This window comes from Apium graveolens, chromosome 4 (genome assembly GCF_009905375.1).
Source record: "Apium graveolens cultivar Ventura chromosome 4, ASM990537v1, whole genome shotgun sequence".
In the NCBI taxonomy this organism is placed as follows: domain Eukaryota; kingdom Viridiplantae; phylum Streptophyta; class Magnoliopsida; order Apiales; family Apiaceae; genus Apium; species Apium graveolens.
The window spans coordinates 141,515,679-141,587,767 of record NC_133650.1 but is presented as its reverse complement, the minus strand read 5'-3'; the positions used below and the strand labels follow the sequence as shown (position 1 = coordinate 141,587,767).

Genomic DNA, 72,089 nt, shown 5'->3' with positions numbered 1-72,089 from the left:
TAAATCTATACTTTAACTAACTTAGACTCTAACGCTTGTTTTGCGCTCACTGATTTGGTTAAGTCACTCGGGTACCCTCGGCTCCACCATTTTTAGTAATTTAACCTTTACGAGTTTTAAAGCGATTCCTTCGCGAATGTCTTACCAACTGCCTAACACACTCACCATAAATGTTTCATACATTAATTAACCCTTTTTGGTCTTTAACCTATGTTTCAAAGTAAGGCGAGGGGAAAAGTTTCGTTCGCGAAACGCCGTTACTTGAAACGGTCGTTTCTCCTAAACCGTGTATCGGAATCGAACGAACTACATATCAAAACGAAGCTCGTAACATGAGCTATCTAAACATGGCAGTGGTCATAATCTAGCAGGGGGTTCTCGGGTCCTAATGCTATGCACAAAAACAGTCCAAAGAAAATCGGACGTTACGACGGCTATGTTTACGCGATTTCCAATATTTTAAACCATTCAAATCCATTCCAAACCAACCTCAAATCCAACCTCAAATCCATCATACAACAAACATCCATCCTTATCACATCACAACAATCCCAACCAATTCAATTTAATCATCCATACTTATGCCTAAACTTAACTTAAATCATACTTAAGTTCTTTTAAATCAAAACCACAACATTTACCATTCCATTTCACTACCATTCCAAATCCCAAACTCTAAATCACAACAACAAGCTACAATATCATCCTACTAATCAAAATCATCTTATAATATATAGGAACCTAGGGTTTGGAGATGGTATACCTTCCTTGAAGCTTTTTAACACAACACAAGAGCTTTGAATGCCTAAAGAACCTTGATCCTTGCTTGTATAACCTTAATCTTTCATAAAAATTCAAGAACACTAAAGTTATTTCTTGAAGGTTACTATTCACCATCTTCTTCCTTGATTTATTGGAAGAGATTGTGAAGGAATTAGGAGCTTAAACTTATAGCATATCCATATCTATGTACAAGGAAGCTTAGATAATTACCTTGTGATTTAACAATGCTTGGAACTTGATTTTTGATTTTTCTTCCTTTGAAAAAGATGAAAAGCCGAGAGCTTCAAGAACAAAGCCTTGGTTGCTTTTGATTTTTGATGAAAATGATTTTTGCTTGGCTTGGTTGCTTGGTTTTTGTGCTTGCTTTAGTCAATTACCTTCTTGCCCTTGAATTTGTGTGGTTCTCATTCAACCACACCTCCTTCCTTCCCATGTCATGCTTATATCATCCTCATGATGTCATCCTCCCTTCCTTGTCCTCTTTCTATTGGTTGGATGACATCATTCCCACTAATCCCTTTGATTAACTTCCTAATCGCTTGCCTAATGACCGCTGATCTGTTATACGGTTCGCTTAACTTTCGTTCTCGTTTATCGTTTGAAGGATCATACCCGGGATCTTATTACTTAGGTTCCCTTAACCTTTCTCAATACATTATATTCCTTTTTATGATCCTCTATTATAATCCTTTAATTTAAATCCTTTTTATCCTGTTACCTTATACTCAATTCTCTCCGTATCTTGTGGATTTCCGGGAAAAACCAAAGTGTTCGGAATTGGATTCTGACGATCTTTACATACACTTATATACCACATAGAGTACTAATAATATCCCATAAGATCAATAACAGAACCCCTACATAGCGTGGCATGAACAGTTTTCTCATTCAGCAAAAACACTATTCATAAGGGTTTCAAAAATTTCCAAAAATTGGGGTTATTACAGCTGGCTACGTTGGTTCGAAGCGATACATTCAACAAAATTTTCAAGATGCGTTGGCCGTATGCCGTTACATCGGACATCCTGACATATTTCTGACTATGACCTGTAATTCTCTTTGGGATGAAATTCAGAAGATGATGGAGTATGTGCCTGGTTGCATTGCTCCAAACTGTCCTGACATCATATCAAGGGTGTTTAGGCTAAAACTTGATCAGTTAATGGTTGATATTAAGGACAAAAAACACTTTGGTGTTTGTATTGGAGGTAAGATTGTTTACCAGGACTTTCTTAGTTTAATTTCTAATTAGATTTTTGTTTGAATATTTCCAATATAATCTAAATTTTCCCGTTTTACAGTTATGTATGTCGTCGAGTTTCGGAAAAGAGGCCTTCCACATGTACATATGTTAATATGGCTTGATGCTGATTCAAAAAAAAACCTCAAACAAAATGTGGATAATTTTGTATTCGCAGAAATCCCAGATCCTATATTTGATCCGGTTGGTTATGCAGCCGTGAATGAATTTATGATCCACGGTCCATGTGGTTTGCAAAATGTAAAGTCTCCATGCATGAAAGATTTACGTTGGATACGTCATTTTCCGAAAAAGTAAGATATAGGCATACCCTTTTTTGTGTCATTTTGGAATCTAGTAAGTTACCCTAATACCTAAACTTTGTAATAATTGAATGGTTTCAGGTACTGTGCTCGAACTACTTTTGATGACAGTGGCTTCCCGATGTATATACGACGCAGGACAAATATTACTGTTAAAATAAGGAAGGCTGAGCTGGACAACCAGTGGGTAGTACCATACAACTGGGATCTTTTAGTCAAGTATCAATGCCATATGAATGTGGAAATATGTTATCATGCACGCAGTCTTAAGTATTTATTTAAATAATGTTTGAAAGGCCATGATCGTGCTACGGTTCATGTCCAGAGAAAGAGAAAAAGGCAAGCGAATGACACTGATGAGGGGGGAATAGATGAGATAAATGCATATTTTGATGGGAGATATTTATGCGGTGCTGAATCAGCCTATAGGATTTTTGGCTTCCCTATCCATCGTAGAAGTATATCTGTTGAGATACTTCAATTTCACTTACCAGGTGACAAAAATTGCACCTTCCGTGCTAATGAAGTGCTAGGGAAAGTTGCTTCTAGGGAGAAGAACAAGTTCAGTAAACTGGAATCCTTTTTTATTTAAACTATGTTGATGTTAATGCACGGAAGTACACTTATGAAGAAATCCCATAGTTTTATGTGTGGAATGATGGTGAGAGGAAATGGACCATGAGGAAGCGTGGGTTTCAAATAGGTAGATTATGTTATGTGCATCACAGTATGGGTGAGCCTTGGTTTCTTCATTTATTGCTTACGAAGGTACGTGGTGCCACCTCCTTTGAGTCTTTACGTACCGTTAATGGAGTATGTTACAGTACATTTCATGATGCCTGTAAAGAGTATGGTTTACTTGATGATGATAAAGAATGGCATGAAGTGTTGACTCAAGCTTCTGCAGGTGGATTACCTCCCCAGGTTCGACAACTTTTTGTCCATATTATTGTCAATTGTAAAGTCACTGATTTGAAGACTTTATGGAGTACACATTGGAAGAGCATGGTTGATGACATTTTACTCAGACGACGTCAAAGTTGTCCAAATACCTTATTCACTCTTAATGACATGCAATTGCAGTTCTATGCTTTAGGAGGTATGACACCTTTTTACATTACAGTGTAGGACAAATTTTAAAATTTTTGTGGGCTGGAAATGCAGTCCATTAATTGTTCGTCATTTTTTCTATAATTGGGTGAATGTTGTTAAATAGTTTTAGATATTAAATATTACAGAAATAGATGAGTTGCTCCGGTTAGTTGGTAAATCCTTGAAGAAATTTGATCAGTTGCCTCAACCTCGTCGCAGCTATTTGAACAATGGAACTAACAATTTGATAATTGAAGAGACAAGCTATGATACCAGGAAGATGGAGTATGAAACTGCCAAGCTACTACAGGACTGTACAGAGGAGCAAAGGAAAATATATGATGCAGTAATACAATCTATTGACACTAACGTTGGAGGGATTTTCTTCGTTTATGGTAGTGGGGGTTGTGGAAAGACATTCTTATGGAGAACTCTTATATGTAAGTTACGTTCACAAGGTAAAATTGTGCTTCCAGTTGCTTCTTCAAGGATTGTTGCCACATTAATGCCCAGTGGTCGGACTGCGCACTCCAGATTTAAAATTCCAATAGTTCTTGATGAATGTTCAACATGTAATATTGCCCATGATTCAGATGTTGCGCAACTCATAAAGCAGACACAACTAATAATATGGGACGAGGTGCCTATACAGCACATGTACGCATTTGAATGCCTAGACCGATCGTTGAAGGATATTATGAAAGCTGTTGATCCAGAATGTTATGCCATGCCGTTTTGCGGTATTACCGTAGTTCTTGGTGGTGATTTTCGTCAAATCCTCCCAGTAATTACGTATGGAGATCGTGCTGATATTGTAGCAGCCTGTATCACTAGGTCACGGCTGTGGTCCATTTTCCAAGTATTCTTGATGACAGAAAACATGCGCTTGAAACAAGCTGAGAGTGATAGTGAAAGTGAAGAGCTTAAAAAGTTTGCAAAATGGGTACTTGACATTGGTAATGGCCAGGTCAGTCCACCTCGAGTCTGCAATTTCCCAGTCACTGAAAATCAAATTTTGATTCCGTCTCAGTTCTGTGACGTAGAAACTGAAAACACAGTTGATAACATGATTCGTAGCACATTACTAATTTTTCTCACAAAGGGCACAGTACACAGTACTTGAGCGAGAGAGCTATTTTGACCCCTACCAACCAGATTGTGGGCCACCTCAATTCGCTTATTGTAGACAAGCTCCCTGGAGAATCTGTGTCCTATTTTAGTGTTGATGCTGCAGAGGAATTTGGTGGGACATATGAGGATCTGAATGAAGCCTTCCCAATAGAGTATTTGAACTCCTTAAATGTAGCTGGGATGCCACCTCATGATCTAAAACTGAAGGTTGGGGCTGTTGTTATGCTAATGCGTAATTTGAACCAAACCCTAAGTTTGTGTAATGGTACAAGGATGATTGTGACCAAATGCCTGAGATTCTGTGTGGAGTGTGAAGTAATCTGTGGTACGTTTGTTGGTTTGAAGCATTTCATTCTACGTATAGAGCTTTCTCCCTCAGATACAAAGATGCCATTCAAATTGGTACTGAAACAAATGTCTTTACAGATTTGCTATGCCATGACAATCAACAAATCTCAAGGTCAATCCCTGAAGACAGTTGGGCTATACTTACCTAAGTCAGTGTTCAGTCATGGACAGTACTATGTTGCTATTAGTCGAGTAACCTCACCCACTGGCCTCACTATATTTGTTGATGATGATTCTGGTGCAGCTACAAATATCACCCAGAACGTTGTATACAAAGAAGTTTTTTACGGCCTTCCAGAAGCTTAGTTTGTTTGAATTTATAAATGTGTAGGAATACATTATTATTATTAAGTAATTATGTAAATATGATTATGGGAAAATGTTTTACCGTGTTAAATACTTTGCTCTTAACCATTATATATTGTAAATTATGTTACAGATTGGTAGTAGTTTATTCTTCTACAAATGTATTCTGAATTGTTTCATCTTACATGTAACATAATAAAGAAGAATTACGCCTATGACCGTAGAAATAGGTGAAGAAAGGGGGTATAATTAAAATGTGAATAGTTGATCAAACGTAACAAACTTCAAAAGTACAAATAAGTACCAAATTAAAGTACAAATAACCTTCATGCGAGATTGGAAGTGCAATTAAGTAAGGATTACAACTCTGAATGTGTAGTTATTTTGGTACATAAATCGTAGTCTGTTGCCTGCAACAAAGTTATTGTCGTAGGTGAAATCGTTCCAGCACAATCCAAATCGGCATGTTTTCCTCTTTCGCTGAACAGCGACATACCAAGTACCATCTCCAAATAGAAGTCTGATGAGAGTAGATTTGGTCCATGGTCGAAATACTTGGAGCATGTGTCTTGGGAAATACTATATGGAAGATTAAAAAAGTTAAGGGGACAAGTACGGATTAAGCATGATCAAATTTTTACAAGGACTGGGTACAGGTAATCTTACCACTCCGTGTCCTCTTTGATCAACATGTGACGACAACAGAGTTACTGTAAAGGAAAGGGTATTTTCTTCTTCACCAAAATATACTTCTGGATTTGCTTGGGTGGCTCCTGAAGCGGAATGAAATTTTACAATTACTTATGTAACTATAACAAGTCATTAACCCATCAATTAAAATGTACCTTCGTCCACATTTGCCTGAGCCGCATCATGTAAAATCCCAGGTATTTGACTTCCTCCCGATGATATCTCATTAACCAATCCTGGAATACAAATAATTAGTTATAATATTGCATACATCCCAAAGATCACCCGCACAAAATATACACATACGTATGAAAATATAACAGGTCATTAAGGCATCAATTCAAAGGTACCTTCCTCGACATTTGCCTCAGCCGTATCATGCAAAATCACAGGTAATTGACTTCCTCCTGATGAAATGTGATTAACCAATCCTGGAATAAAAATAATTACTAATAATTATGCATACAGGCCAACAAACATCCTACCTAAATGGATAGAGTACTGTTGTACCTGTTGTTTGGCCTGGCGATCTCTCCAAATGAGCATCTGTTATAAAGCAAAAAAAATTGGTTATTCTGTATGGTTCTTTGGTAATATACTACATACTGAAATGAAAAGTACCTGAAGAATCTGAATCTGACGTAGACATATCAGTAACCTCAAAACACAGTCTTTTCCCCAGCTCTTTCAAAGACACTTTAGCGGGTGCAGAATGAAGAATATCCATACAATTTGTGCTAAATATTGTTAAGTATAGACTTGATGGACCAACACAATCGAAGAAAATCCAAAAACTCTCCCTCACAGAATAATTATTGAAAACTTCATCCAAATCGAACAAACTTTTATTGTGCTTAGAGAACTTAGCAATGTACTGCCACCCGTCACCAAACGACAACCTAACTTTGTCACCCAGCAGTGAACCATAAGTGTCTATAAACTTTGATGGTAATTCCTATATAGTACAAATATAGATGTGAAGAACATAAATATATTAGCCACTCCCTAAAATTGTTACAACAAATGTAAGTTATCCAATTACGTTATCAGATTCCCGTCATGCAGCATGTCATGACTAACCATTTTGAAACATTTTTTGGCTAAAATTCCACTTCCATGAACTGCCCAGGAAGAATACAACATGGTTAACAATTTTTTCATATACAGTTAAAGTTTTTTGAGGTCTGATAAAGATCTGCAAATATACCTTCAGTTTTTTATTTATTGTCATTATCATTGTCAATGATACTTATATTCAACCTCTGTGAATGCTCTGTACGTGAAAACACACAAACATCCCCTTCTTTCAAGTTCACATATTCACAGAATTTTCTCCACTCTTTGTTAAAGAGCAAATTCCCATTCTCCCATTTCAAGTTTATAATCCAAGTACTTTTGTTCAGGCATAACTGAACCCAGGTCATTTGTTCATGTACATTTAATCGGGCGATTACATCATTAGGCAGCACCTAACCAATATAGAATTAAAATTGAACTTAATAGTAGAAATAGCAAGCGGCACTGACATTCGATTGAGAAAAATGTAACCTGAGTGTAAGAGTTTTGTTGAAGGTGTTCTCCCTCAATGTAAACTCTGTCACTTAGGCGGCTGTCACCTATTGCATTGTAGAAGAACCTTGCTGCCAGTTTCTCAATTTCGGTCGGACTAAAAAAATTTCCGATCACGTCCTGTACCGCACACTTTATGACACTGAATAGGCCTTAGTGGGTAATCAATCTCCACCGTATTACCATCAAATATTTGAACATGAAAACGTCCATGGTCTTTGTAATCAAGAAGGAAGACACTGTATGGTTTGATTGCATAGAAATCCATAATTTTTCCAACATTTCCTATGCATGCATTGGCACTATCCAACGAACATTGCCATGCATCACCATTTCTAACCCGGAGATACACTGTTCCGGTCAATTCATTTCCCACAATTTTTACAAACTCCTCAGGCAAAGCCTGAATCGGGAAAATATAAATAGATTAATTGTACTGACTAAGCAAATTCAAATAGAACTGAAGTACAAGTACAAGCCTTAATATAAGGATTTGTGATCACAAAGCAAGAAACAACATACCAGCTCTCCTTTGTTATATATGCTTCTACAAAAACAGTACATAGCAATTGCATTCCTTTCATTCCGAATAGCACACTCTTCCTGTGTCAGTACATATATGTCTAATAGTTTAATTGATCATATATATTGCACACATGAACAAATAGTGAAGATTGAAGAAAAGAACTTCTTACCTTTAACAATGCGCAATGAGCCGCTCAGAACCTAAGAAACCCATTTCTCAGTTTGTGGAAGTTACTGGACAACCCCTTTCCTCGGCTCTCCCTCTGCCTGTTCAATAACTGCAACTTGCAACTGCAATTGGGTTGTATGTGGTTCAGTTCAACTTTTTTTTAATTAAAATGTAGAGGTCTTTTATAACTATAAATTATGTTATGCATTTATTGAATTTAACTAACCCATATATTCGGTCAAACATTATTTCAATTCTTTATCATATCGATTTGAAGGAGTATACAATTTTTTAACCAAAATACTAGATTCAAAAATTCTATTATTATAATATTGCACACCATTATAGGAAAAAAAAGGAAAAAACATTTTTTATCAATATAATATATATGAATTTCCATAGTCTCTTGAATTTTAGCATTTAAATCAAATGCATCTTCAACCAACCATATTATTAATTATAATTAAAATAAATCACGGGTTGTAATAGATTTTTCTCTTAAACGTTAAATATTAATTTTTCGAAAGTAATTTTTATATAAAAATATATATATATATATTAAAAAATTATATATATATATATATAAATATGAAGTTTGTTTATAAACAAAATTTAGGCCGGTGAAGACTGACGACCATAATTAAGGGAGGCACTATACATTGTCTAAGATTACCTATTACAACCATTTGGTCTAAATCTACTTCCCAAATCATATATCATATATCAATATTTTATTCTTTCGATAATTAATAAAAAATTATTTTAATTCGTTGATACTAATTCACTTACCTATTCATATTAAATTAAAACCTGACAATATATAATATTATAAGAATCTGGAACTGTAAGCCGATAAAAAAAATTTCAATTATTTAAAATTTTCTATTAACTTATCAAATTTGGATTTTGGGCAATTGGTCATACAACTTACTTCAGTAACCCACTCTTTTATTTTAAATACATCGAGATCATAAATAAAAGGAAATGTAACCATAGAAATTGTTATGCGTGTAATTTCAGGTGTCTCAACTGTTGCCTTCCGTCTTTTTACTAGCTCTTCCACTTGAGCACTCAGATCATATGTTAACCTTTAGGCAGACATATTATTCATTTGGATTTAGCAAATAATTTTCTTAAAGAACTGTTTCATATTTAGGTAAAAATTAAATTTCATTTCTTACAAAATATGTCATATATATAATAACATTCAGCAAAAAATGTAAAGAATATTTATTATTTGATGATGATTACAAATATTTAATAAGTTATCAAATTTGATTTTGGTCAATTGGTCATACAAATTAGTTCAGTAACCCACCCCTTTTATTTTAAATACATTAAGAAATAAAAGTTAAGTTTTTTTAAAAAAAAATTGCATTTCGAATTTTGACCAGCTCTTCAATTTAAGCACTCACATATGTTAAAAAAGAACCGAACATGTTATTCATTTGAACTCAGAAAATAGTTGTTTTTAAAACTGTTTAATATTGAGGTGAAAAATAAATTTGATTGATTACAGAAATGTAAAGATTATAAATGTACTGAGAAGTTTATTTTTTATTATGATTAAATATATCTATTATTTTATCAAATTTGGAATTTGAGCAATTGAACAGCTCTTCAGCTTGAGCAGTCAGATCATATGTTAATCTTTAGCCAAACATATTATTCATTTCAATTTATAACATAATTTTCTTAAAGAACTGTTTCATATATACGTGAAAACTAAATTTGAATTTTTACAAAGAATATCATATACATAATAACATTTAGCCATGAAAGTAAAGAATATATATTTACTGAGAAGTTATTGTTTTATGATGATGACATATATGTAATAAGTTATCGAAATAGGATATTGTACATTTGGTCATACAACTTAGTTCGGTAACCCAGCCCTTTCATTTTAAATACATTAAGATATAAAATTTAAAAAAATTGAACCATATAAATTATTGTGGGTGTAATATATTGTCATCTAAAGTGACAGAACCACTAATTTGTTCATGTAATATTCATCATGGATAAACTAAAATGTCTATTTTTTAATAACGATGTCAAAAGTAGGTCACTTTTTAAATATAGTGCACTATAAAATACATGTTCCTTCCTCAAATTTTTAAATTTTTATTTACTAAATAAATTGTGTAAGTTTGCTAAATATTAAAAGTTCAACCAAAAAAGAAAATCAAATATAATTTAGAATGAAATTTAAAAGGAAAAGAAAATTTTAGCCCAATTATGCCACAACTTTCAATTTTATTTTAAAAAGTTACAATTTAATGTTACAATTGTACTTGATAAATAATATTTCAAGGAAACTAAATAGAGAGGAATAAGAGTACTGAAATGTTAGTTGTAATATGACCTTACTATTTTATTTCAAAATAATTTGGTTTTTAACTCCCAAACTAAGTATTTAACAAATATCTGTATACAAGTACATGTATAACATAATAAATATATACATCATACTGAAGGTTACAGTTCGGAGTGGAAGACAACCGCTGTTTCAGATGTAGGAGTTGCAGAAGAGTACTGCAGACGTCAAACACCTTTGGAAGTACATCAACCATCATTCCTTTGAGTGGCTCGATGCTGCAGAATATTAATTGCCTTATCACACATGTATGTTTAGCACAAGTAGTAAGTTTTAATGAATAAATAGATCATGCAGAGAACAGATCCTTGAGTATCTTTACCTTCCAAGTACAATTACTTCTTATGTCAGTCTGTTGGACTTCTCTGTACTGATAGTTACATACACACGGTTGTACAAACTATGTTTCTATTTACAGTTTTTAAAAGTTCCGTTAACTATAATGAAAGTTAAGTAAGCATGACTTTTATGGAGGTAATAGACGATTGGATTACTTAGCAGACAAATTGAAAATAAAAAACAACTTTGACATGCAAAACACAGAAATGTAAGCAGCATAATAACCATGAAACTTCCTTACATTAGGCCAAATGTTGTTAACATCCAAAGAAAACCCCATTGTTCATGAATATATTAGAACATAATTAAAACATAATTAAACATAAACAGACTTTAAATCAGCCCAACTTCCAGCCATTCAGAATCCCTCATTCATCTTCCTGCAAGTCTCACCATGCTCAATCCTCAGTAGCCTAATCTCCTCAAGCAGAAGCTGCTGCTGCGCCTTAAAGCTTTTGTTGAACTCTTCCTGCTTCACTGTCATGTGACCACTGAACTGCATGTGGCTATCCCCCAGCGCCTCAACCATCCTCGACACAGCAGCCAGGTTGACATTGAGATTGGTCATGCTCTTTTTCATATTCTCCGATCTCAGGAATCTGCGGTTCTCACATCTTGCACTTTCGCACTCATCCGAACTGCTACCACTGGAGGAGAAATTAGGTTAGGCAATATCTTAGGAGTAAAAGTAAAATAAAAATAAATAAGTGCAGCAATAATGTCACACCGGGAAATGAAACGATTAGAAGGCGAAAAGTCATTTCGAAGAATAGGGCAAGGAAGCATATGACACATGTATTGGAAATGAACCGAACAATGTAAAACTACGGACTTTTACCATTCGATTTAGCACTTATAGACATGAATCAAAATTGTAATAACAGCGGCAACTTAATCTATCTGTTACACAAACTATGAAACATTAAAGTACAAAAGTGCCCAAAGTTATGACAAGTAATATTGGTGTGGACATGTTAATATACCAAAAGGAAGTGAAATGAGGAGAAACGGTGTAGAAGAGAGGCATGTAAGTAAGAAGAAGACCTGGAAACCAAATCATAAAACATGAAGGAGACGCTAAATAACCATACAAATGGACTAAAAGTTCAGAGGAATTGGACAATTTATATATGTATATACATGCATAAGTGAAGAGGATGGCAAAGGGTGTACAACACAGGCAAAAAAGGTAGAAGAAGATATGGAAACCAAATCATAAAACATGTTGCAAACGCTAAATAATCATAAAAATGGACTAACAGTTCAGAGAAACAGATTTATTTATATATGTGTATACACGCACAAGTCAAGATATTCACCTGTTGTTGGAAGCGGATGCCATTGCTCTGATTGCTCTGTTGATTGATGTGGCATAGGAGAAGAAGAAATTTGAGTGAGAGGAGATGATGAATGAACCATTATGAGTCTGATGCAGTGGGCTTTAATAGAGGTATTGGGGGAGATGAATAGTCCAGTTCTAACACATGCAATGTACCGTCTGTTCATTAACCAGTACACCGTATGTAACACCTGTGACTATTCAATGAATGGTGAGAGGACACACACGTTTTTTTGGTTGGCCAAATTTGACACCCACGTTTTTGAAAAATGCAGAAATAAACAAAACTTACAAATTCATATAATAAATAATGAAATACTTAATAGTAGTTGTTATTTTAATTTGGACATTTTTAATTAAAAATAATAAACTTTATTAATTTATCAATGTATTTGACTAATTACAAATATTACTTAATGATTTTGAATTTTTTTTAAAAACATAAAATACCTTATTTTAAAAGTACAATAAATGCGACATTAATGTCAATAAAATAGTGTTTAAAATAATAGTAATTTTTATTTCACGTAATGTTGTACCCTTATTTAAATATAAATGTATAAATATTGAAAACTTTATATGCGAGTACGATAAAAATACGACCTAATATATTATTTTATTAATTTAAGTATATACATAATTCTAAATGAAAACATATTTATTTAATGTCATAATTTAAAAAAACATAATTTATTTACAGAATCAATATTATTAACTCACCGTAATCATATAGTTTGGTTAATGTAACGTATGTACATTGGGCTTTTTAGTTTTTTTCGTAGTTAACCCAAAGCCGCAATACTTTGGCTACGCACTTGGTGGTAAATCATTGTGTACATGTCGAAGATGTAATTTAAAAGAAAAGCATAAATCCTATTCTTTTCAGATAATGGTTTAACTTAGGAAATTTAATTATGTTGTCCAACCGATACGTTTTTTATCAACTATGTATATTCAAAAGCAATAAATTTTTGCACCTCCCTTTACATAAGCTGCTATTACATTTTCAACTAATGGCACGAGCAATCCGTTGGAACCAAGATTCCACAGGCCCGTAACTTACAGTATGAAATATTTACTTGGTCCAATTCAATGTCACAGATTTTATGTAGTTGCTAACGGTATTATCTCACACGATTTAATTTTCAAAACATCCTATTGAAAAAGCCTTTGCTCAATGTATTTATTTAGCATGTATGAACCATAATTTGACTACATTTCGTAAGTAGTACAATTACAACATGCCTTATTTGGAAAATATTTTATATGCTACATATAATAATACGTGGCTACGTGCATACGAAACTAAAGATTAATGTGAAATTGTACTTCCAGATTCCTTCAATAAATTAAGATATCCCAGGTTTGGAATTAATAAGTTTAATAAAACAATTATAAATATAAATATTATTTCTCAATAATTTTATTACGCAATTAAAATTTTTTTGTAATTACAAATAGTACAATCATTTCTTAGCTTTCAAATTTTAAAATTGGTATTGTGTTCTTCAAAAAGTTAAAAATTAAAAAAATGTAAATTACAATTTCCTAAACATCATTAACACACGATTTACTTATGTAATTTATGGCGTTTGGATTTAAAAAAATATCAATCACGTAATGAACTGAATGAAGTAACTTACAAATATTAAAAATTAATTTGACCGTTGGTTTCAAATAAATAAACCAAATGTGTACGGCGTAAATTAAATTTGAAATCTTTTTGATAATGTGAGAAAGAATTATTTATAGAATATAACTTCGATCAAATAATATGTCTACTACTATAAAAACAACAACCAAAGTTATGAAATAAATAAATTTACGTATTACTATATTTGAATTAGAAAATTATCAACACTTTGAATATATTATACTTATACGAGATATAGGTTATTTTGAAAATATATTAGAATAATTTGGAAGCTAGGTGTTTAGCATTTTTTACTTCTATGAGGTCATACCATATTATTGAAATTAAGTATAAACCTCTCCCTGTATTAGTTAAGTTGAAGTTGGAGAATGTACCCTGCCATTACGTGCCACATCTTCAACCAGTCATCAACCAAGTAACATGCCATGTTACTGTACGAACTTAGGCACTAACTAGAGCATGATTAGCTTTCGGTTACATACCTCTTTAGTTACCATTAAGAAGCCTGAAATATACATACCATTAAGAAGTTAGGTGAAGACTTAGTGAAGCTCCGCCTCCAGTTCGCAGCATATCAGGTATGAATCTTTAAATCTGGCACTTACACTCTGTATTCAATAGTCTTACTTGAATGACCTCTGAACACATTTATTGAACGCATCTGCAGGTACCTAATACTGAAGCAATAAGTTGCCTACAAATGGATCTACACATATCGCCCTGTCAGAAACAAAAAACACATATTCTTCACCAAGGACACAAAATTAAGCAGAGCAACTGGGCCGGGATTAGTAATTGAGAAATATGCTTTTGATCTTTTCCACATGACTGAAATTGATAAACTTGCAACAGACAATAGGTTCTTAGTAGGTATGGATGCTATACTCTTTTTGTAATTGATAAGAATGCCTATTACTACTAAAATGTTTTCAATTTTAGACATGGTTGGTTACTTGAAGAACCGAAGACCCCTCATAACTTCGACTAAAAATAGTCAGGAAAAACAAAGGCTGAAATTTGATTTGGTAGATGGCAGGTTTGTCTTCTAATCCGACAAGGTGTTAGTGTTTTTTGTAATTACATACTTGCCTACCCACTTAAGCAACTTTTTGTTACGTAGGTTTTGCGTGTCTGTTACTTTGTTTGACGAATTTGGAATTATAATTGACAAAGCTTTGCAACAACTTGAGGAAGAAGAACCTATTATTATTATCAGCTGTGCTAGAGTGAGTTCATATGAAGGTATGGGTAATGGCACTGTCATAATGATTTGTATTACATAATTAAGTGAAAATGCCGACTAATAATATGCATTACGGATTTAGGCAGAGCACACCTTACAAACTACCATGCAACAAGGATTTTTATCAATCCCGATCATTATAGTGTTGATGACCTCATAAACAGGTTAAATTTTTACTTAAGCAAATTTATAAAATATATTTTACCTTCCTATTTATGCTGCTTTGCAATGACTTCAGATGCGATGAAATGACTGAAATGTATGATGTTGATGAAGAAGACACCAAACAGACACTAACTGTGAGAGATATTACTCGGTTAACTGAAACACATGTTTAGGTACTGTAATTATTTTGGTGGTATTGTCATTGTCACTTGATAGGAACTAACTTATGATATTCATCTTCAGAGGGAAGTTGTGTGCCAAGTTGTGATTGACAAGGTTAATGAGGATGCTAATTGGTACCTAAAAAATGCACAAGATGTCTCCTTGAAGTTACGTTCATAGTTGACAAATTCAAATGTCAAAAATGTAAGAGGATCATACCACATCCCAGAAGAAGGTAATATGACAAGTAATTAATTTACAGTACTATGAACATTGACCACTTTTTGCATGCATAATCAGTTTCTTTGTAATACAGTTTTTGGTTGGAAACAAAATGCTCGGATGACAGTGGATCGTTGACAATAGTTTTACCTCACGCAGCCGTTGCTCAAATTTCACAGAAAACTGTTGATGATCTGTATTCTCCAGACAAAGAGGTTAACCTCCAACATTCTGCTGCAAAATTTTTGTAAACTAATACATACATTTTGCTGAAACCAGTCATTTACACGTGTAGGAACTGGGAGAACAACAATTCCCGCCGTATTTGAGAATGTTTGAGAAGAAGAAATATAATATCACGGTCATCATTACAGAGGAAAATGTCATGATAGGTTCAGAAGTGTACGAAGCTACTGGAATTGGTAAAGAAAATGAATCTGGTGGGACCTTCACTCCGTCTTCTAACCAAACTCTTGAGACGAATGAAATCTCAGCTATAAATGTAAGAGATTAACATTAAAGCACAATATAGCTTAAAAAAATGTCTAATGTATGACTACCTTCTTGCATATAGGTATCGCTGTACGAAGATACATTAATGCAAGCCCTCAACATAACCAAATCTACAAGCAAGAAGGTTTGAGCAAGGAAACTTCATGCACCAGTGCCATTTGATGAAGAAGGTCAGATTAAGAAAGAGCCTAAATTAGACAAAGTATGTAACCTCATTTTGACATTTGACAACATGTTATTATATCGCTAATTTTGTTGTCTAACCATGAATAAACTCTCTCTAGAAAAAGAAGGCTAAGTGAAGAGAACCAGGAGATTCAGTAATATGGGGAATTTTGTCTACGTAAAGCCAATGTTTGTAGTTGTAACTATTAAGACTATATCATCATATATTTTGTTAACAACATCAGCTGTAATTGACTGCATTTAATTATGATAAGATATGAATGAAGTAGTTGCCCATATTGGTGACGCCAAACAACAAGTAATTACAAAGAAATTACCATTCTTTACAAACACCTTATACAGATACAAAAATTACAAAATTGTACACCTACAGCTGAAAGCTATAAAACTAAAAGTGTGACAGAACAATTGTTCATTTTTGCCATTTGAAAAAAAAATAGGTAATTTATAAGCACACCACAATCAAATATAAAGGAAAATAATTAAAAAATTTCTTTATCAGTTACATTTGTGGGTAAGTAAATGATGTTATCAAATTAAACATAAGTGCAGATGGTGGTAGGTGATAAATATAAAACATTATGCTTCTCTGACTATAATGTAACTTATTCACAACAGAGAACTTTCAACTACCAAACAATTTAGCATTGTAAGTAGCCTGTGAAGAGCAACATGTCCAAAGGAAAATTTGATGACCTAAGTAGCCTCAAAGTTGGGAAGTTTGATTGGAAAATCAGAGTAAGAGTTACAAGGTTCTGGAGAGGAGCTACAAGAAAGGGCGAGATTTTCAAAAGTTTCAACATCATTATCTTAGATGACAAGGTAAACTATGTTATAAACTTTTACTATTATACATTCAGCTGTAGAATATAATGTCCACTTTCTGCAAACCTCCTAGAATAATAGGATGCACGCTTTCATCCCTGGAAACGCAGATGACGCGCTAAGAGATAAGTTCATTGTGGGCAAGTGCTATATCATTAGGAAGTTTGTCGTTCAGGCATACAAACCCGATGACAAGTTCTTATGCCTCGCAAATGATGTGCAGTTGGTTTTCTCAAAAGACACTCAAATTAAAGAAATTGAGGAAAGTACATGTACTATTGAAAGTAATGCTTTTGATTTCTATGATCATAGCGAGCTGATGGAGCTTACAAAACAAACAACTCACTTGGAAGGTGAAATCAATAAATAAATGTTTCTAACATGTAAACCTTCAACTGAAACTAACAATTTCAAATAATTGGAATTGTGAAATTTTATCAGCCACTCACACATTTGGTTAACAAATTCAATGATGCTCAGAAGCAAGTTAAGCTAATACTGACCGATGGAAGGTTACATTTTCCTTATACATTTCATTTCCGTATTTTTAGGTTATTTTTGTCCTTAATCATCAAATATCCCGGAAAAAATGCGTAGGTCCTCAATCAATGTCACTTTTTGGGATACATTTGCTGAAATGTTTGATGAACAGATGAAAGAAGTTCATGAAAAACCTACTATACTGATTATTGCAAGTAGCCGAGTAGGATTGTGGAATGGTATGAAAGTTGTAAGTTCTTCCATTTATTGATCAATCCATAACATGTTTACGTCTTTTGACGGTTCTCTACAAACTCTGTGCATGTGTAAACAAATGTTTCCCTTCCAAGATCAAGTTGATCTTTCAAGTGTAGGGGGACCCAATGTTATATCAACTACAATCATTACAGTATGATGCAGCTAAGACAGAAGTAAGTAAAGAACTTATATTCACACAATCCTTACACGAATGTCATTTATCTAACAATTTGAACATTTTCCAAATATCATTAGATTGACACAACCTGCTTTCCAACAAGAAATGTATGCAATGGACAAGCATGCAGTGGTGGAAATGCTTAATGTAGTGAGGATTATAAGCCTGAGGAAGGAATACATCATGGTACTGTAAAACTAAACAAGTACCAGTTCTTTCTTCGTTCAATATTATAGTTTATGTACTTGCAGAGACAAATTTGTGCACATCTGATTATCACTGTGGTGGAAGAGACCGATCCATGGTACAAGACGATTTGCACACAATGCTTTGGAGAAATAGAATTTGAGCAAGATAGATGGTACTGTATGAATTGCAATCGTATCCTGCCTTGCCCCGACAAGAGGTAAGTGACAGATTAAAAACTTCTACCCCACAGAAATTAATGTCTATATTTGACAGAAAATTAATACCTTCTTCGGCCTCTTCAATATACATAGATTCAAGATAACTGTAAAGGCATCAGATAAAACGAGTTGCATTGACATTATACTGAACGACCAGCAGGTAAGAGCTGTCCTTGGAAAAAGAGCTGTCCACCTCCTGAAATAGGTAACAACTAATTCTTTAACCTATCATTTCATGCCTCATTCCAAAGTCGCTAACTTTTTAGTATACTTTCAGATGGGAGAGGATAAGTCGTTCCCTTAAGAGTTGAAAGCATTGGTTAATAGGAAATACACCATCAAACTTATCATTAAGGAATTCACTGTACTACACAAGGCAGAAACATACTTCGCAACAAACATTTGCACAGCCTTCATCGATCCAAACCAACATCTAACAGAGGCCACAACCTCTATGCACCAACAGAAAACAATGGTATGGCATTACACCCCAACCTTCCTATGCAAATATTAAACATAAGCTTATCTTGAACACCGTTCTTCACTTCACTGCCTTTTACAGGGATCAAGCAGCAGCTACCACCTGGACATGATATCAGATCTTAGCTTTCGGTCGCCACCGACAAAATAGAAACCCAATCCATGAAAGCAGTAGAGGACAAAGAATCAAATTCTAATGATTTCCACAATCTATTTTGCTTGAATTTTGCATCATGTACAATGTGAAACTATATGTCCCCATGCTTCTACTTTTCCCTCCAACCTTCAAAGTGAGGAGGTTAAACTATTATGTGATAAATTTTATAATTTTCAAGTATAACGAAATGCAGTTTTACATTGGTAATTGATTCCCACATAAGTTATGTTATGACATTCACCATATACTACACAAACCATTTTATGTTTACCCCTACTACTCTATCGCTCTTAAACTTAAAGTTTCTATTGCTAAGTAACCATCAACGTTATGTTAAAATCTTCACCTTATTTCATTCTCAAGTTCCATTACGGACCCAAAATAACAAAGAAGAGGGACTACTCCGGCAATAAAAACAATAAATACAAAATCGTCCTACTCAATCATTTTTAAACGGCTTTCACAATAATGTAATCATATTCATTTACCCTTCTTCCATTTTCTAGCCATCCTCATAAAAAAAATAACATTACGCATCCAAACTCCTAATTTTGAAAAAGCAGTTCTATGTAATCACTTGATTGTCCTCTTAATTTATTAAAAAACCAACGACACGCGAAGCGGGCATCCATGCTAGTATCAATATAAAGGATATCTACAAAAATTATTTCAAGTGGGAGAAGAAAGGGCCATGTGCTTGTATGAAAAAAAAGGCAGATGGAGCTGAAGTTTTTCTAAAATATCTTTATAGAAAACTATCTATATGTTGCACATCGTATTAAACATACGGTGCTATCATGTTCTGGAATTAAGCAATTTGACAAAAGCTAGTAAAATAATAAAAGCCAAGTGAGTATCTATTATAGACCAAATTCCGGGAATTGGGCTTTAGCGTAGCATAATCTCATATATAAGGTACAATAGGTCGACAAACTCACTATCAGGAGAGTGTGTTAGGCCCTTAATCAACTGTAGAGGGGGTGAATACTAAAATATAATCAATTTGACAAAACTTCAACATAATCAACAGTTTTTATATTGACTGATAAAAACTTATTACAATCGTACTCTCTCAAAAGGATGAACAATATCCTTCAGAGCTGTTAGATTATGTGAAAGATATAACAATGTTGCAATGCTTATAGCATACACCTAATATATTCTTTATATAGAGCACATCTACCAATGCATAAAGAATCCTATTCTATTAACAACAAGGAAACCTATACAATTGCTTCTGAAATAAAGTCCTTCACCGACTTCAGTTCCTGTTTCCTTTTCCTCCTCAAAGTTTAACTGATGTGACAAATACGGATTTCGTCATCCACTGACATCATCATCCATTGATATCATTATCCGTCGATTATCAACATCCGTCGATGTCACCATCATCCGTCGATGCTTGTAGTCATCATCCGTTGATGCTTGTAGTCATCATCCTTCGATGCTTGTAGTCATCATCCGTTGATGCTTATAGTCATCATTCGTCGATGCTTTTGATAGTTTCTATTTGATATCATTAATTGCTACTAAAAATCTCCCCCAACTTGTTCATTATGAAAATATGGACAAGTTTCAATTGATTATATTAAAACTATCTAAATGCAGGAATCAAGTATGCATCCTGAACTGCTACTTTAACTTGAGCAATGTCAGAGGTTAATTCCACTTCCTCAGCTCAGAATGCTTCATAAATCTTCCTTTTTCTTCTTTCCAAAAACTTTGGCTTTAGACTTTGAAAACTTTGACTTCTCTTCTATCTTTTTTTTCCTTTAAACTTAAGTCAGTAGTTACTATAACTTGTGATCTGAGATTTTTTGCTTGACTAATTTCCCTTATAGCTACACCTCTGGTTGGTCTGTTAAAAGGATCATCTTCATAAAGTACTTGATAAATAACAACAATGTCAGCATTTGTTGTCTTCATGGAATTCGTGAATACTTCCTCCATTTGCCTTAGCTGTTCAAGATCAACTCCATAATTTTCTTTTGTAAATATTCTTCTACTCTCCTCAGAGTCAAATAATTGAATCTTTGGATCCTTGTAGAACAAAGTTGTTTATCTTTCAGAGATTGAAGAAATTGACTTGCTTCAGCACCAGCTTCTATCTCCAAAATACCTTGATCTTCATTAACAATATTGACTTGCTTCAGCACCAGCTTCTATCTCTAGAATACCTTGGTTTTCATCATCAATATTAAATCTTCAACTCTTTTTTTTTTCTTTTTTTTTCTCCTTTTTCTATCCTTTTCTCCCCCCTTATTACCTCCATCAGAATTTTCAATATCAGTACTTGTCAATGACAGTTGTTTGCATTTAGATTTAATAATATTCTCCTCCTTTTTGGCATTATCACCAAGCAGTAGAGAAAGAATCAGCTCCATTAAATTCGGTACTTCTATAAGTTGAGCAGACATTTGATCTTGTTTAGCTTCCAATCTAGCTTAACTGGCTTCAGTTGTAGTTTGTCTGGAAACTATGGTGAAATTTGTTTCTGAATTTCCTGATGAGTAGTCAGCTTTGAAGCAATCAAAGATTCTTTAGTCTGATTGATTTGAGTAGTAGTTGCTTTATGAGCTGTGTGTAAAGATCTGACAACTAAAGTTGATGCTTTCAGATGATTCAGCATATCAGGATTTGTAATCTTCTGTTCTGTTGCTTCCAGATGTGCAATAGCTTGTATTATGGAAATAGGATATGTATTATCTTTCCAATGAGCATTTCAGAGATTATCAGAATAATCCTTTTCTTTTGTAGCATCTAACTCTTTCAGTTTCTGTTGTCTCACATATATAAGCATATTTTCAGGGAAGAATAGATCATCCCTAGGATCTATAATAGCATTAAAAATATTAGGTTCTTCACTATCATTAGATTCTTCAACAACAACTGGATTTTGCACTAATTGCTGAACTTTATCACTAACTTCAGCATGATGATTTGAATGAGAAATTGGTGCAATATGTGATCCAGTAGTTTCAGAAGCTTCCACACCTTCAGCAGTTAACTCCACATCTTCAAGTATTGTAGATAAATGAATTGGAGCTTCGAGATTAACTTCCAGAACTTCAGTTCCTGTAACATGTTGTGGTGATTCTGAAATGGATGAAACTTTACGAATGGACTGTTGTGCTACTACATCTTCAGCAACAACATGGATTTCCTCATGTAATGGTAAAGTAGAATAAATAGACTGTTTTTCAACAAAAATAGGGATTATACTATGTGGTGGAATAGTAGAATGTATGGATTGCAAGAAAGTATCAGTACTTAGACATGCTGGGAGATTAATAGCCTTTGGTATATCAAAGTTTTCTTGATGTTCAACAGACTGCTTTTCAGCATCTTTGTCTTTAGGACTCTGAGCACTTGCAAATATATAGCAAATAAACCTTAATCTCTCCATTCTTTTAAAGTAGTCTCACTACTCCTCACACCACACATCTCATGACTTTTAATAGTCAGAGCTTCCTCACAGGGATTATAAAATCTTATCTCTCATCTACCTCTCTTTTTTCCAGGAAGGATCCTGCCTCTCTTAAATTCTATTTTTCTCTCAATCTTTTCACACATCTCACACAAAAAGGCTCAAAAAGACTGTCCTGTAGAAATAAGAGGTGGCTAAAGAAGGGTGATCTGTGGTCATATAACTAGAGGAAGTCCTTAAATAAGGTCTAGATGTAATCATACCAACATGATTTTTTTTTAAAAAAATGTAATAAATGCTCAAAGAACTAGATCAGTATTTAGAATAAATGCTAATAAAGTAATAACAATATTTATACCTTATGAATCCACAATTTAGCTCACAGTTGATACTGTGGTTATGGCGGTTGTTGTTCATCAATTATGAGAACCTCCATTTGAATTGGAGAGGATTTGATCAAGTTACTATCATGTACCATGATCTTAAGCCTTTGTTCTTCTTGCAAATAACCAACACCTGAATGTGTTAATTGAAAGCTATCACATAGTCTTCAGCAAAAACTAATGAAACCTTTGTGTCTCTGTTAGTATCATTAAGATCTACCTCAGCAAGTAGTCTCTAACCAACTTAATGTTGTTTCTGAGTGGTGAGCATAATTCAAGAATTATGTCACTTGATTTTTGGCAACATTTGAGAAAAGATTCAAGTGTTTCAGTTGTGAGAAGAAATTTAAGATTTAAGATATATAACTTTAAGAAATGAGTGTGAGCAACTTCCTTGAATAGAAAAAAGAAGTCTCAAAGATTTTGAATAGAATGTAACACTCAAATATAATAATTCTCTTTGATCAAGAATTAAATCTTCCATAAATTTTCTCTTTAACAACAGTTACTTCCTGTAGGTCTCAATCTGTACTGAAGTGGTCACATGAACTTAAACAGAGATTAGATTATCAAATGCACTTATGAAAATATTTGAATTTAAGCATGCAGTACTGATTTGAATATGATCAGTTAAGAACATTCAAGCATATATAAGAAATTAATTAAGAAGTCATTTATTGAAGCAAAAGAAGATAATATATATTCATTCATGAAAAATAAAAGTACAAGGCAGAAACAAGAAAATAGTCCCAATAAGAGCCAAACTATTCCTAGGAACTATCCTAACTTTCGCTTCTTCATCTCTTCTTGCTTCTTGAGAGCTTGGCAGTGATAAATCCTACTCATTATGCATGCAAGAGAGATGATATTATCTTGTAGTTCAAGAGCTGCTTGACGAGCACGTTCCGCCAGTTCAGCACGAAGTTCTTCGTTATGAAGAACATCTGCAGTAAAGAAATGTAGTTCCAACTGATCATCCCAAGAGAGATGATCATAAACTGAATTCGGAACTTCAGTTGGGTGATAAACTTCACCACCAATACGAACCTTATATCCGTATGGATCAAAGTACATCTTTTCATCACTAGGATTAAAGATCGATAGATAACATCCACCACTGCGTGTGTAAAACTGGAATTGAGCCATTTTTGATAAGGTTGTGAATAAGATTTTGAGAATATGATAAGTTGAGTATCAAAAAGGCAGTGAGTAGTTTTGAAAGTGGAGGGTTGTATTTATACCAGAAAGGTTTAGAAACTGAAGAGACTCTTTGATTTACCAAGTAATAATTAACCATAATGCAAATACACGATTACGCGTATCTAGGTAAGAAAAAGTGATCTCTCTCTTCAAATTCCTATTCCCAATGTAAATACTCAAGTATTACAAGAAACTTGCATCAGAACTAACCCATTTAAGCAACTAAAAGATATTCCACTATCTCACTGTATATTTAAAAATACTGCTTAACAATTTATTTCGAACAAGTTCAAAATAATCAATAAAGTATAACAATCAATCAAGTCTTGATCATTATCATCATTTTAATAATAATTATCAGGTCTTATCAACTACTGACATAACCTATTAGTCAAAGCAAGTTTAACTAATAACATAATATGTATACAAACTCAATAGTTCAACATGCAATTTTCACATAAAATCATTTAGTACAATTTGCATGTTATCATGATATCAACATTTAGCATAAGAATCGGTATCCAACAAGTACTAACAAATATTAAGATACCATGCTTCAATAATATCAGCAGACTTAATTATCAGAGTTTGAGAACCGTCCTGAAATTATTCCCAATTCATTCACCAATCTTGTGAATGTAGCTTCATAGAGAGGCTTGGTGAATATATCTGCTACTTGCTGATCTGTTGGAACAAAGACCAATACCACTGTACCAGCTTCCACATGTTCCCTTATGAAATGGTATCTGATACTGATGTGCTTAGTCATTGAATGCTGCACTGGATTTCCTGTCTTGCAATAGTACTTTGATTATCATAATATATAGGATTAGAAGAATAGTCTAACCCATAATCCACTAATTGATTCTTCATCCATAAAATTTGAGCACAACAGCTTCCTGCAGCAATGTATTTTGCTTCTGCAGTTGATGTGGAAATTGACTTTTATTTCTTTCTGAACCAAGAAACCAATCTTCCACCAAGGAATTGGAAGCTCCTAGAAGTGATTTTCCTGTCTATTTTTCATCCTCTATAGTTGGTTATATCTACTCAAGAACCAGTATTTAAATCTAACTTGGTTGCAGTGTCCATAGGAGTTGATGCATTTGAGCAGTCTGGCATTCCAAATCTTTTGAGTAAATTCCTGGTGTATTTGGATTGATTTATGAAGATTGCTTCATCATTCTGTTTAATTTGTAACCCCAGAAAATAACTCAATTCTCCCATCGTACTCATTTGATACCTGGACTGCATTAACTTTGCGAATCTCTCACAAAGTTTATCATTAGTAGATCCAAAAATGATATCATCAACATATATCTGTACTAATAACAAGTCCTTATCATGGTATTTTTAAAAAAGAGTTTTATCAATTGTACCTCTTGTGAAACCATTCTCTAGCATAAATAGAGCAAGTGTTTCATACCAGGCCCTTGGAGCTTGCTTCAGTACATAGAGTGCTTTATCCAGTAAGTAGACATGATCTGGATACCTTTGATCAATGAACCCTGAAGGCTGTTCAACATAAACTTTCTCTTCGAGTTCTCCATTTAAAAATGCACTCTTTACATCCATTTGGAAGACCTTAAACTTCTTGTGAGCAGCATAGGCAAGAAAGATTCTTATTGCCTCTAGCCTTGCAGCTGAAGAAAATGTCTCATCATAATCGATGCCTTCTTGTTGTGAGTAACCCTTTGCAACCAGTCTTGCTTTATTCCTTGTGATAATGCCCTCACTGTAAGTTTTGTTTCTGAACACCCACTTTATGCCAACTACAGATCTGTTCTTTGGTCTTGGCATAAGAGTCCAGACTTTGTTCCTTTAAAATTCATTGAGCTCTTCTTGCATTGCTGTGACCCAGTCAGCATCTTGTAAAGCTTCTTCAACCTTTTCAGGTTCAGTTTGAGATAAAAAAGAATGGTAGAGACATTCATTCTAAGTGGCTTTTCTTGTTCTTACACCACTGTCAGGGTTTCCAATGATTAAGTCAGGTGTGTATGACTTAGACCATTTTCTTGCAGATGGAAGTTGACTCCTTGAAGACGAACCTCCCCCTTGATCCATGAATTCCCTGTTATTTCTTTGATTAGTACCACTATTGTTTCCTGATGCTCCCCCTGAATTAGTGTTCCCATTTTTATCAGTATTTGACTAATCAGAATTTAAGGAAGATGAGTCTGATGATCTTTCTACTGATGTCTCTTGAGATGAATCACTTGTTGTAGTCTCTAGATTTGAGTTATATTGCTCCCCCTCAACATATTCTTCAATGTTAGAAGAATTTCCATTGTCCTGTGGAATCTCAAAGCTTTGAGTGATATCAGGACTTACTATATCATAGTCAGGTTTTAAAAGTTCAGCATAAGGTACTTCATTTTCAAATCTCAACTTGTCATGGTCATCTGCATCTTCTAGACCTGTTATTTTCCTGTCATCGAAAGATACATGTATAGATTCCATGACTGTTCTTATTCTCAGATTATAAACTCTGAAGGCTTTTGTGTCAATGGATAACCCATAAATATTCCTTCACCAGCTTTCAGATCAAACTTGGTCAGCTTCTCCGGATGAGTTTTGAGAACAAAACACTTACAACAAAAAATATGAAAGAACTTCAAATTTAGCTTCTTTCCCCTTCACCATCTCAAATGGTGTTTTTCCATGATTGTTGATCAATGTTGCATTTTGTGTAAAGCAAGTAGTTTGCACAGCCTCACCCAGAAGTAGGTAGGTAATCTTGCTTCCTCTAGCATGGTTCTTGCCACTTCTATCAGAGTTCTATTCTTTCTTTCAACAACTCCATTTTGTTATGGAGTTCTAGGAGCAAAAAACTCGTATTTTATCTCCTTGAGTTTGTAGAACTCTTTCATAGAGCTATTCTTGAATTCAGTTCCATTATCACTTCTGATGATCTTCACTTTATATGATGATCCTTTCTCCATCTCCCTCACATAATCAAGAAGAATGGATGGCGATTCATCCTTGGTGTGCAGAAAATACACCCATGTGTATCTTGTATATTAATCAACAATTACGAGTGCATACCTCTTCTTGGCAATTGACATAACATTCACTAAACCAAAGAGATCAACATGAAGTAGATGATATGGTTCAAGAATCGAGGATTCAGTTTGACTCTTGAAAGAAGTTTTCCTTTGCTTGGCTTTCTGGCATGAGTCACATAAGCCATCAGGAGTAAAACCTACATTGGGCAATCCTCTTACAAGATCTTTCCTAACAAGTTCATTGATATTGTTGAAGTTCAGGTGAGAAAGTCTTTTATGCCAGTTCCAGCTGTCTTCAACGGATTCTCTACTCAATAGACAGACTTTTGAATTATCAAAACTTATGGAGACCCTGGCTTCGTATAAACTACCATGTCTCACATCAGTCAATGTGATCTTTCCATCAGACTTACTGACAATTTCACAATGCTCATTATAAAAGTTGACATGGTAACCTATGTTACATATTTGACTCACACTAATCAGATTATGCTTGAGTCCTTCAACTAAAGCTATATTTTTAATGATGACATTTCCAACTTTGATTTTTCCATATCCCAAGGTTTTTCTTAAGTTGTTATCTCCATAAGAAACGTTTGGGCCAGCTTTCTCCTCAAATTCTGATAGCATGGATTTATAACCATTCATATATCCTGAGCATCCACTATCCAAGACTAGAGCATTCCTCTTGTCACCCTACCATCAGTAATTTAAATCAGTTAGTATTTTTAAGGAGCCATACTTCCTTGGATCCTTTGGCCTTTTTAAGTTTGTTAACATATGCAGCAGAAGACTTTTTATCAGAATTTATGTTAACATCCTTACTATCAGTATTTATACATGCAGAAACAAATTTTGCTTTAATTAAAGAGGGTTTTAGTTTATAATAATCATAATACAAACTGTGATACTCTTTACATGTGTAAATAGAATGCCAAGCACTTTCATAATGAAAACAAGGACTCTGTGGTTTATATTTAAGTATTTTATTCTTAAACTCTGATTTTGAAGAAACAATATTTATCATTTTATTCTTCTTACAAGAATTAGCAAGATGATTAGTGCTACCACACTTTGAACATGTCTTTCTAGGTGCATTAGGTAGGGTCACATAATTTCCATTTTTATTAACACGGACCTTGCCATTCCTATTTATCCTAGAACTTTTCCTCTTGTCTTTCATGTGTAGATCCTTCAGCTTTTGCTTAAGCTGTTTCTGAATCATTGAACCAATATTTACTGAATTTGTGTGAACTTGTTCACTCTTTTCAGTAATTAAGTTTGATCTAGATGCTGAGGTAGTACCTTCCTCATGGATTGATTTAACAGTATTAGCACTTGGATTAAAGTTAATGGTCTTTATTTGAACCTTGTTCAATTTGACCTTGCTATCAGTTTTTATTGGTTCTGTTATCTCAGTTTCTTATCCCCTTTTCTTATCAGAATTAGATCTAGCTGAATATCCTAATCCTGATCCCCAACAACCATTCTCTAGAATTTCTTGAGTTGATTTTCCTGAGTTAGTCCAAATTTTAATGACTTTTCTTTCTTTTGCTAGTTCCTTTTCTAGATAAACATGTTTTTCTAGCAGTTTTTCCTTAACATAAACAACATTATCTCTTTCTTTTTGAATTTCTAGCATGGAAAACAACTCAGTTTCTAGGTGATCATTCCTTTTATTTAACACAAAGTTTTCACTCTTAATTATATTATTCTCTAAGGTTTGATCCCTAAAACTAACATGTAGAGACTTAAGAAATAATCTTAATTCATAGATATCATCGGTATCAAAAGCAAGAGTAGTCTGAGGTACCTTTAATTCAGCATTGTCAGCCTCAACATCAGCTTTTCCATGAGAGCATAACCGACTCCATCATCTGAATCTGATGAATCATCCCAGTTTCTCTTCCTTGAGATCAAGGTGTGTTTCTTCTCAGCCCTAGGTTTTCTACAGTCAGCTGTAAAGTGTCCAATTCAATCACAGTTGTAACATCTCTCTTTTGACTTGTCAAGTTTTCCAGATCTTGATTCCTTCCCATTAGTATTTATCCTGTTGTTCCTTTTATCAGAGTTTGAGGAACTGGAACCTTTTCTGCAAAATCTTCTCCCTTTCTTGAAGTTCTTGTAGACCATCTTCTTGAAGCTTTTAACCAGTAGGGTAGCCATCTGTTCCATATCTTTATTGTTGTTATGATCACTGTCAATATCTGATTCAGTATCAGTATTTAAGTCATCATCAGTATCTGATGATTGAGTATCTGACTTTGCAATCATGGCTTTCCCTTTGGAGTAGCTTTTTCTCCTAGCTTTCTCCTTTGGCTTCTCTTTAACCTTGAGTGCAATTGGTCTAGCTTTTAATCCTTTCCTCTTACTTCTTTGCTCCATCTCTAGTTCATGAGTTTTCAGAATTCCATAGATCTCATCTAGAGGTGTGATATCAGGTTGATAGTTATCCCTTATTGATGTGACTTTACAGTCCCACTTTTCAGGGGGAGCAAGCAGGAACTTCAATTTTGAGTCCTCCAAATCATATTCGTTGTCGACAAGGGATAAGTCATTCAACAACTTCTGAAATTTGTCATAGATCTCAGTTAGGAAATCATTGTCCCTTGAGTCAAAGTGCTCATATTCTTGAGTAAGTATTGTCCTCCTGTTCTTCTTCATAGCAGTTGTACCTTGACACTTTACTTCTAAAGCATCCCATATCTCTTTTCCTGTCTTACATCCAATGACTCTATTGGACATAACAATATCAATACTGTTGTGCAGGATGTGTCTGACCTTAGCATCCTTCATGATCAATGAGATATTTTCAGGAGAGTGGTCCTTCGTGTCTTTGTCTATCATCTTTTCTATTTCTCTTGCAAGTGAAACAGCTACCTTCATCGGTCTGTGAGGACCATCATAGATCATGTTCAAATATTCAGGATCTGTGGCTTTCAAGCACATGACCATCCTGACTTTCCAGATTGGATATTCATGTATCTTCAGGATAGGCACTTTGATTGCTTCATACCTACTCATGTTGCTTCTTATCTGTGATGTGGCTGGGGGTTGTGGCTTCAGATTCAGATTCTGTGTTTCTTCTTCTCCTTTTTCTGACATGGTTGATTGATTTTCAAATCTTAAACTGTTTATACATTAACAGCAAGCTCTGATACCAATTGTTAGGCCCTTAATCAACTGTAGAGGGGGTGAATACAGTTAATACAATCAATTCGACAAAGCTTCAACAGAATCAACAGTTTTTATATTGACTAATAAAAACTTATTACAATCATACTCTCTCAAAAGGATGAACAAATATCCTTAAGAGCTGCTAGGTTATGCGAAAGATATAACAATGTTGCAATGCTTATAGCATACACCTAATTTTCTTTATATAGAGCACAACTACCAATGTATAAGGAATCCTATTCTATTAACAACAAGGAAACCTATACAATTGCTTCTGAGATATCCTTCACCGACTTGAGTTCCTATTTCCTTTTCCTCCTCAAAGATCAACTAATATGACAAATACTAATTTTATCATTCATTGACATCATCATCTATTGATATCATTATCCGTCGATTATCAATATCTGTCGATGTCACCATTATCGGTCGATGCTTGTAGTCATCATCCGTTGATGCTTGTAGTCATTATCCGTCAATGCTTGTAGTCAACATCCGTCGATGCTTGTAGTCATCATCTGTCGATGCTTGCAGTCATCATCCGTCGATGCTTCTCATAGTTTCTGTTTGATAACTTCAATTGATCCTAACATAGTGTATTTAGGTTTTTTCTAGGGAGTATATTTAGTTATTGGGTATGTTAAAATTTTACACAATGCATTCATGTTGAGTAATGTAACTGATTTTTAATGGATCAGCACGAAAAACAAATACATTTATCTCTCGAGCTGGCTATCAAACTCGAACCCTGTGTTTGGTGCATATTTTAGCACGGTTGTAATTATCATATTTAGTAACCTCCTTATTCAAAAGCAATATGCCAACTATAGTTATCAGCTTATACTTTCGATTAATAGAGCTCCACATCGTGCATTCAATTGTTAAGAATAAACAACTATAGTCGTACTTTCACAAATTGAGGCAATCTTAGAGATAATTAAAAAGACCATCACTTTAAACAAATAATACATACCTATGTATATATAAGCATTATGTCCAGAATATTAAAACTAAAAAAAATAACATATAAACCGAGAATTACAATATTGATGAGTTAAAACTTCAATTGAAACTTTAAATTAAGCTGATTAACATGTATATTAGCCAAATAGATCAATAATTATAGTCTAAAAGTTTACCTGAAGGTGGATTGAATTTGAGTGATGATTTTGCCTAGAGAGAAAAGCTCATGTTGAAGCTTCTGCTGTTGAAGTTGTCAATGCAAGAGCCGTTCATGAGTCTCGACCGGTGGAGAGGGAGTCCCATGAAACACACATATGCCAAATTTTCTTCGGTGGTAGAGGCAGGTGCGACGGTGCAAAAAAGCTGCAGAAAATTCGCAGGATACGCAAGTCTAAAAAATAGAAAGTATTAAAAGATATTCTTAATAAGTATAATATTCGAATGTAAAGAATGGTCATAAACTTGGTTACTTACGGAAACTCACACATGATCATTAAGAGATGACTACAACAAACGTGCGATTTTTGAATCTCAATATGAAATAAGGGTGGCCTTCCATTCAGTTAACTTAGGTATCGCCTGCGAATAAAAAAAGGGTTGGCGAACAGTCATATGTAAGTAAAAATATAATCGACCTGAGAAACTATAGGAATCACCAATACTGGTTAACTAAAGGGTCAACAATAACCTTACAAAATTATGTCAAATAATAGAAGAATACTTGTTAATATGTAAAGTAATATGAATATAAAGAAAGATCTGATTAGATATGTAGAACAGATAACCAAAATAATTATACACACACTTAGTTCTACAAATGAAATAATCATGTGGTAATTCACACTCCATTAGCATATAAACATCATTCTAAGCTTCAATCGAAGATTTTAGTTTTCTCAGTTTACAAATATATAAATGTTTTCAAAGTCTAAGATACCTCAAATTCAGGCAATTAATCCACTTGTATAATATAAGATTTTACCGGTTGTTCACACGCTGATGCATTGGGATTGGGTAGTCCTCCTTCTGAAGCTCATGCTACTAGATTTTACGGGTGTACGTAGAGTCTCGAGCGGTGGATTTTGTTGGGAGTGTCTATAGAATTTGAGAGTCTGTGTCATAGTCTGTTAGAAGATTTTGTAATAATACCATTTTTATTTTTAATTTTTTTAAAAGAGATTACCAAATAGAGCAAAAAAGAGCATATCAAATTATACCCCATTCCGGTTATTATATTATAGTATAGAAGTCTAGATAATAATAAAGTCCGAAATCCTAACCAATGAAATAGGGTAGCTCTCCATCACACACTCCCATACCCCCCTAAGAACTTGCCAGAAAAAAGAATATGGCATGAGTCAAACGTCCAGTACGGATTTGGAATACATTTACAAAATAAGAGATCAAAAATAAATAATGTACATTTTACAATAAAGAACAATTTTTAAAATAAGTAAGGCTGAATCAACGAGTGGTTAGGATATTTCATACCGAGATCAGAACAGATACAAATACACATCATAGATTACCTAATGCGTCCAACAGAATGATTGACGTGTACGGCATATACATCGTCACCGTAAATGAATCACAAATCAAACTCTAGGTGCACCAACATATCCTGAACAAATATCAAATGGCCAAAAGTTCCTCCCAAGAGCTAACAAAAGGATACGCTATGATCAATGACACTGTCACGGAAGTGTCATGTCACTGGTGCCATAATGACATGGCCGTAGTACGCCTACAGCTGGTTAATTCGGTATATCTTATATCTCTAAGGGTTCAAATAAAAATATTCTTGCAAAATTTTAAAATCACATGAGACAAATAATTTAGATTTTCAAAACAGAGAATGTGATAAATGATTGTTGAAAACAGCATAAACATATATTTAAAATTTTCCAAATCAACTTTTAAAATAATTTTCGGAATTCAAAATGATCAAACAATATTAACGGAGCAAATAAATATAGAATTCAACAAATCAAAGATATTAAATTCCTAATAGGAGTAGTGCTGAATAAGAAGGGGACATAATCTATAGCTCAAATATCGCAACTCTGATACTAACGAAATCCGTACACGATACTCTAAATTCCCGGTTCCCGACCTATTTACAAAATCATAATTTATAATTAATAAACATTATTAGTTACATGTCTAAGCTAAAGTTAGTTAACCAGGTAGACCAAAATCAATTGCATGTATATATACTTTATGTTGCCACGTCAGGGAAATGATCAACTCAATACATTAACTATTAAAGAAATTAACAATTTTTAACCAAAAGATGTATAAATCACTATATATGAATTCAAAGTCTCTGCACTACAGTGACCATCTAGTAACATGTAGGCCTTTATTAATCTATTAATATAAGACAACTAACCTAATCTACACGCATGTACCATGACATCCATTTCGTGTTACTAGTTTAACAATATCAAATAAATAAATATAATAAAATACTAAGGGAAATCATGTACTTGAACATTATACAATCATATTTTTTATTTTAACACAACACCATGATCTTAGACCTATTCAAGCTACTTGATCAATTATCACTAAATGTCATAAGTTTATAACAATGTTAATAATAATAATAATATTTTATTACATGTCGCATACTACACAAACACATTAATATTATAAAATTGAATTCAGTCCACGTACAAACTAAAGAAAAAAATTTATTATCAAATAAGTATATAAATTATCGGTACATAACATCGAATTAATGACCTACAAAACTTGTAAATAACAACAACAGAACATTGATTTTCAGGAAAATGTACACACAGATGTCATGTAAATATTATAATAATCCTTATACTTTAGAAGCATGATACTCACATACAAGATTACCAAATATAGTATTAAAATATAAATGTAAGTGTGCGATAAAGATCCACATGCAGCCTATATGAATAGCCTTTTAATAACACATGTTTAGCATATAAAATTATGGTAACCAATTTTTCAAACTAATTTTTCAAGTACACAGGTATGGAGACATTATTGGTGGCCATAAAGAGTTACCTGATCTAGTAGACTAGTAGACACAAACAGGAAAGTATGCATCTATTTTCCTCTGTCTTTTTCTCCCTCCGTGACTACTCCCCTAGGGTTAATTACTAGCCTCAGATACTCAAACACAAATTGAATAGACTAATATATAGAGTACTTTGAGCAAGTCCAACAGTCTCTTAATAGGTTCCTTATAAATATTATAAATATTAACTCTTAGTGATTTAAGACATGATTTTGAATTTGAACTCCAACAATGATCCTTATATTCATTCCTTATTATTATAATAATATTAAATTTGAATGAAATATGAAAGGAAGAGAGAGAAAAGAACTAAAAAGAATAGAGAAAAAATAATTTTTTACTGATAAAAATGAAATAAGGTATGACTTGTGGTTGCTTAAAGATAAGGCATGAGAGAGGTGTCTTAGTGATAAAAGGAATCACTAAGACACTGTTCGAGTGCAATTTTTTTATCATATTTTTTATATTTGGAGTTAAGAGCATGTTTAAAGGAGTTGTTGGACTTGCTCTTAATATCATACGACCTTTAGAATCTATACTATACTATAACCGGAATGGTGTATAATTTAGTTCAACAATTATCCCCTAATTTTGGTTATTAAAATAATAAATAGACTTATATATCCGTTAAACTAGTAGACATAGTCTACTTATCCTACTAAACTACGATCACAATTTATCCTATTATTACAAAATGAAAGTTTAATATATCAGCTACTATGACGCCCTCCAAACCCGGGTCAGAAGTTTGGGGTCCACAACTCATGCACAATATAAACCTGTATAGGAAATATTATTTGCAATGACCCTGCTTCACATAACCACGGATCGCAACAGGTTAAAGTATGAAAACAAGCCACAATCTTAATCCTTATTACAACGTACCAAATCCCAACTAATTTAACTTACAATTGATAATAAAATCATTCTTACAATCTGACTATCTCTATACCGCATGAAGCTTCTGCTAGCTTGATTCAACTCAACTGGAACCTTAGCCCGCACTTTGGACTGAGGAACTTCACTATCATCCATATTCTTTTCAACTGTAAAATATATAAAAGAATCGCAAGGGTGAGCTAACTAGCTCAACAAGTCATAATAGTGATAACTGAGGTTAAACAATGATCAAATGAGATGATTCAAAGGAATCAAGTTTCTTTTTAACTAATCATTAGAATTGGATATTCATTTTAAATTTTAAAAACCAAGGTTAGGCTGCTGATCAGTCACGCACTAACCCTGAGCAAGCACACAACACTACTCTAATTACTGGATCCAAGGCACACATTGGCCTAACTTGACCATTGGTATGGTTTGACCACGAATCTGGTCCACATATATAAAAACTATCCAATCCTAAGCAGTTCAATATGATAACAATATGATTCAATAAAACAAGATCATAATCGATGATGGTTAAACATTTGCATAAAAATGTAAGGAAACTCAGGGATATCTCAAGGGTATATCAGGGTATGTATAAGAAACGGTTTTCAGTTTGTACAAGGGTCAGGTATGAGACCAGTAATGATTTTTTTCAGGATATGGTTCTTTGATGTTATTAAGAATGATTGGAGTATAAAAGTTTCTATATTTTCAAATCATTCTCTTTCAGTATTTGGTGTTTGGTAATTATATCTTTGAAGAGTAGTATTATATTTGTATGGTTTGGTGTCTGAGGATCAACAAAGGACGGTTTGCAAAGAATAAGGCTTACGGCTCAAGATCAAGAAAGAATCAGGGTTTAAGGGTAAATAGTTTGAAGCATATGCATTATAAAACAGGAGTTATGTTTAATAATAGTAACATGTTATGAAACAGTTCGAAAACATTGGTAATATATCTTGAAGAAAAGTTCAGAAATACTTGCCTTACAAGGCTTTACAACTATTACTGATCAACTCTGAGCCGGCTCTGCTGCTCAGGTTCTAACGTCCAACCACTAGATCCCATTAGATTCGACTACGACACTCAGGTCTTCTGTTGAAACTCTACTAAGCTCGTCGACTGACCACTATGTTATCTTTAGTCCATCATCCACTTTCAGGTTCCCGACTATAACCTACAGGGTCGAAATACCCTACGTTAGACGTCTAGGTATGCTTGACTTATCCTCGATACTAATTCTTACCCCACGATATTCAAACCCGACTCGTAATCATTCATATTAGAATAATACAAACCATAATTTAGAGTTCACATTTTCGAAATCAGTTCAGTGTTCGTTTCCAGAAAATACTTATACTCATCATTTTACGAAATTAGGGTTACTGAGTTTTGGACAGAACATTTACCACAACGTACAATCAAGTTTGTATAAAGTATAAGTATATATATATATGTTTACTCGACGCTCCGATAATTATCGGATACGCTCCCGCATTTCCATAGTTAATTTCCCGAAAATCGGGCAGCGTCTCCTTTGTTTATCGGACTACCCGTCGAAACATCAATCGACGTCAAATCTCAAACACAACAACATCAACGACAATCCCCAATCACAATCCCAACCACCGATATTATTCACTTTTACTAATATTCGTATTTTATATTTTTATTCGTATTAGGACTCAGAATTGGATCATCACTGTCCACCGTTCGCTCGTATAAAGTCATCGCGAATGGCGGCAAAATTTATCGGTGCCCGATAAAATTCGGGTTTCCAGATAAATTTCACCAATTAAATTAATTATTCTCGCACGATTAAATTCATTTCATGAAATCTTAATCAAATAATCTGCAAAATTAAAAGGTCAGTCAATAAATAAAATAAACAGTCCATACAGCACACGCGCCACAGGGCACAACCAAGCAAAAGAAAAAGAAACAGGGCCGAACAACACCGCACGGCGGCGATAACAGAAGACACGCACACAGCAGCTGAACACACACATAATTACACATATATACACACTGCATATATATATATATGTATATACCCAATGAAACAACAGGGGCCAAGCCGAAGCAAAGCCGGAAATAAACCAGAAAGAAAGTCGCCGGAATCAGAACGGAGAAGTTAAACGGAGAACAGGGCGGCGCAATACTGTGATTACCGAAAATAGGCACAACAAGAAGCAACCGTCGAAGAGCAGGAAGGAGGAGAAGAGGAACAGAGTTTAAACCAAGGCAGCGAGATGCACAAAAGGGGGGGAATTTGGGGTGATTTATTAATAAATAAAAGAATTCTTAGTTTGACAGCTGATTGCAGCCGAACACAGGGAAGCAACACGTGTCCCTCCCCAATTTTATAAAATTGGCACGTCATATACGGGATAAATACGAAGATTTAAAGGCTTGCTTTACCCCAAAATTCAAAATTAACAGACCGAGGTACACTTAAAATAATATCCGAAATCTACGAAAGCAGTCTTAAAATATCATAAATATCCCGAAGTAAATAAAAATTATAAATTTTGAAATTTTAAAATAATTTCTAAAACGCACTTTATACCCGTTTTTAACAAATAACCGAAACAACGCGCGGGTGAAATTAATCCCAAAAATTTCCAAAATAATTTTAAAATTCTCGGAATATTCCAAACTTAAATAAATATGAGTTTCATAATTTTTGAAGAATTCTAGAATTAAATATGGATTTTACAATAAAAGTATTCAGAAAATCATTTAAAGATAAATAATTAATAAAATATTGATTTCTCAATTTTTTAAAATCCTAAAAATAATTATTGTAATTATAAAATCATAAAAATAATTTTAGAATCATTCCCAATATTTATGCAAATAAATTTACACTAAATCCACTTTTGAAAGTGAAAACAATTCAATACGATCCCATAATTAATCGCGCGGACAACCCGGTACACTATAAATCACATATGGATAATAATCAAACAACACATAGCGGTCAAAACCAACAACACATATTTTATTTAATAATTTCCATAATAATCACATATTTAAATAACTCAAAAATACACGAGTCGTTATATCCTTCCCCTCTAAAAAGATTATGTCCTCAGAATCTGGTTTAATTACACTAGTGAGGATATCTATCAAGCATATCTGACTCTAATTACCAAGTAGACCCTTCTACTCGAGGGTTCAAACGTACTCACAATAGGTATGCATTCATTTCCAAGGACTTGCCTTTAACGATCAAGAATTTGGATTGATCACTATATGCAGAACAACTTGGGCAAGAGCCCCATTGGCTCCTGATCAATCACTTAATTCAAACCCAATACTTATCGCTTTAACATTGACAAGTAAAATACATTAATTGTACACACTGGTGTGACGGTTATATCACTCATGAACAACTTTATCTATATTTAACAATACTTCGAATGGTTCACTAATTTTAGGACTTACCCTGTGTGACGGCCTCAACCCCGGGGTCAGGAGTTGACGTCACTAAACACAATTACCAAAAACATAAACAACAGAATTATTATTAAAATATAATAACTTGACCCCAAACCAAGATCCGATCCAGGTTCAAGTATAATTCAGGTTCTCACTATTACAACTCTTTATTCAACATCTAAGACACACTAACTTTATTCAGCAACTCTTTAGACCTCATGGTCTGATACAAACTACCTCAGAGGAGCCAGGTCCATTAGGGGCGGGAACACGGGTCGGTCTGACTTGTAATAACCCCAATTTTTGGAAATTTTTGAAACCTTTATGAATAGTGATTCTGCAGATTATGCTGAATAAGAAAAGTTTTCATGCCACACTATGTAGGGGTTCTTTTATGGATATTCTGAGATTTTATTGGTACTCTATGTGATATATAAGTGTATGTAAAGATCGTCATAATCCAAATCTGAACACTTTGATTTTTCCCGGAAATCCACTAGATACGGAAAGAAGTGAGTATAAGGTAACAGGATAAAAAGGATTTAAATTAAAGGATTATAAGAGAGGATCATAAAAGGATTATAATGTATTGAGAAAGGTTAAGGAAACCCAAGTAATAAGATCCCGGGTATGATCCCTCAAACGAGAAACGAGAACGAAAGTTAAGCGAACCGTATAACAGATCAGCGATCATTAGGCAAACAATTAGGAAGTTAATCAAGGAGGTTAGGGATGATGAGGTCATCCAACCAATAAGAAGAGGGCAAGTAAGGGATGATGACATCACAAATTGACATAAGCATGATATAAGGGGAAGGAGGTGTGGTTGATTTAAAACCACACAAAGTTCAAGGTTAGAAAGGTAATTAACCAAAAACAAAACAAAAACAACCAAGCTAGGCAAAACAAATCAAAAACACAAAATCATTTCATTCTTCAACATTGCTCTCGGCTTTTCTTCATTTCAAGAAGAAGAATTTTCAAAATTCATGTTCTAAGCTTCCTTAATTGGTAAGATAATTATCTAGTACTCCTTATGCATAGATATGGCTATTTTATAAGTTTATGCCTCCAATTCATTCTCAATCTCTTCCAAGAAATCAATGAATAAGATAATGAATAGTGATTTCAAGATTTTTAACTTGATTTTTCTTGTTTTTCCTTTAAGATCCAAGCATCCCTAAGACATCTCAAGGCTTCTTAAAGCTTCGTAGCTACTCCAATCACTTCAAGGAAGGTATAACATCTCCAAACCCTAGCTTTACTTGTATATTAGGATGATTTTGATTGTTATGGTAAAAGAGTAGCTTGATGCTTGTTGGTTTAGAGTTTGGGTTGGAATGGTAGTGAATTGAATGTTGAAATCTTATTGATTGGTTAAAGGACTTAAGTATAGTTTAAATTCAAGTTTAAGAATAAGTATAAATTGTTAATGTTGAGCTGATTGGGGCTGTTATGATGTAGTGTGGATGGATGTTGGTTGTATGAATGAATTGGGATTGATTGGTGGTTGAATTGGAATGGTATAAAATTGGGAAATCGCGTAAACATAGCCGTCGTAATGTCCGATTTACTTTAGACTGCTTTTGTTCATAACATTAGGACCCGAGAACTCCCTGCTAGGTTTTGACCATTGCCATGTTTAGATAGTTCATGTTACGAGCTTCGTTTTGATATGTGGTTCGTTTGATTCCGATGTACGGTTTAGGAGAAACGGCCGTTTTAAGTAATGACGTTTCGCGAACGAATCATTACCCCTTGCCTTACTTTGAAACCTTGGTTAAAGACCTTAAAGGACTAATTGGAGTATGAAACATTTATGTAAAGTGTGTTAGGCAGTTGGTAAGACACTCGCGAAAGAATCGCCTTAAAACTCATAATGGTTAATTTATTAAAAATGGTGGAGCCGAGGGTACTCGAGCGACTTAAGAGAATCATAAAGCGCAAAGCTAGCGTTAGAGTCTAAATTGGTTAAAGTATAGATTTACAAGTGACTTTGGTTTAATTCCAACTTATATGTTGTTTATAGGTTACCAGACTCGTCCCAAGCCATTTATAACCCCCAGTCGCTCAGGCAAGTTTTCTACCCGTTATACTGTTGTTGTGATGTAAATATATGTATATGCATTATCTTGTGATAAGTGCATGAATGTTATTAGCAAATTTTGTGATATATTGGAGCATGCTGATGTGGTATATATGCATGTCTGTTTCGTAATCTGGTTATCTATCTGTTGATTTCAATGCTTATTAGTTGCATAATACCTATGCTAGAGATAAGCAGTAGTTGCGTATACCCTTAGTATAGGGGACCCAAAGGCGAACATATTTCTAAACCGGGAGTCGATGTTCCCGAGTATATTATATATATATATAATTATATATATATATATAGTTTTCAAAACTATTGATCGAATAAGGTTTATTCGATAACTTTATTTTATTTAATGAATATTATTTGAATATTCATTCGAGGACTTATGACTCTGTTTATTCTATTTAATGATTATTATTTGAATATTCATTTGAGGATGTATGACTCCGTTTATTTTATTTAATGAATATTATTTATAATATTCATTCGAGGTATTATGACTCCGCTTATTATTTAATAATATTCTTTATTTTATTAAAGAATAATGTTTCGATAATCAAACTTATTTTCGATTATTCAAATAAAGATAGTACTTTCATATAAGTATATCTTTGGTTATTTAATATCCATTTCAAGTATGAGTTTTAAAACTTCTACTTAGATTATTTTTATAAGGATTATCTTTATGAGAATATTATTTAAATAATAATATTCAAATATTTCTAATATATCGAGACTGATTTATTTTAATAAATCAGCAGTACTCCAAACATTCTTAAAAATGTTTTCGAGTCTTCAAAATGATTTCTAAAAGTTAGGGCGGATCCCAAAACTCATTCTTTTATATTTAAGATCCTCCTTTAGAAGGGGATTTAAATACTCGCTCAAAACCTGGGGGATCCGGCTCTGTGGTGTATTTTACATTCGCAACATGGTTGCTGTTTTGAGAAAACAATTTGATTACTTGCCCAATGTTCGGGAAGTAAGTCCATCTAATTGAGTCGGCATAAGCAACAGGCCGGGGTACGGTCTATCAAAGTGTAAGTGGCTGGGTGGCAGTCCATCAACGCGTAAGAGGCCGGGTGGCGGTCCAGCACAAGGTCCTTATGTGGCCAGGGTGATGACCGGTGGGGGATTCCTCCATCTACTAGTAGAAAAGGTTACTTATTGGTATCTTTGCCTGATCAGCAAGATATCAGGTTTATGCCAAGGTTTTCTCCTTTCCAAATTTATTGGATATTGCAACTCTGTTTATAATTTTCATAACAGAGGTTTTCAAGGAGTGTATGAAATGTATATATATATATAGGTGTATATATATATCGGGACTTAATGAAGTATGTCGTAACTTCTTTATTTATAATGATGTTCAAAGATTGAATCTATTCATATCTTGTCTTGTAGTCTCATCTATGTGATGAACTTTTGAAACTAATTATAACTTGAACGGTGGTAGTTCAAGTAGTATTTGGAAAAGATATAAGTATATTGGAGTATCTTGTAACTTCATCTTTTAAACTTATATCCAGCAAATGATTATCTTATGTATGTCAAAGATTTTCAGAAAAAAACGTTGAGACAAGGTTAGATATATGAGATCACCTTGCAACGATATTTTATACAGTTATAAACGGGAACTCTGGGTATATTATACATGTCAGAGGATTTCAAAGATTGTGAAAAGTATATATGTACATATATACTGAATATTTTGCGACTTGGTCGCGGTAAGATATCAAACTTGGTTCATTTCTTCTTGACCAAGACTTTCATGAGTACTATGAGAATGCTCATATATTGTAAATCACTATACATATTATTTTGGTGGGCTTGTTGCTCACCCTTTCTTTCTTCTTTCATCACACAACAACAGATAGAAAAGATGAACAGGACCAAGCTCCCAATTCGTGAGCGGATAGGAAACGTTCCGCAGTTTCCTATAGGCGTTGATGTCGTTGTAGCTGAGGTAGGAACTACCAATAGGCTAGGCTTTCAACTTTTGATGTACCAGACTTATGTATCTTTATCAATTGTAATAATGGCAAAGAAGTGTAAATCTATTCAGAAACCCTTTTAAGGTGTAATGGCATATAATTTTGGAATAAAATGACTCGTGTTATTTTTGGATATTCATCTCTGAGACTATAACTTGTGGTGTGTGTGTTTATTGTGAGGTCACAGTACAGAGTAGTTGATTGTTTATTAAGATTGGGTGTTATTAAGGGAAATGGAACTCGTGACAACCCGGATCCCCGACCCCGGATTTGGGGGTGTTACATGACTGATCTTCTAGGCATATGCGAAATATACATAACAGTTTGCAAGGATGAGCATAATCGCTCAGCAGTACCAAAATATGAATAACAGATTAAAACAGTAATGTAATAATAATGGGAACAGAGCTGTAATCATGATATCAACATTTCATAATGATAATCAAAGAAACTGGATATCACTAATTAGCATGCTTTGTGAAAACAACATAGTAGTGTGCTGTGTAATACCAGAGTCCAATTTTAGCATGCTAATCATTTTATAAAATCGTTGTATCAACCAATCACGCTCTTATATAATTCACAAATCCCAATCAGATACATAGCGGATATGTGAAGACAGCTAATCAGGCTATCAACACTAGACGGCTCTAACTGCCATCCCATTTACCTGTTCTGGAACTCAGAGACTAGCTAGGTCTCTGACCTGCTGGACTAATCGGTTTTATAGTGCGCGCAACCGAATTAGCCTCTTACGCCACCTCAATAGGCCTACTCTGGCCCCAATGTATCCCATATCTGACCGTTTTATCCAGTTTTCAAAACACTTGTACCTATCTCCTTTTCAAAATCATTTATTTAGCCAGCAGACATATAAAATCCGTTTCTCAAATCATTACATTCGAGATAGGTACTGTTCGAAGTTACTTTTCCCCAAAACAATTTGAAAATAGTAATTTTATAACTACAGGGGATACATAACTTAAAACGTTTCTGTTCCATTACGAGAATAAAACATTTACCTATTCATATGTACAGAACCATAAAAGAATGGTCAGGGGTACTTACCTTGCAACGCTTTACAAACCCTAAGTAGCTTTCACGCTGACTTTGATCCTGGAACAACTCGACTGGGATCTACAATTACAGAATACCCTAATTAGTTATACCGACATGCTTGATATCCTCAAATCCTAATAACCCAATATCCGACAACCCGACTCGTATTATTATTATACACATAATCATGTAATCACATCTCTCGAACATAAATAGGGGTAACACGTAACATAATTATGTACGATTACAAATATATTTTTTTAGAAAATTTTGGCAGCAACTTCTTTATTTATAAGACTACCCGTCGATTATAATCGACGTCAACAATTCTCAACAATCCACAACATTATTCCACCATTATTTATATAACGTACGTCCCAACACCAATCAAAATTAGTTATTTAAATCCAAACATATTTTACATAATTATTTTATTTTATTTATTTATAGAATTTAGGACTCAGAACATCGTCATCACCGTACACCGTCCGCTCGTAACGAGTCATCACGGTACGGCGGCAAAATTTATTGGTGCCCGAAATATTCGGGTATCCAAATAAATTCCACCGATTTATTAAAAATATTTTCCCACGCGAATTAATAATAATATCACGAATCTTATTCAATAATTCCTGCAGAAAAAAAATAGGAATTAAAATTGTAATAACCAAGCCCAACTGCACGCACAGGCTCAACCAAGAGCCCAAAACCAAAAGCCAACAGCAAGGCCCAATAACGAGGCCCAACAGGGAAATCAGTCCAAGCCCAACAAAATAACCCACAATAACATCACAAAAAATAGGGGAGCACGCGGCCACGCGCCACCAGCCACACCACCAACACAGCACAACACACACGCACGCACACATCACACACACACATACAAATTACACACACACACAAATTACACACACACACCTATATATACCACAGTATATATATATATATAGATATCATTCAACAAAGCTGATCGGAACCACCGAGCTCACCGGAAAAATCGCGGCGGCGGCGAGACCGATGCAACCGGAACGGAAACGGAGGGAAAACAGGAAGAACAACCGAAACACGCGAAGAAAACAGAGATGGAAGATGGGAAATAGATAGGAGAGAGATACAGAGAGATAAGAGATTAAACCGAGAGAGACTGAAATGGAAACAAAGGAGAAACACTGCAGCCAACACGTGTCCTGTGAAAATGGGATACGTGTTAACTTCTTATTATAAGTTGTTAACACGTGTCCCGAAATATCCGGGGACCCAGATTTTTATCCCGAATTTGAAATTAGCGAACCGAGGCATCCTTAAAATAATTTCGAAAAATAACAATAATGGTCTAAAAATATTTTAGATATTCTGAAGTTAATAAAAATATAAGTTTTGAAATTTTAAAAATACTTTTGAGGCGCGCTTTATACACGCTTTTTAACGAATAACGAAACAACGCGCGGTTAAAATGATGTCCGAAAATTTTCAAAATAATTTTAAAATTCTCAGAATAATACGAACTTAATAAAATATAAGTTTCATAATTTTTAAAGATTCCCATAATTACCTATTCATATGCACTTTATACCCGTTTTTAACAAATAACCGAAACAACGCGCGGGTGAAATTAATCCCGAAAATTTCTAAAATAATTTTAAAATTCTCGAAATATTCCAAACTTAAATAAATATGAGTTTCATAATTTTTGAAGAATTATAGAATGAAATATGGATTTTACAAATAAAAGTATTCAGAAAATCATTTAAAGATAAATAATTAATAAAATATTGATTTCTCAATTTTATAAAATCCTAAAAATAATTATTGTAATTATAAAATCATAAAAATAATTTTAGAAAGATTCCCAATATTTATGCAAATAAATTTACACTAAATCCACTTTTGAAAGTGAAAATAATTCAATACGATCCCATAATTAATCGCGCGGACAACCCGGTATACTATAAATCACATATGTATAATAATCAAACAACACATAGCGGTCAAAACCAACACACATATTTTATTTAATAATTTCCATAATAATCACATATTTAAATAACTCAAAAATACACGAGTCGTTATAGCTACATTACTAAATTGTTAAATTACTAGACATAGTATACTTATTCATTCTACTAAACTAGGACCGCAGGTTATCCTATAATTTTATTTATAAATTTATATTTATTATATATTTATATAAATATTTTAAAAATATTATATGACGGGATAAATAAAAATTATAAATATTAATGGGAACCCGTGCATGGCATGAAATTTAAGCTACTTCTAATAATAAACTAAAGTGTCTAATATAAATCCTTCTCTAAAATAATTAATTAATCTATTAGAGCACTTCTTCTTAATCTAATTATATTTTAAAGTCTTTTACTTATTATTATTATTATTATTATTATTATTATTATTATTATTATTATTATTTTTATTAGGAGTAGTAGTAGTATTTGTTGGAAAATATGGGTATAAGTCCCATATTGGTAAGTCATATTTTGAGCATTATGACTAAAAGATGTGTAAGATATGATGATATTCTCTTAATAATAGAAATTATTATTTTCCACTAGAATTTGGCACAAATATTATGACATAAATTAATTTGATTTGTTTCAGATTAATTGATATGGTGTATGTCTTGATATATTTAATCTGATTCTATTTCAGATTATTTATGGAATAGAGTAGCTTGCAAGTATTACACCGATTCCATAATTAATGATATTTAATTATGGAAAAGAGTAGCGCACAAGTCTATCTACACCTATATAAACACCTCTAGGGCGTTAGGGTTAAAAACACAAAAAAACACATTCGCCCCTAAACACAAAACCCTACCTCTCTCTCCTTCGGTGATAATTTCTTGCTCTGTTTCAAACTCGCTAAGAGTGTTGTTCTACATCACTGCAATCCGTTTTATCCTGGGAGGCTTTTCGCTCGCACGCGATGGTGAGGGCTAATAAGCTTTAAGGAGACAGTTCTGCACTGGACTCGGATTATATCCTTCTCTCCTCTTTTTCTGTTACTCTGTTTGTTCATTTTGTTCACACACACATACACATATTGGTTTGTTTTTGCACAGATTGTACAACAATCTTAAAGATTATTATTTTGTTTAACCTGTGACTGACAAATCTGTCTTGCGTGTTTTTGTTTAACTGAATAATGGAGAACGTGAACAATATGACTGGTAAAGATGTGGTTGATCCCAACGCACAGATTATAACATCTGATGGGGATCACCAACCACCGCTAAACTGTAACGCAAAGGTACTGGTACTTGATAGGGGTCAGCCGCCGGTCGGACATGTTCCTTCCCGACATGTGCCTTGGGGAAGAATGCCTTAGGGACATACTGTCGTTGGACAGTTGCAGGTGCCTCTTGGAAAGAATATTGGTGTACAGACACCTATTATGATTGTCCCACCTGTTGCGTCTACGCATCTAGTAGCGCCTACTCATCCTGTTGTGCCTGCTCCACACGTTGAGAAACCTGAGAAGTTCAATGGATCAAACTTCAAGCGCTGGCTGCAAAAGATATATTTTATCTGACCACTCTAAACCTTGATCGATATCTCAAGGAGGAAGTCCCATTGCTCACTGCTAAGAGTGATATGCAGATTGTGTATGTTACGGATTCCTGGAAGCACGCCGACTATATCTGTCGGAACTATGTGCTAAACTGTTTGGATGATTCATTGTATAACGTATACTGCTCGAAAATAACAGTTAAGGTCTTATGGGAATTACTTAACCATAAGTATAAAACCGAGGACGTTGGGGGTAAAGAAGTGGATCGTTGGTCGCTTTCTTGATTACAAGATGGCGGATTCTAAGACTGTGGTCAATTAGGTACAAGAACTACAAGTGATCATCCATGATATCCATGCTGAAGGGATGGTCATAAGTGAGTCCTTCCAAGTTGCTGCTGTGATTGAAAAGTTGTCTTCTGGTTGGAAAGATTTCAAGAACTACCTTAAGCACAAGCGTAAGGAGATGTCTATGAAGGATCACATCGTTAGACTTCGTGTCGAAGAAGACAACAGAGGATCCGAGAGGAAAACTAATGTTGCCACGGAAAAGGCAAACATGGTGGCGCACTAGAGCTCCAATCCCAAGAAGAACAATTTTAGGAAAGGGGGAAAGCTGGCACCCAAAGGAGGAATTTCGAAGTCGTCTAAGTTTTAAGGGAAATGCTTCAATTGTGAAAAAATGGGGCATAGGTATGCCGATTGCAAGAAGCCCAACAAGAAGAAGGAAGAAAACATGATTGATAATGTGTCTAAGGAGATAGGTGATATAGACCTATGTGCTACAATCTCTGAAGTAAACCTTATTGGCTCAAATTTAAGAGAATGGTGGATTAATAATGGAGCTACAAGGCATGTTTGCTCAGACAAGATGATTTTCTCTAGCCTCAAAGTTTCTAATGCCGGTGAGAAGCTCTACATGGGGAACTCTGCAACTTCTACGATTGAAGGAGAAGGCACGGTGATTCTGAAGATGACATCTGGAAAAAATCTGACTTTGAAGAATGTAATTTTTGTGCCTGATATTCGCAAGAACCTGGTGTTTGTTCTATGTTGTATAAGCATGGCTTTCGCATTGTAATAGAGTCAGATAAAGTTATTTTGTCTAAGAGTGGTATGTTTGTAGGTAAGGGTTATGTAACCGATGGGCTTTTTAAGCTCAATGTTATGTCCATTAAGGACGATAATGAAATAAAGAATTCTTCTGCTTACTTGCTTGAATCTCCTAACTTATGGCATGCTAGATTAGGACATGTTAATTACGATACTTTACGAAGGTTAAGTGTAAAAGAATAAATACCAAAATTAACAATTAATTTAAAACATAAGTGGCATACTTGTGTTGAGGCAAAATTAACGAGATCATCATTTAAACGTGTGGAAAGAAACATCAAAGTGCTAGACCTAATACATAGCGATATATGTGATTTAAATTCGCTCCAACAAGAGGGAACAAATATTTTATTACATTCAAAGATGACTGTACAAAATACTACTATGTATATTTGCTGAAAAGCAAAGATGAAGCTATAGATAAATTTAAAATTTATAAGGAAGAAGTTGAGACACAACAATATGAGAAAATCAAAACAATACGAAGTGATCGTGGAGATGAATATGTTGAACCCTTTGGGGAATTCTGTTCATAACATGGTATAATCCATGAGGTCACTGCACCATACTCCCCTCAGTCAAATGGTGTCGCTGCGAGGAAGAATCGCACTCTTAAAGAGATGATGAATGCGATGTTGTTAAGCTCTGGACTTCCGCAGTCGATGTGGGGGGAAGCCATCTTAAGCGCAAATAATATCTTAAATATTATGATGCGCAAGAATGAGGATGTAAGTCCTTATAAATTATGGAAGAAGAAGAAACCAAGTTATCAACATTTGAAAGTGTGGGGGTGCCTTGCAAAGGTACTAATCCCTACACCTAAAAAGGTAAAGATTGGTCCAAAGACCGTGGATTGTATCTTCATCGAATATCCTCCGCATAGTAGTGCATATCGGTTTCTCGTTCATGAATCTAAGATTCCCGATATTCAAAAGAATACCATTATGGAATCAAGGAACGCCTCATTCTTTGAGACAACGTTTCCATGTAATCCAAGAAACGAACAACCTATGACGTCTAAACGAACTCATGAGTCTATAGATGATAATAATGAGAGTGAAGACGGAAATGTGGGGGTTGTGAGAAGGAGCAAAAGACAACGTACGGAGAAATCCTATGGGTCTGTTTTTATGACCTATTTGCTCGAAGAAGGTGATCCGAAAACCTACAAGGAAGCGATTACCTCACCAGATGGGCCTATGTGGAAAGAGGCCATTAAGAACGAAATTGATTCGATTATGCAGAATCATACTTGGGAATTAGTAGATTTTCCAACCGGTTGTAAACCATTAGGTAGCAAGTGGGTGTTCAAGAAAAAGTTAAAAACCGATGACACTATCGATAAGTATAAGGCCAGACTTGTAATCAAAGGATACAAGCAACATAAAGGCCTTGATTACTTCGATACATATTCTCCTGTAACGCGAATAACATCCATAAGGATGATGTTTGCTATCGCTGTAATGCAAAATCTAACAATGCATCAGATGGATTTAAAAAAACTTTTTTAAATGGGGGATATAGATGAGGATATCTATATGGAACAACCTGAAGGGTTTGTTGTCCCTGGACAAGAGAGAAAAGTCTGTAAATTAGTGAAATCATTATATGGTCTAAATCAAGCGCCTATGAAATGGCATGAAAAATTTGATGAGATCGTGCTTGAAAATGGCTTCAAAATCAATGAATGTGATAGTTGTGTCTATTACAAGGAAAATGAGAATAGCTATGTCAAAGAAAATGACAGCGGTTATGTCATGATAACATTGTATGTAGATGATCTACTTATTGCCGGAAGCAATAATAAAGTGATCAAATCTACCAAGGACATGTTGAAATCAAGATTCGACATGAAAGACATGGGGCTAGAAAATGTTATTCTGAGAATTCAAATTTCTAGGACATCAGAGGGTCTCGCACTAAGTCAACCTCATTACGTTGATAAGATCCTAGAAAAGTTTCTTAAGGATGACTTTTAGAAAGCTAGGACACCTGTGGATATGACTTTACATCTATCCAAGAATAAAGGTGTAGGAGTCTCCCAAGTGGAATACTCGAGAATAACCGGAAGTCTGATTTACCTTATAAGTTATACAAGACCGGACATTGCATACTCAATTAGCATGTTGAGTAGATTTATGAGTAATCCGGGAGCTGATCACTGGAAAGCAATCATAAGAGTACTGAGGTATTTGAGGGGAACTCGAGACTATGGACTGCACTATGGCAGATATCCAACAGTATTAGAGGGATATGACGCAAACTGGATATCTAGCAAGAAGGCACTAAAGTTTACGAGTGGCTACGTATTTACATTAGCCTGAACGGCAGTATCATGGAAATCCTCCAAGAAAAAGGTGATAACTCATTCCACGATGGAAGCTGAGTTCGTGGCACTAGATAAATGCGCTGAAGAGGTTGAATATCTATGCTAGTTTCTGAAGGATATTCCAAGATGGCCAAATCCTGTGACTGTAATACGGATACATTGTGATAGTCAATCCGCTATTGGCAGAGCACAGAGCACGATGTATAATGGAAAGTCCCGTCATATACGATGATGACGTAGTTCCATTAGACAATTAATCTCAACCGAAATTATTATCATTGACTATATATTGTCAAAGGATAATATCACGGATCCGCTAACCAAAGGGTTATCAAGAGAAGTGGTTGAGAAATCATCGAGAGGGATGGGCCTTAAACCTATTGCTTAACGGCATCATGGTGGACACCCAACCATTGCTGAGTGGAGATCCCAAGAACTTGGTTCAATGGGACAACTAAATCATGATGACCAAATCACTATAGGGGTAACCCCTGGCCTGTTCTTATGATGAGAAACAGTGAGACCCGTAAGGTACGAGGTTAAACTTCTGAACTTTTAATGATCTTTCGGTGAATACATGGAGTTGAAAATGTTGAATGCATGGAATTCAGTTGAGTAAACGCGGGTTACTCTATAAGACAAAGATCACCTATGTGGGAGAGAAGTGGGGCCCCTTCAAAGAAGAATTGCGAGGCACAATTCTTTAGAAACTCCTGCAGAACCAGGACGATGTTCCATGGCCAAAATGGACATACCCATGACAGCTGAACGAGTCAGAAAAGATATAGTGATAAGTATAACATCATTTACATAAACGGTCGAACAGTTCAAGGACAAGCACGTCTACTGTCTACCAGTAAAGTCGGTATGCTTACTCGAGCGAAGGTTCAAGGAGCATTCTCTACCTATCGTATGTTATATCTGATCGAAGAAATCATCACCAAGTCAAACCTTGTGTCTGTCTGTCTAGTGTGTGCTACTAAGATCACCAATCTTACCCATGTGGGGGATTGTTGGAAAATATTGGTATAAGTCCCATATTGGTAAGTCCTATTTTGAGCATTATGACTAAAATATGTGTGAGATATGATGATATTCTCTTAATAATGGAAATGATTATTTTCCACTAGAATTTGGCTCAAATATTATGACAAATTATTTTGATTTTGTTTCAGATTAATTGATATGGTGTACGTCTTGATATATTTAATCTGATTCTATTTCAGATTATTTATGGAATAGAGTAGCTTACAAGTATTACACCGATTCTATAATTAATGATATTATTTATGGAAAAGAGTAGCGCACAAGTCTATCTTCTACACAAACACCTCTAGGGCGTTAGGGTTAAAAACACACAAAAAAACACATTCGCCTCTAAACACAAAACCCTACCTCTCTCTCCTCCGGTGATAATTTCTTGTTCTGTTTCAAACTCGCTGAGAGTGCTGTTCTACATCACTGCAATCCATTTTATCCTGGGAGGCTTTTCACTCGCACACGACAGTGAGGGCTAATAAGCTTTAAGGAGACAATTATGCACTGGACTCAGATTATATGTTTCTCTCATCTTTTTCTGTTACTCTGTTTGTTCATTTTGTTCACACACATACATATATTGGTTTGTTTGTGCATAGATTGTACATTAGTATTAGTATTAGTATTTAAAATCACTGATATTACAGCTGAGGATTTAACCATGCAATTAAAAATATCCCAAAATAAGTTACCAAAATAATTTAAAATAAAACATAAAGCAATGTCAAAGAATGCGCACACACAAAAAGAAAATTTAAAAGAAAGACGTAAGGAGCAGATACGATTACTAAAATCAGTAAAAACCTCGTTTTTGTAATACGGGTTTGCCCAAAAGTTCCGGAGTTGTCGCTGCTGGTGGTGGATTTGTTGATGAGCAAGTTCGTTGTCCAAGCCAACTTAGAGGCTTTGCCACGGAAATCAGTCCTGGTGCAGGACTATATCCCAAATCAATGGCTAAATTTAATTCATTTGCAGCAGATAAAAGGATCCACTGCCCTATGTTCCCACGCAGGCCACTGGTATTTTTACTTATCTGAGGGGGCGGGGGGAATAGGAAGGAAATTACATCGATAATGCAACAAGATGAAAGTTTATCTGCAATAAATTTCAAAGTAGTAGTGTGAGTTATACAATCTCTTATTTGCCTTCCATCCCTCTTCAAGCAAACCTGATACAACATGAGTAAAAGGAGTAGCGTGATGGGAAACATAAGAAAAGGATAGACAAAGAGAAGGTAGAGCATCAGCTTTTTTTTATAAACTTTATTGCATCTTATAGCTACAACAATACTTGAAAAGTTACAGTTAGCTTCACAAGCATTTTTAAACCACTAAAAAATGTTCCCTAGAGATTTAGCTCATGGTCGACCTTTTTAAGACTTCTTTATCAGGGCTGAGGAAATTCCAAGAGGAACTTAAATTTATTCAGTGGTTAGAGATTTGAGGGAAACAAACATTGTCAGCAATCAATTCTAACAGACCTACATTCACAAAGCCTAAAATTAAATTTAGGAAATTAACCAATATATGTGAGAAGTAAGTAATCAGGTTACCTCATCAACCATATTGTCTATTTGGGGTATGCAATAATGAACATGAAAACAACACTCACGATGACTGATGGGTAATAACATGCTTGATTTGGAATTTTTTTTAATACGTCGATGTTTGTTTCGGAAGAAGAGGAGACAGAACAGAACTATCAAGGTCACCAGCTCGAGAAACAGGTTCCGAGCTAACGAGCCACGAATTAATTTTCTCTAATAATAGATACAGGCCTATAACCCGTGCTATGCATTGGTATATTCTAAATATTATTATTATTATTTTTCTAACAAAAAATAAATTTATGTAATATTATAGATTTGTATTATCATAATAAGTATACCATAAAAACAATTTGTATAAAGTTACTTTTATAAAATTAAAAATATGAAAGATCTAAATGAATTTTGGATATAAATCTATATGATTATGCTCAAGAAGAAACATTGAAATTTTTATTAGTAATAGCAGTATGGCAATTTGTAATTTGGTCACTCAATTTTTATTATTTATTTTAAATTAACACACTCAATTTTTATTTAATTTATATGATTATAATAAGGACGAAATTTATAATAAACGTTATTATACTTAGCAGTATAAGGCTTGAGTTCCATCAACAACCCATGTAATTCTAAATTCAAATATTTGATTAAAATGCATGACTTATTAACTAAGATGAAATATTAAAAGTTTTTTAGTAGTCCCATTGCCTGTAATTTGGTTACTCAATTTCTAATCATTGGGTTTTTTAAATTAAATTAATAATAGCCATTCGATTTAATGCTAAAGTCATAGTCGTTTAAGATTTAAGTTCCACTAATGACCTAATTTGTTATGGGTAAGAAGTTAGGGTGTATTTATTGTTAACGTTCGTGAGTTTCAAGACTCGATTTGACTGCTCTCGTATCTCGTGACCTGATCTGCCTTCACAAGATGTCTACTTACTATTTGCCAAGGATCAAGTCAAAAAACGTAATTCTGATTGGTGGGGGTGAGACCCCTTATATAGGCGTGGAATGCCTTGAGTTAGATTAGGGTTAGAAGATTTGGTGAACAAGTCTCATATTTATATTGGACATTAGAGTCCTAGAATGTAGAAAGTTGTTCCCTTATCCCATGAGGCTTATTGGAGGCCAATTCCCAAGAAGTTACACCCTTATTTGGACTCTAATTGTCAGCTGATTTTTACCCATATTAACTAATTACGAATTTAATTAATATTCAAGGTTTTGGGCCTTTGTAAGATGGTCTTTATTTGTAGCCCATTTATGCATAATTAATGCAATATTAATTATACAATTAAGGTTTATTTATTTCCCTATCATTTGCTCCCCACCTTCTGGGAAATCGTAATTTTTTTTTGTAGAAGTTAAGTTCATTCATTCCCTTTAAGGGCATCATTTTTACGTAAAGCGTGGCGCGACCTACACATTTACAATGATTTTTCCTTATACAAGGCTCCAGGATATTTTTTGTAACTTCCCTGTTAATTTTCTTACCTTATTCCTATTTTTAGGAATTTTCTGGCATTTTCCAAGATTTTTTCCTTAATTTTCGGAATTTTTCCTAATTTTAAAGAATTTTCTAGCTCTAGATGAAGTCCTCATGGTTGTCTTGATATGTGACTAAGTTTTGATGTGAAGAAAATCCCCCCGAGTTTGTGGATCTTTGACTTGAAGTTGGGGTCCTTTCTGAGTGTGATTTGTATTGACTTTCATCACCTATTGATGGCTCAACGGATGTTGTTCTTTTCCTTTCGATGGATGATGCAGATTTCCTCTCAACGGATGATGCACTTAGTCTCTCGATGGATGATGAGTTATGTGTTTCATTTATTGTTGACCTTTCCTGTATTATCCTTAGAGATTATTTCTTGATCACTTTCATCTTCAGTATCATCACAAATCATCTAAACATTATCCAATTTGAGACTTTCATGGAAACCTTCATCTTGCAGTCCTTCAATCTTCTTATCATCAAACACAACATGTACAGATTCCATAACAATGTTGGTTCTAAGATTGTAGACCCTATATGCTTTTTCCACAACATATCCAACAAATATCTCTTCATCAGCTTTGGCATCAAACTTTCCTTGTTGCTCAGTTTGATTTCTTAGAATATAGCATTTACAACCAAAGACATGAAGAAAGTTTAGTGTTGGCTTCCTATTCTTGAACAATTGATAAGGAGTCATGCATTTTACTTGATTGACCAAAGAAAAATTCCGAGTGTAGCATGTAATATTTACAGCTTCAACCAAAAAGTAAGTTGGTAACTTTGATTCTTCTAGCATTGTCCTTACAGCTTCAATAAGGGACCTGTTCTTTCTTTCCACAACTCCATTTTATTGTGGAGTTCTGGCTGCTGAAAATTCATGCATGATTCCATTTTCTTCATAAAACATCCTCATAACAGATGTCTTGAACTCGGTTCCATTGTCACTCTTGATTTCTAACCTTGACATCAGGTGGGTTGTTGACTTGCCTTATATGATTGATAATGATTTCACTAGCTTCATCTTTAGATTTGAGAAAATATGTCCAAATGTACTTTGAGAAATCATCAACAATCACCAGGAAGTATCTTTTATTTGATATTGATAACACATTAACTGGTCCAAACAAATCCATGTGTAGTAGTTGTAAAGGTTCTTCAATTGTAGATTCAAGCTTCTTTTTGAATGATGCCTTGATCTGTTTTCCCTTTTGACAGGAATCACATAGTACATCCTTTAAGAACTCGACTTGAGGAATACCTCTCACAAGATCTTTCCTGACTAATTCATTCATAGTCTTGAAGTTCAGATGGGACAGTTTCTTGTGCCATAGCCAACTTTCATCTTGACTTGCTTTGCAGAAAAGACAAGTAATAGAATTTGCACTTGATGAGTTGAAGTCAGCTAAATACACATTTCCTTTTTTCACTTCAACAAGAACCACTTTGTTATCCTTCTTGTTTGTAACAACACAGGCTTCAGAATTGAATTTTAGTGAGTTTCCCTTATCACATAGCTGGTTGACACTCAAAAGATTATGTTTGAGTCCATCCACTAGAGCAACTTTTTCAATGATGACATTGTCTTTAGAAATCAAGCCTTATCCCATAATATACCCTTTTTTTGTCATCTCCAAAGGTAATACTTGTGCCAGCTCTCTCCTTGAACTCAGTGAGTAGGGTAGGATCTCCAGTCATGTGCCTTGAGAAACCACTATCCAAATACCAAAGATTCTTTTTATTTCCCTGCACACATCAAAATCAAATCAAGTTGATTTTGGTACCCAAGTTTTCTTGGGTCCTGCCTTGTTAGCCTTCTTTTTAGGTTTTTTAGGCTTGTTGTGACGCCCTCCAAACCCGGGTCAGAAGTTTGGGGCTCACAACACACACCACAATATTTAAACTTGTATATAAAGTATTATATGCATTGACCATTCTACACACAACCATAGATCGCAACAGGTCAAAGTATGAATACAAGCCATGAACTTAACTTTCATTACATCGTACCAATTCCCAACTAATTCAACTTACAATGGCTAAGGATATCGTACTTACAATCTTACACAACTCATCGATAATATAAAGCCCCTGCTAGCTCGATCCAACTTAACCGGAAATACTAGCTCGCACACTGGACAGGGAATCCTCGTTACCAACAATTTCCTTTCCAACTGTTGAAAACATAAAATTTTTTGCAAGAGTGAGCTTACTAGCTCAGCAGGTAATAATAGCAGCAATTGAGGTTAAATAATCACCATTTGAAATGATTCTGAAGAATCAAGTTTCTGAATAAGCCATGATTAGAATTGGATATTCACTTTTCATTTTAAAAACCAAGGTTAGGCTGCTGATCAGTCACGCACTAACCCCGAGCAAGGCTTCCAGCTTTGCTCTATATACTGGATCCAAGGCACGCATTGGCCTATTATGACCACGAATCTGGTCCACATTTATAAAACCATCCAATTCTAAAATAATTCAATATGATAACCAATGTAAATCAAGAAGCTGAATCATAAACAACATTTATCTTGAAGCATAGGGTGATTCATAACACCATGAAGGCATAACATGGAATTCAAAAAGATTGGCTTTCAATCAAGGAAAGATTAAGAAAGTAGAAGACCAAGTGTTCAAGGGTTCCAAGAATTGGTCTCCTGTTAAACAAGGAATATGGGTTGGTATGTCAAGCAATTCAATATCAGAAATTAGTATATGGTAGATATATATTTATTGAGTAGTATCGTATGTGTATGGATTGTATCTGGGAATTCAACAATCAATGGTTTATGAAGAACAAGGCCTATGGCTCAAGATCAAGAAGAATCAGGGTTCAAGGTTAAATAGTTTAAAGCACTTGCAACATAAAACATCAGTTATTCTGAATAATAGCGACATGTTATGAAAACAGTTCGAAAATATTTACAATATATCTTGAAGAGAAGTTCAGAAGTACTTGTCTTATCATCGACGATTTCCACTTTACTTGTACTAATCTAACAGTTTTACTCATCAACCACTTTTCTTCTCTTTCTATGCCTTGCTTCTATTTATAGATCACTGGTTTCCTTTTCTATACCTCGCTGACTCTGCTAGGCATCACAAGTATCTATCAATTATTCATACTCATATTATTCTAATCATCACATAGGCGTCATAAGCTTTTATCTACCCTTCGTTTCACTCAAATCCGATTTACGGATTGAAAGTTATGAATAAAACAGTCAAACCATAACCATATAGGCATATAAAGCATCAAATAGTGAACACGTAGCACATAACATGTAGGCATTTGATCAAAATAATTTTTCAAAGAAGATTCAGGGTTAAAATGATTTTCCAAGTATTTATTACGAATTTTTGAACATTTTTCGGAATTAAAACGGGACTCCGAATCATTTTATAATTAAATAGTAGGGTTCGAACACCCGAATCTGCCTTTAAAATAATTTTATAATAATTTTCGAGCCTTAAAAATAATTTTAAAATAATATTTTAAAGCTCGAAACTATTTTTCAAAATTTTTAAATCCAAATAAATAATAAAATCTAATTAAATAATGAATTAAAATTAATTAATAACTAATTAAGTTAATTAATCAATTAATATTTAAATTAATTGGCTAATTAAATAATTAATTACCAACTAAAATTAATTAATTAAATAATTAAGATTTATTTTTGAATTAAAAATAATTTTCAGAATTGAAATAATAATTTTTTGGATTTTAAATAATTAAAACTGATTTTCTGAAAATAAATTGAATAGAAATATAATTTCTGAAAATAATTAAAACAGGAATCCATTTTTTGTAAATTTTTAAAACTAGAATACTGAAATTGCAACTTTTGAAAACAACCGGGGGGTTAAACTGTAATTTCCCCCCGCCCCCTCTGGTTGTCTTCTCCGGTTGCCACCGGCCACGGCGACTGGAGCTTTTCCGGCCACCCTGTAACCAGCCCAGAACGACACCAGATTCACAGGAATTGATGCCAAGGCTTCCAGGACCACATCTGCAGCGACAAATCGGTTGAACAATCAATGAATAAGCCGGAAATTCAACCGGAAAAATACGCCGCCGTTACATCTGATTTTCCGATGAGCCTTTTCCCGGTATCATTTGTTCATGCCACTAGTACCAATCGATTCGTCTTTGGACGATCTATAATTCTGTGAAATTATTTTCAAACAATAACCCTAAACACAGAAATAGCCAATTCCCAATTAAGAACATTCAACCTATGAACCCTAATTTCCATTCTCCAGAATCAAACATCAATTTCCATATGTTATTGAACTCGGTTTTTGACATATAATATACCAAATTGACCAGAAAAATATATCTACATGATGGAATCATCAAATCATATCAACAACATCAAGAACAAATTTTCATAATTTAATTCATAAATAATTCGAAATAAAATAATTAAATCAGAAAAATACCTTGATTTCTGCATAAAAACGGATGATTGATTATAAAAGTACTTTTCGAGAGCTTCTTTTTGATATGTTGCACGCCCGAATCAGAATTCGATAATGCCTTCGTTCATACGTTTGATTCTTAAGAACGTATCATTTTTAGGGTATTTCTCTGTAATTACTATATTTTTACTGGTTGTAAATGAATAAATGAATAAAATGAAATAAGAAATATGCTATTTATATTTACGAAATATTGGTTCGTTCTGGATCATTTTAGATCGTTAAATTAGTTGTTTAGCCGCTAAGTAACTGCAATAACGATCCGATTTGATATTAATTTTGGATAATTATCCCAACCGGGCTTTTAATAAATCACTCTATACGAAAATAATGTAATAATATCTCGTCTATCGAGAATACGGGTTTCTTTGGTTCACCGAAATGATTATCGTATCGAAAATCTTGCGTCGGGCCGCCCACGGGTCAACCCGTAATCCGGATCAACCCGTAATCCGGATCAAAAAAGTCAAAAGACGGAAAATGTCCGAAATTACCAGATTAGGTTAGGAAGGAGTTTTTGGAAGAGTTTCGGATTGTAAAACCGTAAAAATAGTTAAATTCGGACGATTCCCAGCTTTATAAAATAATTTTGTAATTATTGAGAAAATAATTAATAAATTCATAAATCAATATAAAATCATTTAACAGCCCAAAAATTACCAGAAAAATACCATAATTATCTATATTTTATTCTGGTCATAATAAAATTAACAAACTTATATTATATCACATATAAACATTCACATATTCACACTAATCATCAGATAATTCACCAAAAATCACATAATAATCATATAAGAATTACTTATTAATAAAAATAATTACACGTGATATCCCGGATGTTACATCCTTCCCCCCTTAAAAGGATTATGTCCCCAGAATCATACTAAGGATCAGATAATGATATATTCAAGTATCTCACTGATAAGTGACATTTTATACCACTTAGAACGTCTTATAATAGCTTGAATTGATGTCTTGAAATCAAGTATTTTGTGTATTTGATGCGTTTTTCTAGTGTTTGTGCATTTCAGGGTATTATTCACATTTGTGGAGAGATTTCATCAAGAATAAGCCTTAGTATGTGCTTGGCATTGCAAGTGGGAAGTTAGGAGCAGAACGCAGCGGCGAACGATAGCAAAATAATTAATTTTCCAGAAAGGTGATGGGCGACCGCTCAGCCAGAGAACGGGAGCAAAATAATTAATTTTCCAGAAAGGTGCTAGGACCCGCTCAGCCTGGCTGAGCGGCCGCTCAGGAAGCTGGGCGCCCGCTCAGGATTGCTGAGCGGCCGCTCAGGGGCGCGAATTAAAAATCTGATTTTTAGAGTTCTTGTTCTGCTGGACTTCTGACTTCTTAGATGGCTGTGTTTTGTGGGGCTTCTATATAAGTAGTTTTCAGAGACGTTTCACGTGTGTTGAATCGTGGTATTAATCAAGGAGCAAGGAGATAAGGAAGAAGACCGTCTTAGCACATCACAACGAAGAGGAAGCATAGTTTCTTGTGATTCTTTATTTCGTTGTAACAGTGGATGCTAGTTTTCTTTGCTTTGAACCTATTTACTCTTGTGACGTACTCTGGTTTAATATAAGTAGTTTTATTAATTATTCTCGTGTGTTTTTATCATGTTTTCATATGAACCCATGGTGACGATGAGTTCAATCATGGGCTAATCGTGATCATGGGGTCGTAACGGATTTGCTATAGAATTCTTTAGTTAGTTGTTTAATACCTTAGTGTGTGATGATTGTATGATATCTAGTACTGATTGTGCTTATTCGTCTTATGTGCGTCGCGAACATATAAGATAGGTTGTTAATATCTTATGAAGCGATGGTGGATCTTGAGATTTAGAACTTGCCATGCTATCATAGGTTCATGTATGTGTATGCATGATTAGTGGGTAACTCTAACCGCTTTACTTGCCCTGTGTAATCATAAGGAATAACTTGTGCTTAAATCGTTATGTTGTCAAATTCTATAGACATATAGGGTCTCAACATAATTGATGACTATTCAACTTCTATCTTAATTGTGGATGCTTGGTAGAATGGTATTAGTACAATGAAAGTTGGCTTTTATCAGTTTAGTGTTGTTCGATTAATATCATCACCGTTACATGCTAAGGGTAATAACAATGACTATTGAAGGAAGTAGTAATGAAGTTATTATCTCATGTGTGTTTAATATTGTTAATTCAAGTGTCTGTTAAGTGTTTAATTCTCATAATTAATTCTAGTTAATAATTAGTTAATCAAATCTAAGTGTTATTGTCTTAACATTGAGAAGTAATCATACATTGGTGAGTAAGTGTTAATTGAGCATAATTAGTCCGAGTCTCTATGGGAACGAACTAGAAAGTATTCTATATTACTTGCGAACGCGTATACTTGCGTGTATTATTAAGCGCATGTTTTCCGGCCTAACAAGTTTTTTGGCGCCGCTGCCGGGGACTCGGCATATTTGTTTAGTTTATGTGCTTACATCAGTGGTCATTAGGACTCATTGATTAAGGCGTGTTACTTATCGTTTCCGGTTGTGTTTCAGGTACTTTAGCGAGCGTTTATGCAAACACGTTCTCTTACTCGCAAGAGGACTTTAGATACGGCTGAGGAGACAGACTCAATTCTTGATATTCCGGAGAAGATAGATTTTGAAGATTCAGATAAATAGAGTGAGCAGAAAGAACCAGTAATCATGGGTGATCGTATAGTTCCGGCAGATCCATCTCTTATGGACTTTTCTCGCCCTAAAATTGATGACATTCAGTCAAGCATCCTTCATCCGGCTATTCAGGCTAATACTTTTGAAATCAAGCCAGGCACTATTCAGATGGTGCAGAATTCTATTTCTTTCAGAGGTGCTGTAACTGAAGACCTCAACATGCACATCAGGAATTTTGTCAAAATCTGTAGTACTTTCAAATATAATGGTGTGACTGATGAGGCTATCAAGATGAGGCTTTTCCCATTCTCTCTGAGGGATAAAGCTAACGACTGGTTACATTCTGAACCAGCTGGGTCCATCACTACTTGGCAAGATCTTGCGCAAAAGTTTCTGGTAAAGTTCTATCCAATGGCGAAGACTGCAGCTATGAGGAGTGCTCTTACTCAATTTGCGCAGCAACCAACATAATCTATGTGTGAAGCTTGGGAGCTCTATAAGGAGATGTTGAGAAAGTGTCCACATCATGGTATGCCTGACTGGATGGTGATCACTGGTTTCTATAATGGTTTGGGGGCCCAATCTCGGCCCATGCTCGATACAGCAGCTGGAGGCGCTTTGTGGGCCAAAAGCTATACTGAGGCTTATAATCTTATTGAAACTATGGCTGCAAATTAATATCAAAACCCAACTCAAAGGATGATGCCTGGGAAGGTAGCAGGTATTCTGGAAGTTGATACAGCTACAGCTATTGCAGCGCAGCTCCAAGCGCTGACTATGAAGGTCAATGATTCTTTAGCCACCTATGGAGTCAATCAGATAGCTATGGTCTGTGAGCTTTGTGCAGGTTCTCATGCTACGGATCAGTGTTCTCTTGTTAATGAATCTGTTCAATATGTTAACAATTATCAGCGACCACATCAGCCTGTGCTAGCTACTTATCATCCTAACAACAGAAATCATCCCAATTTCAGCTGGAGCAATACTCAGAATACTATTCAGCAACCATATCAGCAAGGCGTAAGTAAACAGTTTAATCCACCTGGATTCCAGCAACCACAATAGTATGCTCAAAGGCAACCATATCCTCAACAAGGAGGTGTTGTTCCACCTTCTAGTGCTGATTTCGAGGAACTCAAGCTGTTGTGCAAAAGTTAGGCTTTTTCTATCAAGACCTTGGAAAATCAAATCGGTCAAATAGCCAATGCAGTGCTCAATCGTCAACCTGGCACACTTTCCAGTGATACTGAAGTGCCAGGCAGGAAGGAAGCAGTAATATCTGGGATATATCATGTAATTACTTTTGCTAATAAATAAATATTATGTATGTCCAGTATTTATTCTGTGAATTATTTGTTAAGTGGTATATGTGTTTGGATGTTTAAAATACTATTAATTGAGTATTTTAATTTTTCATTGTCCAAAATAAAATATAGATAATTGTCATATCTTCCTATTTATTTTTTTGTTGATTTATGATTTTATAGGAAATATATGGATTTTATAAATTCTTTTTTTTTCGAATCTTTATAAACTATTTTATACAACCGGGAACTAGCCGACGTCATCCGTTTTTACGTTTTTATAACCCGAAAATCTTCCGAGAACTCCTTCCTAACCTAATTGCAATATTCCAAACATTTTCCATGTTTCGCCTTTTTCGATCTGGCATACGGTTTGTCCTGTGCGGGTCCCGGCGCAATATTTTCGATACAAATTTTTTTTTGGTAAATCGATAAAACCCGTATTTTCGATAAACGGGATTTTTTTAAACTATTATAATTATCACCTCGTAATACGTGTAACCAGGCACTGAGACCAAGACCGCAGTACAAATTGTACAGATTTGGATAATTATCCCGAAACCCGGTACCGTTTGGATCTATTTTCATAAATAAACGTACTATTTTATATCCGGAATGATCCAACGGGACACTAATATTCCGTAATTATAAAAAGCCTTTACCGTATTTTATTTTGTATTGAAAATAATTTACAAACAGTTAAATAGATAATTATCTAGAGAAACGAATCGTGTTCTTCGCAATCAAACGAGAATTTGAAGACGTTATTGGAATCCGATAGAGGCATATAAATAGTCAAAACGAAGCCCTCGGCGAGACAATCGTATCCGTATCAAAATCTTTGAATAAGGGTATTTATTTTTCAATTTCATATTTTTCAGTTTTTAATTAATTGTTTAGACTTAAATTCGACTTTTGATTTAAAGGAATTTTTTGATGATTTTGTTGGTTGATTATGATTGTAGAGGTTCTAAGGATCAGTTTCATATATTATTTGCGTGATTTGGTTCAGTGAATAGTAAAAACGAGTTTTGGAATTTTACAAGATTTTTAAATCGATTTCTTGGTTTAATTTAGTGTTGTTGAATGTTTTGGATGGTGGGAACGTATTATAGATGATCTCAGCTACATTTTGGTACTGGATTGGTTGATTTTGGTACTGAATTGTGACAGGTTATGGTTAAAAATTATGGAAAAGGGGACGATTTTAGGGGCTGTTGGGTGGTGGCCGGAAAACGGCGACTTCGCCGGTTTCTGGGTTCAACCCCAGATTCCGGTGAAGTTCTACCGGATCCGGTAGGGTTCACACTGACCCGATTTCGACCCGCCACCTGACCCGCTTTTGATCCACTCTTCCCTAATTCTGTTTTTAAAAATCTGTTTCTGCAAATTTTATTTGAAAATAAATCCAAAAATTCATTATTCATTTTCTAAAATTCATTTTTAATTCCAAAAAATCATTATTTTATTCTGAAAATTATTTTTAATCCAAAAATAAATCTGAATTTTATAATTAATTAATTTTAGATAATAATTAATTATTTAATTAGTTAATTAATTTAAATATTAATTGATTAATTAATTTAATTACTCATTATTTGATTTTAATTAATTATTTAATTAGATTTTATTAATTATAAATAATTTAAAATTTTCAAAAAATAGTTTCAAGATTTAAAATATTATTATAAATTATTTTCAAGCCTCGATAATTATTATAAAATTATTTAATTATAAATTAATTCGGAGTCCGGTTTTAATTCCGAAAAATGTTCAAAAATTCATAATAAATACCTGGAAAATCATTTTGACCCCGAATCTTCTTTGAAAAATTATTTTAATCGAATATCTTGTGTGATATGTGTTATGTGCTATCTGATTGAGGTGTTATATGCCTATGTGTTTATTATTTGGACTATTTTGGCCATAACTTTTAATCCGTAAATTGGATTTGGGTGAAACGAAGGGTAGATAAAACCTTATGACGTCTATGTAACAATTAGATAAGGTGAGATGAATAATGATAAATATTTATGATGCCTAGTAGAGTAAGCAAGGCGTAGGAAAGGGAAGCAGGTGATCAGAAAATGGAATCGATATGTAGAAAATACAGCAAGTGATCAGAACATAGAATTGAGACATAAGAAAAGTAAACGAGTGGTTGTCGAAGAGGGTCATTTGACGAGTACAAGTGAAATTGGAATTTATTGTGATAAGGCAAGTACTTTTAAACCTTTTTCGAGATATAATGCAAGTATTTCTAAATTTTCTCGTAACATAATGTTAAGTATTCAAAATAGCTCTGTTTCATATTGTAAAGACTTTGAATCCTTCAGCCTTGAACCTGAGCCACATCATTTGATTTTTGAGCCATAAGCCTTATTCTTGGTGAACCATTTCTTGTTGATTTCCAGATACTAAACCACACAAATATGACACTACTCTCCAAATATATAGCCACCAAACACCAAACACTGGAACAGAATGGTTTGAACATCCAGAAACTTTTATACTCAACCATACCTTGTGGCATCAAAGAACTAAACTTGGTAAAACCATTGTTCATCTAATACCCGATTCTCCTACAGGATGAAGACCATTTCTTATACATACTTCGATACCCCCTTGTGATACTCATGAAATGCATCATGCCTTTATACAAATATTTCATCACGATTGATTATGATCTTGTTTTTATTGAATTATATTGTTTATCATATTGAACTGCTTTAGAATTGGATAGTTTTTTATATATATGGACCAGATTCGTGGTCAGACCATATCAATGGTCAAGTTAGGCCAATGTGTGCCTTGGATCCTGTAATTAGAGCGGTGTTGTGTGTTTTGCTCGGGGTTAGTGCGTGACTGATCAGCAGCCTAACCTTGGTTTTAAAATTTAAAATGAATATCCAATTCTATTGATTGTTTAACAAGAAACTTGATTCCTCGGAATCATCTCGTTTGATCGTTGATTAACCTCAGTTATTATTAATGTGACTTGTTGAGCTAATTAGCTCACCCTTGCGAATCTTTTTATGAATTCTATAGTTAAGAAGGACTCGGTGGATAACGAGGTTTCCCAGTTCAATGTACGAGCTAAGATTTCAGATTAAGTTGGATCGAGCTAGCAGGAGTTTTCTACGGTAGTGAAATAGTAAGATTGTAAGAATAATTTCATTATCAGTTGTAAGTTAAATTAGTTGGGAATTTGGTACGTTGTAATAAAAATTAAGGTTGTGGCTTGTTTTCATACTTTAACCTGTTGCGATCCGTGGTTATATAAAATAGGGTCATTGCAAATAATATTATATATACAGGTTTATATATTGTGTATGTGTTGTGAACCCCAAACTTCTGACCCGGGTTTGGAGGGCGCCACAGGTTGGTATCAGAGCTATTGGTTATAAGTCACTGAAACAAGCCTAGATTATTGAGATTGGGTAGAGGGTTAGGACTAGGAATAGGAAATAGAAAGATAAGACGTCGTGAGGTTGAGTGCGACTGTATAGTTGGTCTCCGGCACGGTTCGTGTTGCGATTCGGGATTCTTAGCTTGCGACGTGATTTCCAGACAACGGCAATGGCAGATCCTGATTTCCCTGTATCATCTGATCTTTGGAGACTTCCGTTTGAGGATCGTCATCTTCTTCTAGATTTGATTTACACCTTGTTCTTCCATCGGTATTAATGGTATTACCTTCTGTTATGACAATTGTGCCTCTCCAAGTTATTCAACGCTATTCTACCACTTCTTGATATGAGACTACCTATTCAAGAACCTCCATTTGCTTATTCTTGTTCTTCTGTACATTCAACTATGAATGTATCTTTTCAGTTTACTCTACACCATGTTCTATACCCTCGGTTTAAAAACCTGTCTTTTGGAACAACAGTATTTACGAGAAGGAATGCGATAGCTACAGTAAATGGTAAGTACATGAGATATTAATAAAGGTGAGAAGGAGTTTGAAAGAAGATTCATGTGTTTCGGAGGATGGCTTCTACCATATTAAATGGGGCCACTAGTGAATAGACCACCGTTGATTAGTTATGGGATGGACTAGAGGAATTTTGAAAGAGTTAGAGAGAAAAGTATAGATCTGGAATTTTTGTAGAATTAGATGATGGTGCTATGATAAATGTGACATATAAAGTAGTGATGTGACGTGAGATAAGCAAACTTTGTTCTATGAAATAGACTTGTTGACTGTTGGATAGACCTGTTCCACTTAATGACTGCAAAGATGATGATAGGAGTACTTCCAGTATGGAAGCTTTGAATTGAAGCCACTAATAAGATAATATGCAACGACAGCTGAAGTTTTCATTGATTAAGGAAGGTAATAGACCTAATGAAGGAGAGGAAATAAATGGAAGTGAATGGACCTTTGTGTGATCGTTTCCTTAACTTGGTATCTGGTTATAAGAAGGACAACAACCAACTCATATAGTAAGGACAACCAGATGTGTGATTTTCAACATGTTTTTTAAACAAGTTTTCAAAAAAGATTTTCCCTTACAAAATTTTTAAAAGCCTTTTTGGAATAAAATAAGTTTTAAATATTGGTTGTCTCGTTACTACTTGAGTTTCTTGTTTATTAAAAGATCCGGATTATCTGGAAGGATACTGTTTCAGACTTAGTATTACTAATTCAGAGAACGAAGTAACCCGCGAATATGAAAAAGTTGATTATTCCTATCGGTAAGTTGTAATTATTGTTTGACAAGGATAATAACAGAATCCGTGTACGAAGTAATTATTCATCCAGTTGCCGAGACCATTAAAGTTTAAAGAATTCATTGATTTAACGGAAGCCAGAGCATGACCGAAGAAGATTGGGAAGAGTTTTGGACTTTTCTAAAAGAAGAATATTATTAACAAAAGGATCATTATGTTAAATTATTCATGGTTAATCTAAATTAAAAAGGAGAAACTCGAGGTTATTTGATAAGAACGCTATTGTGATCGAATTGTTAAAGTATTATACGTATAGATACAATGTTACAAACACATGACTTAACAAGTAAGAATTTACCCTAATACTTAGTTTGCGAGGGCATGTCAGCGTATTTTCTAAAGTTGTTATATGACCCAATTAGGATATAATCGAGCAAGCTCAAAGGATGAACACAAGTGAAATGTGGATGGTAACCAATGGTATCATTCTGGTCCTTAATAATACAACGTATACTCCTTTGTAACTCCTAATAATGTATGAACTTCTTTTCTTAATAAATTCTTTCTAATGATATCAAAAAGGAAGATGTTGCATTCCTTTCAAGTTTAATTATTCCCCTCAAGTTTTTCTCTCTGATTGAGACAAAGAGTGTTATGGTGAGACGCTTTGTCGGAATGACAAAGAGTCGGGTGGGACGCCACCTAATCATGTGTTGTATGCCATATGGTATGAAAGACCGGCCATCTTAAGTACCAATGCGGTTGTCTCATTCATATTCAAATCATTACTTCTTCTTTCTTTTCAACTCTAAGTTTATTAAAATTGTGAATCCTTTTAGTTGTTTTGTCGTACAGTCGTTCTTTGCAAGGGGTTTTACAAATAAAAGTCAACGTATTATGAACCAAGTGGGAAAAGTTCCATCTACCTCTCATGCATAAAAAGGAAATAAAGGCATATGGTGAGGATTGCAAATCACTAGCCCCAGTCAGGGATGCACTAAGAGTCAAGGAGATCTACTTCAATAGGTATTACGTCTCCGAGAACAAGAATTTGCGATTTTCCTGTGAAATATGTTATTTAGAATACGGATGTGATGACGTGAATGATTATTGTGGATACCTTATGCGTTAAAGTATTAAAAGATGTGGGAGCGACTTGATCGTATATCTCTCAAGGTTTTGTTGATAAGATGAATTACCCTGTCAAATTGATAAGATTATGATTAAAGGACTAGCAAGTTAAGAATGTGCAATTATTGAATAAGTAAGTACCAATGGTGGAATTGATATTTCTGGAAATAAGTTGTGAGGAATTGATATTATTTGAGATAAGAGGATTGGACATTATTCTAAGGAATGGATTAATTATTTAAGTGTGATGCCCAGATAGACCATCATGATGAAAGATAGTTCTGAAGACGCCAAATGAGAATATGAAGAAGTTTAGAGGACAAAGGAATGTAAAGAACTTGTTAACAATGACTTAAGATTACAGTGACCAAAATATAAGTGCTATGGCGATTATAAATAAGGGTCAGGAGCAAACAGAACTTGAAGATTGTATAGTCTCAAGATATGTTTCCAGACGAGTTACCAATATTTCCTTTAGATAGAGAAAGTGAGTTTATGATCGACTTAGCACCTGAAATGAGGCCAGTGTCCAAAGCCCCGCACAGAATGGCGCCAGACAAAATAAAGGAGTTACCAAAGCAAACGTAGGAGATAATTAGAAGAGAAAGCAACTGGACCTAGCATACCCCCTAAAGTGCACTGGTATGATTTGTTAATAAGAAAGATGAAAGTGTGAGATTATGTGTCGACTAGAGAAAGCTCAACAAGTTTATTCTCAAGAGCAATTATCTGTTACCTCAAACCAATGATTTTTTTGATGAATGAAAGAAGCAAAGTATTTTTACAAGATTGATTTAAGACTGGGTATATTACCCATTAAAGATTTAATCTATGAATATATCCAAGATAATTTTCAGAACTAAGTACTGTTGTTATAAAATTCTAGTAATGTTAGTTGGATGAACTGATATACCAGTGATATTTAAATTTGATGAGCAGAATCTTGAAGGAGGATCTGGATAAGATGTATTTGTGTTATTTAAGGTCAAAGAAGAACCATGCAAATTATATAATGATAGTTGGGAAGTCAAAGAAGAAAGAAGTGGTATGAAAAGTTTACCAGGTGAAAGCTTTAATGGTAGGAAGTATAATTCTTAGCATATATATTAAGTGAGGAAGAGACAAAAAGGGGATCCAGCAGAAAATTAAAGATAGTATGAATGAAGAAAGACCAAAAGCACCAACAAAAGTAAGAATTTTATTATTAACCGGTTATTATCGGAAATTTGTTCAAGATTTCTTAAAAGTTGCAATACCTTTGACGAAGCTAATCAGGAAAAGCAAGAAGTTTTTATAAAGTGGAGAAGGGTAAAGAAAGTTTTGCGGAGTTAAATGAAAGAATGGTTACGACACCTGTTTTATCAATTTGAAAGTATCAAGGAGATTTGGTAGTTTATAGTGATGCTTCTAATACGGGAATAAGATGTGTGTTGATGCGGCACAATAAAGTTATTGTATATGCATCCAGACAACCGAAACCTTATGAGCAAAAGTATCCTACTCATAATTTGGGACTAGCAGTAATAATATTCGCTTTGAAAGATTGGGAAACATGATATTTATGGAGAAAGGTGTAAGATCTATACGGACCATAAGAGTTTGAAGTATGAATTCAAGAGGAAAAGTAAATGTAGTGGTAAGAGATAAGCAAAAAGGAGGGAGAACAAACATAGAGACTGTACCCGAAGAATTATCTATGGAATTTTAGAAGTTGGAATTGGAATTCAGGGTTCATGATCCAAAAGGAGCTAGAATGGATAGTATGACCTTTCCGTCGAAGTTGTTAAGAGAAGATAAAAAGATATCAAAAGAACATGATGGATCAGGATGTTAACAGTTAGAAAGAGAAGATAATGGATCACGATATTAACAGTTTAATGAAAGGAAAATTATGCACTTAAAAGAATGATCACGGTGTCCTCAGATTCCTTTCCGAACTTGGATGCCACAAGTAGCAGAATTAAGGAACGAGATTCTAAAGGGAATTTACAATCCTAAGTATTTAATTCGTTCAAAAAAAATAAAAATAATACCAAAGTATACAGAAGTTTAAAGAAGAATATTGATAGCCGAATAAGAAAAGGAAATTTCATAACGGATCAGGAGGTGTTAGGCATATTAAATAAGTAAGGCAAATGTTAGAGGTCTAGTGGATTATTGCAACCATTAGAAATACGAATGGAAATAGAAGTACATTACCCTGGACTTTATAGTCAGATTACCAAGAACGAAAGCAACCCACGATGCTAATTAAGTTATGGTGAATGAGTTAGCTAAATCAGCTCATTTCATGCCGTTAATGAAAGATATTTACTGGATAATTTGGTTCGCATGTATTTGAAGGAAATAATAATTTATCATGAGGTCCCTGCGTCTATTGTATAAAGTCATAATCCACGATTCAATTCAGGATTTTGTAAAGGTTTTCCAGAATGTTACACCAAGTCAAATATGAGTACAACTTATCGTCCGCAGACTGACAGCCAAGATCAAGAAGATGATCCAAACAATTGAAGACATGTTACGTGGTTATGCCATTGATTTCAAAAGAAATTGAGGCGAGCATTTGCCCTTAGTAAAATTTTCTTACAATAACAACTATCGTGCCAGTACTGTGATGCCGCCATACAAAACTCTTTATGAACGTAAATGTCAATCACCAGTATATTGAGATGAAGCTGGCAAATGTGAAATATTGGGACTATAGTTGCTACAACAGATAAAGGAAGCTGTTGGGATTATTAAGAAAAGGATAAGTGCCAGGCAGGATTGTTATAGAAAATGTGTAGATCAAGCTGAAAATAATATAAAATTTAAAGAAGAAGATTTAATATTGTTAGAAGTGTTACCGTTAAAAAAGGATCATCCAGGATTAGAAGAGAAAAGAAAGTTGAGTCCGAGATACGTTAGA

The 72,089-nt window shown here is 34.3% G+C and overlaps 1 protein-coding gene and 2 long non-coding RNA genes across 4 annotated transcripts in view; 1 reads left to right on the top strand and 2 right to left on the bottom strand.

Annotated features, from left to right (window-relative positions):
- The window catches only part of LOC141719037 (uncharacterized), a 12,371-nt gene extending 7,148 nt beyond the window's left edge, over positions 1-5,223 (top strand). The window contains exons 8-13 of the mRNA XM_074521422.1: positions 1,859-1,991; positions 2,085-2,337; positions 2,428-2,565; positions 3,171-3,445; positions 3,585-4,405; positions 4,516-5,223. Coding sequence (XP_074377523.1) covers positions 1,859-1,991; positions 2,085-2,337; positions 2,428-2,565; positions 3,171-3,445; positions 3,585-4,405; positions 4,516-5,223 — 2,328 coding nt within the window. The remainder of the gene's footprint in view (positions 1-1,858; positions 1,992-2,084; positions 2,338-2,427; positions 2,566-3,170; positions 3,446-3,584; positions 4,406-4,515) is intronic.
- A 25,283-nt stretch (positions 5,224-30,506) lies between these two features.
- On the bottom strand, positions 30,507-32,436 carry LOC141716917 (uncharacterized). Of its 2 annotated transcripts, XR_012573439.1 has the most exons (4): positions 32,302-32,436; positions 31,794-31,898; positions 31,496-31,710; positions 30,507-30,942 (listed from the first exon to the last, which is right to left on the bottom strand). It is a non-coding gene; the product is annotated as an uncharacterized LOC141716917 (long non-coding RNA). The 2 variants fall into 2 exon arrangements; XR_012573438.1 differs by lacking the exon at positions 30,507-30,942 and having other exon boundaries at positions 31,359-31,710.
- A 2,702-nt stretch (positions 32,437-35,138) lies between these two features.
- LOC141716916 (uncharacterized) lies at positions 35,139-53,118 on the bottom strand. The gene is made up of 3 exons (XR_012573437.1): positions 52,675-53,118; positions 43,867-43,935; positions 35,139-35,423 (listed from the first exon to the last, which is right to left on the bottom strand). It is a non-coding gene; the product is annotated as an uncharacterized LOC141716916 (long non-coding RNA).
- Positions 53,119-72,089: the final 18,971 nt, after the last annotated feature.